Source organism: Athene noctua, chromosome 2 (assembly GCF_965140245.1).
Source record: "Athene noctua chromosome 2, bAthNoc1.hap1.1, whole genome shotgun sequence".
NCBI lineage: Eukaryota > Metazoa > Chordata > Aves > Strigiformes > Strigidae > Athene > Athene noctua.
Window position 1 is genome coordinate 79,266,725 of NC_134038.1, and position 69,340 is coordinate 79,336,064.

Here is a 69,340-nt window from a genome sequence, read left to right on the forward strand (position 1 = left end):
TAATGATAGCAACAATGAAGCCAAATAAATCAATGAACAGGGCAACTGGTACAGTTTACAGATTTTAAACTAAGGAACAAAACACACAGGAAATTACTCAACTGTCCCTGCAAAATGTTCACCATTTAATACTGTGTTATGTATAAAATATGCCACTGAAACTTTTCTAAGCCATCTTTGATTCAGTATCTATATCATGTAGCTTTGTGTTTGTGGAGATCTTTAAGAACTTTGCAATTTCTAAAATACTAGTTTCTAGTTCTGTTATATGGCTGATATTTAATTAAACTACTAATCTCACTTTTCTAAAACACAGTACATACCAATATGCTGTATACATCATTCATTTCAGTCAGTCAATCAGAAAATTGGGCAGCTGAAATGTGAAGTAAACATTCGAGATAAACTAGAATTGGTAGATTTACATTTTAGTCACAATGCTGCACTTCTGTACTGTTTTTTCCTAAAACATACTAGTACTCTGCCCATTTTCAAAAGTATGTGCTTCATTTCACTTTTAAATTTACTGGTGTTTACTCTTGTAATTCAGAAATAAAGAACACGGAATTACACAGGAATGCTCAGAATAAATTCAGGATAATTTCTTGGTAGAAACATTTACAGGAATACAATCAGTAGCTTCTAAGAATGGTAAGCGCCTCCATATTTGTGGTGGGTTGATCCTGGCTGGCTGTCCGGTGCCCACCAAAACTGCTCTATCACTCCCCTCCTCAGCTGAACAGGGGAGAGAAAATATAATGAAAGACACGTGGGTCAAGATAATGACAGGGAGATCACTCAGCAGTTAGTGTCACAGGCAAAACAGACTGACTAGGGGAAATTAGTTTAATTTATTACCAATCAAGTCAGAGTAGGATAATGAGAAGTAAAAACTAAATCTTAAAACACTTGCCCCCCACCCTTCCCTTCTTCCCGGGCTCAACTTCACTCCTGATTTTCTCTGCCTCTTCCCCTGCAGCAGCACAGTGGGGCAGGGGATGGGGGTTACAGTTGCTCCTTCCTCCTCAGTGAGAGGACTCCTCATGCTCTTCCTCTACTCCAGCGTAGGGTCCCTCCCATAGCAGACAGTCTTCCACAAACTCACGAACTTCTCCAGCATGAGTCCTTCCCACAGGCTGCAGTCCTTCACAAACCGCTACAGCGTGGGTCCCCCACAGGGTCACAAGTCCTGCCAGCAAACCTGCTCCAGCGTGGGCTCCTCTCTCCACGGGTCCACAGGTCCTGCCAGGAGCCTGCTCCAGCGTGGGCTTCCCACGGGGTCACAGCTCCCTCAGGCATCCCCCTGCTCCAGCGTGGGGTCCTCCCCGGGCTGCAGGTGGATCTCTGCTCCACCGTTACCCTCCATGGGCTGCAGGGCACAGCTGCCTCACCACGGGCTGCACCACGGGCTGCAGGGGGATCTCTGCTCTGGCGCCTGGAGCACCTCATACCCCCCCTTCTTCACTGACCTGGGTGTCTGCAGGGTTGTTTCTCTCACATACTCTTACTCCTCTCTTCTGGATGCAATTGCTGTTGCACAAGTGGGTTTTTTTCCTCCTTTCTAAATACGTTGTCACAGAGGCTCTACCACTGTCACTGTTGGGCTCCGCATTGGCCAGTGTCCATCTTGGAGCTGGCTGGCACTGGCCCTCTCAGACATGGAGGAAGCTTCTGGCAGCTTCTCACAGAAGCCATCTCTGTATCTCCCTCGCTATCACAACCTTGCCATACAAACTCAATACCATATTTTAGGTCTAACGCATGGGCAGCAGCATATTAAGGATCTGAAATTTGAATTATGACAGCAGTGTGTTAATCTACGATGGAATTTTTAATCAGCTGTTGTAAAAATTAGTTCTCAACATCACTCTGAATAAAGTACAACAGCCTTTCTTTCCCCCCTAAAATACAACTACTACTGAAGCTTAAGTGATTATGGTGTTCAATATGTTCTGTCACTGCTCTCTTAAAGACTTAGTCATTGTGTGCACACACACAAATTGTTCTGAAACCAAAATCCCCAGAGCTAAATGCTGTACCATTCCTGTAGTCCTTGATAAATAAAATACAGACAACCTACAACAGAAGTCTGACATTTGTGTGGCCAGTAAAATTCATTCCTTTACTGAAACCACAATCAGAAAGATTGCACTTTCTAACTGAACGGCTCTCTTGTCATTATACAAGTAGTATAAGTACTTCTGGAAAAGTAAGACTTTGTTCAGGAAGGAATGAAACCACAATATATTAATGACAAAAATTAAAATAGCAAAAGGATTTCACATTATGCTATGAACATTTCAATTTTTTATTCTGTCCTGCTAGCAGACAAGTGTGCAAATGGGGGCAGAGGGATGAGTGTTTAGGCTTGATTAAAAGACCATTCAGAATAAACTGAAATTTAAAAATGTCTGAGAAACAGCATGAATCTCAAAAATAGATATATGACTATTTCAGTCACAAAAATCAATTTATCATGCTACCTGAAGAACCAACAATGCAGCATCTCTTGCAGATGAATCCTTTTATAAAGCTGTAAATTAGAGTAGTAAAAAATAATCTCTTCCCCAAATACAGAAGACTTGCAAGGAGCTATTTCAAGTAGGACAGAAGAGAATTACATTTGGTTAACACAGAAGAGATCTCATGTGACAGCTAATGAAAATTAAAGCAGAACTATAACCATGGATGTTTACTTTGTCTCTACATTGAAATATACAAAATAGATTAATAACTATTCCATTCAGTTTTTGAAACTGCAATTTTACTGCTGCTGTGATCTCTTTCCAAAACCTAAGTGGAATGAAAAATTTAATAGTGCTCTTCTGATCGAGTTACATTTCAATTACACATGGATGATGGTTCTATGATGCAAGTTAGACCCATTCATAGATGACACAGAGGAATGGATCAAATTCTCCTCAGATTACAAAATGCAGGCAATTGTTTCTGCATGTTATAGATTCCCCTTTAAAAATAGCCCTTCTTGCTATTAAAAAGTGAAAAGAGAGGGAAAAGTATGCAGCTAAACAAGAGTAGATACAAGAAATCAAAGAAAGAAAAAAAAAAAAAAGCTTTTTTTTTAAAAAAAGCAGAAGGAAACAATCTATTATATAGATTGCGTACTATATAGTACGCAAGTAACATTCCTGTTGAGACAACACTAGAACAACTGGGACTGGAGTTAAAGGTAACCATGGCCTGGATAAATCTTCTATTAGCTTTGCAGACTTAGCAATGTTAAGGGCTGCAGAATAGTGCAGAATGTCCTGGCATGTCCCCCCCTCCCTGCCAAAACAAAACCAAAAGATCTTGCCAATGAAAATGCTAAAGATAATTGTAAAGATGGTAGACCCTTACACTTCTAGTAACACTTTTCTGCTGAAATAAAATTGCATCATGCATTTGAGTCTTACACAGGAATGAAGAAATTTTCACTGTGGCACCAAGACTAGATCTAGTGTTTCCAGCCAGCAAGCTCGAGAAATTTATGGAGTGTGTTCCTGCATATTAGGAAGACCTAGACTTGAATAGAAAACTGACACCAATATTTCTGTTGCTTTGAATTATTTATCAAGGAACAGAAAAAAAGAATGAACTGGTTTTAACTATCCTTTTTATGGGGGTAAATACTTGCTTACGTATAGCATAAGAATCTCCTTGTATGAAAAAGCAAACTAGCAGAGCCTGGAAAGGGATGAAACATCAAGCTTTCCACACCTCATGAGGGAGCAGTGGCAAGAGGAGTGGATGAGGTGGCAGCTCAGGGGAAGCAGCAGCTGCTCCAGGAAGGGCAGAGAAGCCCGGCTGCCATCCAGCAGAGCACAGGTCAGAACACACCCGCGGCGGACTTCTCCACCGCCACCCCAGTTACCCAGGCTGCCAGGTGCCGCTTGCCTCAGGCATCTAGAGGAGAAACCTGGTCCCATTAGCCTCTCCTCTGGGACAGATCAGGGCTGAAGGCTCCAGCAAGCACTTCTAACGTAAAATATTTTAGGCTATTCTCTGAGAATAAAGTACAGCAGGAAGGCTTCTGGCAGCACCTTCAGATCATGCCTCTGCAGCAGGGCACATCAGACAGCGCAATCCCTTGGTTCAAACCTGATGCCTGGGTAGCAATAAAATTCTTTGTTGCATCAGTGTTGACAATAATTAAATTCAATGGATCTGGTGTAAAAACAAACTCCTGCAAGCAGCCACATTCTTTCATTTTTCCTCATAGGATAGATGGGAATCTCCGTTGGGTGGAACTGGCCACAAAGCCTGACAGATGAGACAGTTTCAGGGGATGAACTAACTGTAACAAGCTGCCAGGGAGGTAAAGATTATGCTCACTGACTTTTTAAAGGAGAGTTCCGGCATTATTTTAAAGGCTGTTTATATAGGTGCTACAAGTGGAAGTAAGTATAGTGAAAATGCAAAATGAAGAAGGATTTTTTTCCAGACAAATATATTGCAAACTTAAAGCATACCATGACACTCAGATAGAGCTGGCTGATAGGACTTTTTTCCTAATATGTGCTTGAATAAATTCATGTACACATCAGGACAGACTGAAGGTGTTTTCTTTAGAGGAATACTTTACTAAATGGCACTTTAACAGAAACACAATACAACAATTACTGTGGAGACTCTTGCCAAAACATTTTAGCATTAATTCTGAAAGACCTGGCAATAAGAAGAAACATGAACTCATATCAATTTATAATGTTTGAATTACACTGCAGAATTCCTTGGCTATCAGAGCATTGGTGTATGACTGCATAAAGTTAGACAATGCAAATACAGCAACTCCAGTGCACTATTCTCTTTGTGTCAGCCCATTTATTGCACTTCAGTGTTGAAAGTCAAACAAATGAGAGTACTAATCAAGAAAGTGATAGTGCTAATCTATCTCTTCATCTGAGTTTTGAACAAAATATGCCTCCTTAATGATTTCAGGCTCTCAATGTAATAGTTACTCAGAAAGCATGTGTGAGACAGTATATTAATTGTGATCCGCAACGGTCCATGTACACCAAGTAAGTGTCTGTTTTCTAATTTGCTCTTAAATAGCTTACAGACAAAGCAGAGTGTATTATACAGCAAAACCTCTAACTTTTTTGAGTTTACAGCCATTTACTATAATAGCATTGTATCATACTGATAATTAAGCCTGGAATAACACCACAGCATTACTCAGCTGCAGGAAGGCTTTTACAACTAAGCTTATCAGAGAGTTTAGAAACCAGCCCAAATACTGCTCAGTAGACAGGAAACTGATCTTTGGTATGTGGTTCCCAACTGTGATCCATTGGACAGAAATCTGGACTAAAATTCAGGATACCTGGGTTCACCTTGTGACCTCTGACAATGCACTTCACATTGATGTAGAATCAAAACAGAAATGCTTGGATTCTTCTGACAGCTAAGACTAGAAGATGACAGCATAAACAGCAAGAAGTCTGCTACACTTTGCTAGCTGAAACACCCCCTTTCACTTCAATATAAAATATTGACAAACTTCAAACAGTCTATTTCCATACTGCTTCTCTGCTTCAACCTCTTGCAACTTCTCTCCCCACTCTTGCATGCAACTCTAATGAGGTATCATTCAGTTTTTCTGCACCTCCCTCTCATTCCAAATGAAGCCTGACTTCTTGCATGCAAAAGACAGAAAGATTCCTCTGCTGAGAGTCACCTACTGAAGGAGTTTTCTGTCTGTGGGATGCCTGCACCCTTGGTTACAGGACTGGGAAAAGTCTGTACCAAATGAGTCCCAGGACTGCAGGATACAGAAGGATAGGGCAGCTCAGTGCCTTCCTGGGAGACCTGACTGTTTTGATCTTTACGTCCTTGATCCTGGAGGTCTCAGTCTTAAGCAAACTAAACTTCTCACATCTGATCACTGAATATTCTGTGCATCCATCTGCTAAGATCCAGACTTACAGAAATGCTGATCATGCAAAAAGGTACATCTGAAGACACTGGGAAGTCTATTTTCATAATAAAAAATTAAATCATCCCAAGTATTCTGGGCATTTAAAAGATCATACAAAATTAGAGAACATGTGACAATTTTAGCTTTAAATCTCCCTGTACTTCATTTTCCTCTCTGTAAAATGAAGAGAAATTATTTTTTCTCTTTGCATATTCTTTTCACAGCATCTCTGCGATAGCTGTGAAACTCATATTACAGTAGGAAACTTAGTTTTAGAAATTGTCTTTTCAAGAGAAAATTTAAATCATTCATTAAATAAGGCATCAGGTGAGATATAGAGCAGTTATTATACTTTTTTTAAAAAAAAAAATTCTGGCCATTCAAATTTAACAGTGCAGAAACTGCACTCCTCTTTGCTGAACTCTTTAAGGTCTGTACTTCAACACTATCCTAATGCCAAACTAATTTTCATTTCTGTATCTTCTAGTTTCTGGATACTTACACTGCCTCTCTGCTGTCCAAAAGCTTAGTAAGCTTTATACCACAGGAAAAAAAATATATAAAAGGGCACAGAAATGAGAAATATTTTTGGAATATTAAAAACTACTCAGTTCAGTTTCAAGTTCAGATTGAACTTTCACACTAATTCACATTTTATGTGCTCCTGCTCATCCCCTCTCAATTATAAATTTGTACATTTGCCCATAAAGATTTAGAGGTCAGAAGTTAATTTACCATGTTTGCTTCAGTTACTCATTTCTAAATCACAGGCCCATTTCAGCTACTTACCACACAGCACTGTTGGAAGGATTGATTAAAGACCACGGTTTCTGTTGCCAGTGACAACTATGATAAAAGCACTTAAAAGGAGGAAGGATTAGATCCAGTGCCATGAAGATAATGTGCTGAAATATAGAAAAGTTTTAAAATGAAAGTATTTTCCATCAAGACAGATGCACTTGCTCTGACAAAACTGAGGCTATAAAAAGCCTGGTCTGCTAAACACAAATCCTGTGATTTAAGACAAACAGAAAAGTACCTGTTTAAACTGAAAAATGTTAAATATTCCAGTAGCTGAGATCCAAAAAGAATATTCAGGGTTTTTATGGTTCTCTAAAGAAAAAATGTCTTCATGTTCAGATAAAGCATGAAAACTCATCATGGAAAGATATGAAGGGAGCACTGAATTAACATGTAAAGAGAAACAGAACAGAGTTCTGCAAGGGTAGGCACTGCTGTGATAATACTAATACAAAGTAGACTGAATCTGCTTGCTTGCTACAGAGAATTCAGTGCTCAGCTGTGAACAAATCTTCCTTCTTTGAAAGACTAAAATATTTGAAATCTAGCTCGTACTTATTACACTGTAGGTTTCTTGCTGGGGTTTTTTGGAGGGTTTTTTGGTTAAGTCAGTCACACCTTAAGCAGCTGCACAGCACATCTTAAAGAATAGAAACCTTTCATCCACTTTAGCAAAAATTCAAACTACAATGACTGGAACACTTAAGCAAAGAGGAGAAATCCAAGAGTTACATCTAACTGTCCAAGAAAGTCTCCAGGATAAAATTAAGCCCTAGAAGGTTAGGAGCATTCACACAATGTGCTCAGGGAAACCTCTCTTAAGGTGTTCATAAATTAATGTCCTGAATAACAATGCTTTGTTCCTTTTTCCCCTCTGTAGAGGTACCAGGAGAGACTAAAATAAACTCACCCAAGAAAGTGCACATTTCACACGTTTTTATTTTATTATTTAAATAAACATTTTCTGACGCACACCCTCAGTTTCCTAACTTAGCAAAGCTGCTCATGGGTTCACTGAAGTTTCTGCCTGCGTAAGTGAGCATGTGGAAATAGCACACTAGGAAAGTTATGTGGTGGTAACAGCTATGGAAGACAGCTGAAAGCCATCCAGTCAAAAATTCTTAAATGAAGCTCATGACATTTTGGTGATCAGCTGACAATCATAGACTGTTTAAATGATGCAGTACTGACACTACAATAAGAAAAGTATGTTTATATGGAAACGTTTCTGCAGGTTTGGTTGGTTGGTTGGGTGGGGGTTTTTTTCTCAAAAAACCTATTTTAGATCCTGCAATTGCTTAGGAAAATGCGTAATTTGATAGTTGCTCTTTGTTACCACCTTCTATTACTATAAGGACACCACTGTATGGCCCTGGCTCAGTAACAAACTGTGAAAAAAACTAATCCTCATTTATCATGTTTTTCAGGGATTTATTTCTGGTGAAAGGATTTTCTGTTTGTTAGTTAAATAACAAATGGCAATGTTAGATTATTTAGTCATTGGTTCAATTACACTTTTCCAGTCTCACTCTTCTTTCATCTACCCATAAAGCATTAGTGATCTGCCTTCACACTCAGGACTTAAAACTATGTTTACTATACTGGTGAAAGTTTTGGCATAACACCAGTGTGCAAGTACTCAAATATTTATATGCCAATAATGTCCTGGGGGAAAATACAGACTAAATTGTGGATGTACAGACTATACTGTGGATGCAATCACCATGTTCTTAATTCCACATCAATCTAAGGCCAAAGTACAATTATCTGGCCCTTCCTTCCTTTCCCCTCCAAGTTAAAAGCAAAGGAAATCCAAAGGAGGTGGAAAGGAAGAGGAGCACCCCAAAGTCCCCCTGCTTTTCAGTCCTAACAGACACTTTTTAATGGTGTATTTAGACAAGTAACTTAGTTATTTGAGCAATGTGGAAAAAAGTATCTTTTGGCAAGAGTGAATTGCATCTACAGCCAGCAGATTTTGTTGGTAAAGCCAGTATAGATTAAGTCTAAATACCTCTTTCTATACCAGTTCCCTCTTATCTTTATCCTGCAGGTTCTTATGCTTTATTCAGATGCTCAACCACCTCTTAAAAGTTGAACTAAGCAGCCTGATAGAAAAGATGTAGGTTTGACTTAGATCTCCTTTTCGCAAAGGAAGTCTCTGGGAATTCCTGCAGCCTCAGAGGAGCTTAGTCAGCTTTTAAACACTTTATGCAAAACCAGCAGGGAGAAAGAAGGAGGGAAAATTTTTCTCCCATGTAGTTTGATTAATACATCTCAAACCAAACTTCCACCTTGGCAACAACTCACAAATTAACCAAACTGTAACAGGTTTGAGCAAAGGAGAAATAGGGATTCATAGGAAAAGTAAAACTGCAGTTAGAAATTGCAGCTGGAATTCAGATCCCAAGGTAGAACTGATATGTCCAAAGACAATTCCTATGGAGTGAACTGTTCCTTCTCTAAATACCCAATTCAGTAAGGAAAAAAAAAAAAAAAAAACAAAAAAAACCCCAACCCACAAAAATTTAAACATAACACTCTAAATCCTTTCCCCATTAGAAGTTTCTTCAAGATTTTGATATTGACTTTGGAGAGAAAGAGGTTCTTCCTAATTTGTTTTCCTTCGTGAAACTATATGGTATTTCTGTTTCCCAGCCAACTAAAAGGACTTTCTGATAACAGTTTATAACTGGTAGCATGCAACAAGTAAATGAATCACATTCACGTGGGTGTGGTTTGATTAAGGTTTTTGAACTCAGAAAATAATGAGGCCTTAATCCTAGAGTAACCAAAACCCCATGGCTTTCCTATTTGAGGAGTGGAGGTTTCAGCCATGGGTCAATAAATACATGCCATTTCCAAACTCTCTATAAAAAAATGAATCATCAGTCCTTTGAGTCAGTCAATAAAGACCATGTGGACTGTTTTCTCTCCTGGAATAGCACAAAAAAACCCTCTTGTTATTTCTAGAAGTTCCTCAACTACAGATGGATGAACAAACCCCTTCTAACTTATTCGCTGCCAACAGTATCTCTGGATATTCAAAAACATGTCCTTGCAGGTAAAGGACATATCAGAAAGTGAGTATATAGAAATAATACACTTTAAATCACTGCTATTATAATGTCCTACATATTTTGAAGAAATTATTTTCAGCAAAATAAACCTAATGCTTTCTCCTGGACAATTAATGCTCCAGGAAAGGTAAAAATGCACCACCATCTTGTAAATAAATATAAATACATTTTCCCAGTCCTTTAAGGAAAAGGTTTAAATACCATAAAAGTACGCTTGCTGTTCTCTTTCCAAAATAATAGTAATCCCAAATTCCTTTGACATCTTATCCAAAGAAAAGATCACACTTCTGACAAAAAGTAAAATAAAGATATTTTCCAGAATGAGTGGCTAAAATCTCCTAGCTTTCCTCACTATTACAATTTCCATTTTATCTTTTTTCAGATATCTATTCTGTTATCTCTATGTTTTTACAAACAAATCCAGATAAATGAAAGGCACTGTTAATGGCAAAATCAACAAGAGAAAAATCAGTAGAAGTCAGATGCTGAACAGGACTTCTGTCTTAGTGTCTTAAATGTCTAGCTCCCACTGAAATCAAATGCCAGGCACTGAAATTTGTTTAAGAACATGTGACGGGGTTCTTAATACAGACCTAGACCAATATAAGCCTTATACTATACCATAGTTTTTCTCAGATACATGCAGGTTTTGTTTTAGTCTCCAGGCTCAGGAAAATTGGTCTTATCTGCCTTAAAGCATGGGTTAGTTTTCAACCTTCAGCACAGAGTTGTAGTTATCTCCCCATAGCTAGAATGTAAGGGTAATACTGCAAAAAAAGATGTCCAGATCAAGCTGGATTTCTTTGTTTGTTTGTCTCAACTAGAAAAAAATTGAAGCAGCTCATAAAGTAAAGCTTATGGGGTTTTTCATAGACCTTCATCTTCCTTTTCCACCATATTCTCCACCTTTCATATCAGCATGTTAATAAGTGCCCTGGATTGCTCATTAGTTTAATGGTCTCATCAGATAGCTCAAAAGTCTCTTGTGAGAACTCAAAAGCAAAAGAAGCATTTTACTGAGTAAACTAACAATGTCCAAGATCTTCACTTTACAGGTATCATCGTGTCACATTAAGGTTCACATCTAACATATCATGTTTTCTGTTCCCTTACTGCATAAAGTCTGATTTGTTTCTAATATGTGTACTGAAGACAACAATTAGAGTGCAATACTATCTGAGCTGTAAGAATATTTATCTGCATACCAGATTTTTTTAGATCAACACAATTGAGTAGTGATCAACAATAATAACATACTGGTCTCTATGAAGTAAGATGACAGCTTTCTGAAAGTAAATCAGTAGACATGCAGAATCACCATCAATGCCAACTAGTAGTAGTCTGGTCATGTGTTTGTCCCACTATAAGTGGCTCTACATTAAGGACGCTGAGCTAAAGGTTTCAGCTTAACAATTGAACGCATAACCTTGCAAGTGTAGCACAGAACATAAAACGGTAACTTCTTCAGCCTGCAAATACATTTGGGAGTGAGGGTAGTGCAAGATTTGAACAGCCATGATCTTCTCAGCACAGACTTTAAGTTAGCTTTGAATTCCACTGCTAATTTTACGGCACCAACAGTTCTATTCAGTGCTATTAAATTTATGGCTGATAATTCAGCACAAACAACACACACATCCATTTGTTATGTTAGCCAACAGCAGAACAGGCAAACAGGTGCACTAAAAACTTTACAGAATGGGAAACTGAGTTCAGAGTTCCCTAATGTCATAAACCACCTCTATATTCACTCCCAAGGAAAAAGGACATTGCACATGCCAAAAGCCCTAACTGACCTTTGGAATGCAAGATCCCAAACTGATCCCAGTGAGCACATCTACTGTTCCCTAAACAATTACAGAAGCCTACAGCTTTTCCTCACACTCATTCCTACAACGCAGTTATGGGCTGTAAAAAAATATCCATGAAAAGTTGAAACCTGAACTTTTTAGACAAATAAGCAAAAAGCCCGTAATATAAAGCCATATAACTACCACTGATATTGGAACTAGACACATTACTCATGTTTAATAAATAAAGTTTTGACACAAGCTTTAGGTTAGAAAAATGCTACTGAAATACAGATGTTAAAGCTTTGCTTATTTTACTGTATTTATTACAGAAAGCACTTTCACCATCTCGGGGCTGCTGGTGGATTTCAATGGCTGAGCAACCAAGGTTTCTAAGGAGTCTAAGGTGAAATGGGGTAGGTTATAATCACATTCATCACATTCTCCCCACAGGGACAGTATCAAAGGTTCAATATCTTCCCATGGGGCTTAACTGTGATTTGGAAAATGTTTGGGTTTTTTTTTCAGAAATTACATTTTCTTCAGCCTTCAGAACTTTCAGACTGTATTATAGAAGTACTTCCTTTTTATGAAGTTATCTACTGCATAACTACAAGCTAATCAAATATACTACTACAAGCTAAAATAATCAGCAGATGCCAGAAAACACATTCATCACATCTACTGGTTTATATTCTGATACCTGCATGATGGTTTGATATTATTCTTCTGATCCATCTGCTGGCACAACATGCTGTGTGACACAAAGGCTGTGTTCTACATCAAGACTGTTGTGGTAAACATAATTAGTTGTATGCTTTTCACAAATCCATTTTTTGGCTTGACCCACTATGCATTAAGTTCAATCCACTATAGAGACATAAAACAGAAAGATATCTCAAAGCAGCATCATATTCAAGTAGGCAGAGCAAGTGTTACAGGTTGAAGACTCCCTGCATATTCAACCTGTTGGCAACACAATGATGTTAAAGAGTGGGCAGCAGAATCTTTTGAGATTTAAAAATTACCAAAGAAGTTTCCACAGAGGAGACTGACAGGACTCACACCACAAACACATTGCAAACTGACTACTGCCAAAGAAATACCTGCTAATAAATGTAATTCATGTTGGATATGCTATCCAGATTTTTTACAGCAGTCAGAAGGAACTGTGAAAGGTTTACAGCTACTGTAAAATCTCCTTTGATGCTTACGACTACTGAAGAGGATGCTTAACCTTTCAAAACACTTGGTGTTCTCCAGAGTTTTCCACAAGTATTTCTACAGTTTACAATGTCCAAAGAACTGCTAACTGTCCTGACAGAAGTCCAAGTAAAAAATTTGTAAATGCATAAGAAATACCAGGGACTTTTGTAGAACTATTTCCAAGACAAATTTGGGGAAAAAAAAATTAAAATCAAGTAGTATTTACACTTTCCATAGTTGAAATTTCAGCCTTTAAAGAACAATCAACTTAAGAACTTCAGTATACTTTTATCCATACTTACATAATTAAATTCAAGATTTTTTTTTACATTGATAACTCATTACTCTTCTCACAGACTACAAATTGCCAGACATAGCACTATCTCAGCAATCATCTGAATACTTTTGCTTTTTTGAAGTGCATTCACCTGCCTGATGTAACAAAGTGATCTTTTATCTTTAACTTTTAAAATAAATTGAACACAAACTCAATATTCATACACATTATCGGCAGATTGCTGAGTTCAGATAATTACCTCGATTCATTTTTCCAGTAACTTCGTGCAGTTATTTCTTTATTTACCTATAAGCATTTTTCCATTCAAAGATTAAACATGCTTCAAATTTTCTGATGTCTGCATGAAAATACAGAGCATTAATGAAGATACAACTGTCTTCTGACATCCAGTTTTCTAAATAGATGACATCTCTCACTGGATTGCCTCATATCTCAAAAATACTACTAAAAATTTTAATTTCTGGTTATATCAAAGTTTATCTTCAAACATATTAAGAAAACAACAGTATAATTTGCATTATTTAGAAGATATTGTTCTAACTTTAAGGCTTTTTTTCCCTGACATGATGAAAGCTTCTTATTTTTCTCTCATAATAATGTCAGTCATGTTTTGTACAATTACTGACCATTCATTTTTTTAAGGACTGGACATTTTGAAAAAGTTCAAAATTTAACTTGACAAAAAATCAAAGACATCTAATGTGGAAGTTGATATTTAAACTTCACCTCTTTTTAAGATCCATCCATTGATTTTTCTGCAGTAAGGAAATCAACAACACTCTTCCATTTGTTGTGCTTACATTACAACTCTAGTCACCTTGGTGAAATTGTTCTTCAGTAATAAAAATCCTTTGTTTCCCTGTACCAACATCAAAACAGAGACATTTTGTTATGCAACAGATTTGTATACAGCAGGTAAATCATGATTTTTTTTTATGTCAACATTGTGACACTCTTTCATGGAAAATCAACTACTAAAAATGTAGCTAAGCAGGCAACTAGTTAGGGAATGCCTGAAATCGACTTTTTGCAAATATATGCATGCATGACCTCAATTCGTTGTTGTTAAGGCAAAGGTTTCCTAAACAGCTCATTTTTCAAAAAAGCTATTTACCGTATGTGATGGTTTGACTCTAGCTAAATGCCAGGTATCCACCAAGTCTCTCTATCACTTCCCCCCCCGCCCCCTTTTCCCTTTGTTTTCTCTACAGGGTAAAGAGGGGAAAGAAGATAAACTAACCCTTGTGGGTGAAACAAAAGCAGTTTTAATATAAGCAAAGCGAAGCAAAGGTCCGCACGCAGAAGCAACAGATTTATTCTCTACTCCCCATGAAGAGGCTCTGTCGGGCCTTCTCAGGAATCAGGGCTCCGATACGCGTAGTGGTTGCCTCGGAGGACCAAGGGTGACCCCACCCCCTTCCTCCTTTCTCCCAGCTTTATACTGAGCAGATGTCACATGGTATGGAATATCCCTTTGGGCAGTTGGGGTCAGCTGTCCTGGCTGTGTCCCCTCCCAAGATCTTGCCCACCCCGTCCCACTGGGGGAAATGTCGGAGAGAGCCTTGGTGCTGTGTAAGCACCACTCAGCAGCAGCCACAACACCAGGGTGCTACCAACACCCTGCCAGCTCCCAGCATAAAACACAGCACCGTGAGGGCTGCTGTAGGGGAAAAACAATTCCAGCTCAGCCAGACGCAGTACACCGTAAGACTAAAACATGAGGTGATATACTGCATGAAAACTTCTGATTTTAGAAACACCTTCACACTTACCAATTTCCCATTTAAAGAAAAACAATCCAAGAACAGTAACTGCTTGAAAACCTTCCAACTACAGACTTCTATCAACAATTACAGGAAAATTATGTCTGTAAACAAGCCATCATTTCTTTTTCATGATGTGCAAACATTTCAACAAGAAAGTATTTGTCAGGATCAGCAAATGACACAAAAATAGATATGCTACAAATGGATTTATGTAGGAACCCTTCACAACAAAAAGCAAGCACTACAGCATGCAGGAATGGAGCTGCAAGATTTACATTCAAGTTATAACATTCTTGGTTTATTCCATTCTTGTTTTCTTATCATTTAGGATGATGAGAATAGCAAATTTACTGCACTCTGAAACTGTTTGCTTCACAAAGTCACTTCACTGCTGTGAACCAGAACTGTAACTTGAAATCTTAACATCCTTTCCATCCCTTCCATGGCTGCTGCTCTTTCGATTTTTAACTCAAATTCCTTCTCTTTAGCATCTGGGTTTACTAATTTCCAAATAACAGCCATCTTCACAAAGTAACATCATAGCTTTAATTGTCATTCAATCACAGATTTCTAATTCCATTTGTGGAACAGAATTGATGACTAACTGTTGAAAGTTTTCAAGTAAATTACATTAAATATGAAATACCTTATTCACCTTTTTGGTGTGAATGTAAGATGCAAACTTGTGTAAATAACAAAATAGCATCCTAGTTCCATCTACTGACCAAGTATTCTCCAGTAAAATATATCACCCTCTTGTCTTAAAAAAGATTGGTTGAAAATTTATAAGATTTCAGATTTTTTGAAGATAAATAAGAGGGTTTTTATTAATTACCACAAATTATAATGTTTTCAGTTGCAAGACGTTTGTAGTTAAAGCTATCAGACTTTTAGCCTCTTTCATCCTAAAGCACTTTAAAAAAATAAAGTATTTCAAAAGGGAAAGAAAAAATTCCACATAATAGAGTGGACTACAATAAGTATATTAACATGGTACTGTACATGTCTTCACTGTTCTAGAACAGAATGCTATACTAAATTATATACTGCAAGAGAATATAAAACAAATCAAAGGACTGCACACTAAGAAGCTTCTAATTTTAGGCCGTATTTAACTTTTTATATCAGTTAGTTTACGCATAACGTAAGATCAGGAAATCAAGACAGCCTTTCCAGTTTACACACACAACATAATTGGTAGTCAAGCCAAGGATTTAGGGCATGATTCAAAGTGACACTTTACTGGATAGCAACACAGGTATCTGTCTCTTATTTGTCACTTAAGTCAAAAAAAATATCTATGATGACAGAAAAGGAAGCCTTAGTGTTGCCTGAAGTGTTTACAGACAGAAAACAAACAGGTTTTTCCTCATCGCCAATGGCATCATCAAAACTTGGGGGCTGGGGGAAGCAAGAACCATGCCCAATACTGGCAGAGACCTCTTCCTGCACCCCTCATTCTTCATGTGGGTGAAGGAGGAGACAGCAGAGTAGACAGCAGCTCCTTGATGGGCAAACACCAGGGCAAAGCCCTTTTATGACAGAGAAGCTTCCATGTCACTTCACACCACAATAATTCACAGACAGCACTGATTTACTGAATATATCAGGAACACAGGTGACACAAGAGGCAAGAGAAGTTTAAAGGAGTTGCTGCTTGGTCTTCTCCTCTGGTGGTAGAGAAATTGCCTCATCATTGGTTAGAATCTTAATGCCAAGACTGTGTTTTAGTCCTGGCTCCTGAGATGGACTCCCAGCTTGCAGGCCTTGCAGCAGGGGTTGCTTAATTATTCATACAGAATGATAAAAGTTCTGTGCCCTAGTACTAAGGGGCACAGACTACAAATTCCCTCAGGCAGAGAAAGGATTACAGTCCATGCAACTGGAATATTTTCCACTGAAAAACAGAACACTTTTTTATATTTAATTTCAACACAGAAAAATATTTGAATTCAGTTAAATTTGATTATATCCAATATAAATCCAAAGAGCGTTTAGGCCAAAAATTTGGTAAATTATGCAATGTAATAAAAAAGATCTGACATTTACATAAGTGAAACATGATTATACCCATTACACCAAATAGTGCTCTCCCAAATAATATATTACCTGGACAAAAATAGCCAGATGATACATGAGTTCTCCTTCTCAGCTTCTGTAAAACTAGCAGCAGCATCCACATATTTTAGAAATTAAAAGAACCCAGACAGAGCAGAATTTTCTATATACAGCTTTGTAAGGGATGCTGCACAGAGACCTGTGCAATATTTATCAAAGTTCATTTACTTACAGAAAATACAATTCCAGGGTCAGAGCTATTTGTGAATTTGGTCACAATCCAGTGAATAGCTTTAATGAAGAAAAAAACAAATTAAAAAAAAAAAAAACCACAAAAAAACCACCCAGAAGTCCAAACATTTTCCTTCAACATTTTCCTTCAAAATGTTAAAATCCAGGAACATTTTGTTTGCAGGCAAGCTTAAGTATTCTGTGCTGTTCTCAGAATATCTACTCTTTGTTCATTTTGCTATAGAAAACCATTTTTGATCTGTATTTTCATAGCCTTTAAATACTTGGTGATCAGATTTAGACCTCATTGCATCAATATAATTTATCCCTGCTGCCTTTTGCTAAAGAGATGCAACATAAATACCCGTGCCTTAAATTCAACTTTTAAAAATATCCTTCGCAAATAAAAAGTAATTTCAGACACGTATTGTTTTAGTGACAATAATTATCATTAACAGCATTTGCAGGAAGCAAAACACATTCTATCATTTTTTCTGAATCAGGTCCTAGAATATCCATGTGAGCCTCCACTCAGTGACTATGAACAAAACAGGAACATAAAGAAAGAGTCAAAAATATACAGGAAGAGGCAAAAGTTAAACAACATATATAACAAACAATTCTGCCTTTCACAGACTTGCTACCATTTTCATAATTAATGTAACAAATTAATTATTAAATAAATAATCAAGAAAAATAGTTGAAATCCATGTAAGACAAGCACCAGCTCTAATATCAGATTTATCAGGAACTGGTAGAAGAAGTAAATGCTGCAGAAGCAAAGACTGTGCAGATACCAGGAAGTCAGTCATTGTTTGTGTGGAAGAAGAGCATGACATTAAGCATTCGTATCTCCATTGCTTAATCTTCATTAAGCTAATAAAACACCAACATGAAGCCTCCCTTGTTACTACCCAGAAAGTTCTAAGTATATAAAGCAATGGCAGAAAACATCGGGCCTGAACAGGAGAAAAAAAAAGAAAACAGTTCATTGCTAAAGCAGAAAAAACACAGCATCTCATCTAAAATATAAAACAAGTAATAGTACAAGGGTTTGTTGTTGTAATTGCATTGGAATAATGGCTTCAGACTCAAATATATTAACAGACAACTTTTACTCTGCACCATTAAACAGTCAAATTATGGTCAGAGTTTCAAGCACAAAAGCCTCAACCAGATGGTTATCATGACAAAAACAGTAAGAAATGTACCCAAAAGTGTGAAAACATGGATAAATGCACACAGAAACAGCTAAACAACCAGAGTTTGGGAATTTAAATCTTTTGAAGAACATGGTTTATATAATAAAAACTTACATGCTTTTTTTTTGCCCCAAAGAAAGTATTAATACCCTAAATGGCTCAAAGTAATGAAAAGCTTAAAATCTTACTCAAAGCAAACACAGGGCCATGCCTTATCATTAGCTTTTGTTTTATCTGAGAAAATGCTGGCTTGTAAAAACAATGGTGCAACACCAAGTCTCAATAAACAGGATAAACTTCTGAGTCCTCATCAACCAACTGGTGCTGACTGAGATCAGCCTGGCAAGGAGCTCACAGGACAGATGAAAGTCCAGAGCCAAGAGGGAGGCAGACAAGGCAAATGCAGGCTGATAACAAACAGGTATCACAACTCAGAACCAGAACATACATTAGACAACACCAGGAGCTAGGTCATGAGGAGCAGATAACCAGAACGTGGGAGCCCCCATAGAGTGCATCCATAGTCCAGTGCAGTGAGCATCAAGCAGCAGAAACTTCTTACCTACAGAATGGATAAAATAAAACTACCCATCAGCCCCACAGCTGCATTTCCATCTAGCGATGCTTGGGCCTTCAGATGCAGGTCAGGATGGGAAATAGCTGATACTCCTGTGACTGCCAAGTCCCTGCCCCTGCCAGCACTAGTTGGCTGAAGTCTGAAGTTTTCTTCAACCTTTTGGAGATATGATTAAAGGGTACTACCTTATAAAAGATGATGCATATTCTGTATGCCCAGTGAAGTTCACTGACCAAATCATAGCTTTTTACTGAAAATAGCTGAAGTGGACACTGAGGGCTTCTGTGCTTACCTCAGCTGGCAAACAGTCGCACCCAACCTAATTACGTCAAGAAAGTCTCTTTTCATACAGTTATAGGTAAAGACTGAAGAGTACACAAGGCTTTTGTTACAGTTCAGTCTTCCAGTTGTTACTGAAATACAAGTTATAGTGAGTAAAATAAGTATGGGCATTTATCTAGAGAATTCTGTGATAGAAGTATTACATCTGCCTTGTATTCAATTACTTTCAATATCTGAGTCCCCTGTTTAAGGAGACAGAATTGCACACTACAAGAAAATTATTATTTGACTACCTTATCATTAACAATTTGACAAGGAAGAGAGATTCAATTACATCTAGAAAGGTTTAGAAGCAACAAACTGAACATGCTCCATAAGGATTATAGTGTAAAACATATGTTGCATTACAAATATTGTGACATGCAATACCAACCAGTAAAACTATAAGGACTGCTTTGCTACTATTTAACTGAATATCAATAAGAAGATAGTCTTCTAAATACAAGGTTTATTACTGATTTAAAAGTATGCATCTCAGTTATTGTTCCAATTTTCTTTCCAACAGGTTCATATGAAATTGATTCTAAGTGACCTCCACTAAGATTCATATACAAAACAAGAGCTGCAACCCACTGAAATAAGTAATTTATTTCCTGTATTTTTACATTATCCATACTGAATGAATACTAATAAAGGAGAATGTAAAAGTTATGTCAGGAACCAGATAAGCAGAATAACCAAAATGGGGCTTCTAAGTGATTTATATGCATGCAAAAAGTAGACAGAGAATAGTGACCAGAGTAAAACTAATTCAGGTTTTGTTTATGTTAGTGTTTCATTAAATTCTGTCAAGAGTATTTTGAGGAATTCAGAGTAACTCAGCAGGATTCAGCATAAACGCATATGATCACATAAATCCCCACCTGCAGAAGCTGTCTGCAACCTTCGTGTTGAGATCAGCTTCATTTTCCATAGGCCAAAGGACAAGGAGCTGTTCAATCAGCTGAAATCCAGCAAATATAAAAGTGCAGTAGGACCAGACCAATTACATTTCAGAGGAATTTATCGCTAGGAAAGGCTAATTAATATCTTTACTCCCCCCATCTAGATTTATTTGAGGAGATAGAAAGTTAATTCTACTGTGCAAGTCACAGGAACACTACCAACTATTAATGTCTTGCCAATAGCGAGAAAAAAGCCCTAAGCTTCTCACTGTAGTGTGACATTGCTAGCCACCTCTACACTACACACTTCAGAGGAGGCTGCACCTTCTCTTCATGTCTAGTAGTATTTCAATCCTTGTAGCTAGGTCTCATATTTGGATATAATATGCTGGCATGCACTCACCCCATTTGTTTCAGAAAATACCAGGAGACAGCAATTAAAAGAACCTGACCCTTCCAGAAGAGGCAAAAGCCTTTGTGAAAGTTCCCGTGAGTATCTATGTTCTCCTTGCTTGTCAGACACGCACTGAACTGGGGCTTTCAGCTGCTCTCGCTGTGGCTCTGCCAACACACAGGTACAACTCAGACCTCTGGCAAAGGGATAAATGCCATCTCATTAGTCTATTTTGCAGATGGGCTCTGATCCTCATGTTCAGGAGAGCAAGACTGTTTAAGAAAGAGCAGCATTATCATGAAGACCATTCACTAAAGCTTGTATGTTCAACATTTCTTTATTCTCCGTGTAACTTTGATGGACATCTGGTCCAGCAATATTCAGGATAACCATCATATGGTTTTCAGTCTCTGCTTTTTCCCCCACACCTTCTTTAATTGAGGCAATCAGCAACTGCAGCCTGGAGTGTATTTTAAAGATTCATTTTGGTCAAGTATTAAGACAGCTCTTTACAAACATTGTTCTCTAGAAAATACCATCTATGTTGTTGCTTTTTCTGTCTGGCACCTTGAAAAAGAATTGCCATAAGGGACTTTTCTATCCAGGAGTAAGGCTGCTTTAAGATACACATTAACCCGCTGGTGAAGGCACTGACTTAAATTCTCCTATTGGTATCTTCTAAACTAAGAAACTGTATCTAATGTAGAAATAAACCCCATACCAATGTAGTGAGAACTCCATAAATGTAGCAACCAGGAAGGAAAATTAAAAGCTGGGGGGGCGGGGGGGCAGGCAAATGGCAAAGAGGGTACTGCTGATATGCAGGTAAAATTCTGACCTCTATCTGGAAACCAACTAACAGAATTTGACTCGGAAACTGGAAGGCAAGTGAAAGCAGAAAGAATAATTTGAAAGAAGCAGAACAAGGCTTAGAGTCTTTGCCGGTCCTGCAACTTACAGCTCCCCCATAACATATCAATCACTCATAAATCATTCATGGAACATGCCAAGATTTTGAAACATTTATTTTAAAATGAGATGGTATCAAGTTATTCTTAAAGAACAGGTGCATTAATGCCACAGTTTCTGAAATCTTAGTGCCTTCAGTGTTATGAAATGCAAAAGCTGAAATCTGATTCTGAAATCTTTGGTGCCTATTGGTATGTACCAATAACATGCTTAGCCTACAATATAGAAGAAAATACATTTTTATTGAGACTGACTAGCATATGGTATAAATTCAGTGTTCTGTGTGGTAAACAATAAAAGAGAAGGATTGTAATCTATTCCAGCAGATTATCCATCTAAACATTTTGAAAATTGGCATGTGCAATACAGATATTTGATCCTTGAAAATTAAACTTCCATTGAACAAAAGTTCAAGGAAAAACAAAAAAACAAAAAAAACAAAAAAACAAAAAAAAAAAAAAAAAACAAAAAAAAACAAAAAAAAAAAACACAAACCCAAAACAGCTTGCTTTATGGCAGAATTACACTACAGATAGGCAGAGTTCTTACCAATTTCCAACATCCTTTTCACCATTAATGAACAGATCTCATTTTTCTTTTTAATACAAACTGCATGACAGATTTTTTTTTCAAATAGTTTTTATAGAATCATAGAATGGTTTGGGTTAGAAGGGACCTTAAAGATCATCTAGTTCCAACCCCCTGCCATGGGCAGGGACACCTTCCACTGGATCAGGTTGCTCAAAGCCCCGTCCAACCTGGCCTTGAACACTGCCAGGGAGGGGGCAGCCACAACTGCTCTGGGCAACCTGTTCTAGTGTCTCACCACCTTCACAGGAAGAATCTCTTCCTTATAGCTAATCTAAATCTACCCTCTTGCAGTTTAAAACTGCTACCCCTCAGGCTATCACTACACTCCCTGATAAAGAGTCCCTCCCCATCCTTTCTGTAGCTCCCTTTAAGTACTGGAAGGCCCCTATAAGGTCTCCCCAGAGCCTTCCCTTCGCCAGGCTGAACAACCCCAACTCTCTCAGCCTGTCCTCACAGGAGAGGTGTTCCATCCATCTGATCATTTTTGTGGCCCTCCTCTAGACCTGCTTGAGAAGGTCCATGTCCTTTTCGTGTTGGGGGCCCCCAAGCTGGACGCAGTACTGCAGGTGGGGTCTCACAAGAGTGGAGTAGATGGGGAGAATCCCCTCCCTCGACCTGCTGACCACACTTCTCTTGATGCAGCCCAAGATACAGTTGGTTTTCTGGGTGCATGCACACACTGCTGGCTCATAGTCAGTCTTCTATCCATGTGCAGGACCTTGCACTTGGCCTTGTTGAACTTCATGGGCTCATCTGTCCAACCCATCAAGTTCCCTCTGGATGGCACATCCCTCCAGTGTGTCGACTGCACCACACAGCTTGGTGTCATTGGTGAACTTGCTGAGGGTGCACTCAATCCCACTGTCCGTGTCACCACAAAGATGTTAAACAGCACTGGTTCCAACACTGATCCCTGAAGAACACCACTCGTCACTGCTCTCCATTTGGACATCGAGCCGTTGACCACAACTCTTTTGAGTGCTGCCATCCAGCCAATTCCTTATCTATCGAGTGGTCCATCCATCAAATCCATGTCTCTCCAATTTAGAGACAAGGATGTCGTGCAGGACAGTGTCAAACACTTTGCACAACTCCAGGTAGATGACATCAGTTGCTTTTCCCTTATCCAACAGCACTGTAATCCCATTACAGAAGTCCACCAAATCTGTCAGGCATTATTTGCCCTTAGTGAAGCCATGTTGGCTGTCACCAGTCACCTCCTTATTTTCCACGTGCCCTATAACAGTTCCCAGGAGGATCCGCTACATGATCTTGCCAGGCACAGAGATGAGACTGACTGGCCTGTAGTTCCCCAGGTCCTCTTTATTTTCCTTCTTAACATTGGGAGTTATGTTTTCCCTTTTCCAGTCAGTGGGAACTTCACTGGACTGCCATGACTTCTCAAATATGATGGATATTGGCTTAGCCATTTCATCCACCAGTTCCCTTGGGACCTGTGGATGCATCTTGTCAGGTCCCATGGACTTGGGCACTTTCAGGTTCCTCAGATGGTCTCAAACCTGATCTTCTCCTACAGTGGGTGGTTCTTCTTTCTCTCAGTCCCTGCCTTTGCCTTCTGTGTCTTGGTCAGTGTGACTGGAGCACTTGCCAGTGCAGACTGAGGAAAAAAAAAGTCATTGATTACCTCAGCCTTCTCTACATCCCAGGTAACCAGGTCTCCCACTTCCTTCCGGAGAGAGCCCACATTTTCCCTAGTCTTCCTTTTATCACCAACATACCTGTAGAAGCTTTCTTGCTGTTGACGTCCCTGGCCAGATTTAATTCTGTCAGAGCTTTAGCCTTCCTAACCTGATCCCTGGCTGCTCACACAGTTTCTTTATATTCGTCCCAGGCTACCTGTCCCTGCTTCCATCCTCTATAGGCTTCCTTTTTGTGTTTGAGCTTGTCCAGGAGCAACTTGTTCATCCATGCAGGCCTCCTGGCATTTTTATCAGCATAATCCATTATTAAAGCAGTCTATGGAACAGATGCTCCCTAATGCATGTAGATGTAATAGACTGTGTAACAACTCTGTAATAAGGAAAACAATTTAAATCAAGAGATACACATTTCCTCTCTATCACCTGTCAATAAACATTTTAATATCAGGTAGCACATAGACTTCTTGCTCCTCAGAAGCAGATTTAATCTTTTCCAATTCAGTTGGCCTTTTCACACTGTTCATTCCCTTCTTGGCCCTAGCTGAAAAAGTGTATTGATTTTTACCTATCTTACAGTTTTTGCCGTATCATCACTGTGGCATGACAGAGGTAGTGCAGGACGAACATCCAAGTGTCACAATGGCTGGGTAACATTACCTAATTGGTAGCAACTACTGTTCTCCCTAGCACCTTTTCTATTTTATGTAATTCTAGTGGTATGCATTACATGTATTTGCATTTTGAAGCAAAGCAGCAGTCTGCATCAGGTGATGCAGAGGAGAGTCTTTCAGTCTGGGTGCTGGGGAAGGGCTGTCACTAACCTTTCAACTAGCAGGAAAAAAAAAAAACAACAAACAAATAATTCATGCTGCTGTGTAGAAAACCGTCTCAAGCAGCCTCTTCTGTATACTCATTCTGAATTGCTTTTTTATTTAGCAAGACTGGGCTGAATTTGTGATTGCTTTTCATGATTCATTGATAAGAGGCAGAAACCAGCAATGCTGTTTACTGCATCATTCCTGGACTAACAAACTTTGACTATATTTACTTAACTGATCAGTGATTTGATTGCCATAGTGTATTTGTTCATACATTGTTCAATATGCATTTTCCTGCATATGGTAGAGATAGTATTTTGTCTTGGATTTGTTCATATTTAGAGATGATGTCAAGTTGTTTCCTCTTATTTTAGAAAAATTAGTCAAAGCAACTAATCTAGTAAGATTCCATATGTGCTTTCAGCAGCCTGTTTTCCAAGCAGATGAATATAACACGCATCAATGCTGGTTTTGAGCTGGTTAAGCTGATTGCTATCAAACAGCTTCTGAACCAGAAGATCAAGACAGTATCTGTACTTAAAACTGATAGTTATGTCAAGGTAAAATGAGTTTGGGCTTGTCAGGATAGAAAGTTGTAATAGCAAGGGCTGTTGAGGACTCACACCAACGGAACACTTTTTTATTCAATTTTACGTCATTTTGATGAAAGTTATTAGGGCCTAAGGAAAACAGATCTTTTCTCAGTCCATCTCATTTGTACCCATGAATAAATATAGAAATAAAAGTGAGAAATTACAACATGTAAGCTTACTAACTGATCTGTCATGGCCTATGTTATCTGACAACTTCCTAAAAATCAAGTTTCATTTACATTTAGTGACATGTCCTCAAGGAATTAAGACACAGACCTTGTACAAGGGTTAAAAAAAGAGAATTGCCAGGCAAGTAAAACAATAAGATACAAAACTCAAAATGCCTACAATGGATTGCAGCCAACTTGTATTTAATACTCCCATTAACAAGAGATTTAAGTTGTTTAAAGATCTGAACTTTTCTGTCATAAAAAATGGAAACCATCAAAGCTGAGAAGACACACAAAAATAGACCAAGATGTAGTACATGACACAAAGTCATATACTTCAATAGAAGTAAGTTCTACTATGAAATAGCACGTATAAACAGTGACAGAAGGATCCAAATGCATCTACAAGCATAACCATGAGACATCAAATGCAGTAACAGCTAATGAACAGGTAAGACTGAAGACAACAAAATGAACTTGGACAGACACAACTACTGTAGGTGCTATGTCTTACAGCTGTAAGCAGTAAGGCAGCACTAATGGCATATGAGAGCATCCGACCTTTATATCTCTGGCTCCATCCGCTGTGGAAGTGCACAGGTACTGCCACCTTCAGGAGTAGCCATTTAAGAAATACATTCTTCCAGCTGTAGTCATAGACATGCAGTTGCAGATTTAATCATTTTAATCACAGCATTGACAAGGATTGCTTTCATGGTCTTGAACAAATTAGCTCTTTGCTACAATTTTTGCAGCTGTAAAGGGTGAAGATAATACCAGCCAACCCTACAAAAGTGTTAGTAGGTTTACTATTCAGTGGCAGTTTGAAAATGAATAATGCTGTATAAACACTGCATTTTACTGCAGGGCTGAACAAAAACTAATAACTAGGCATTCCAACTGCCATCTTCTACATCTACTTTTTTTTTTCTTTTCCCCTCAGAGTTAATAGGGAAAATACATGCTTACTGAACAGAGAACAAACTTGCATCTCTTTCTGCAACCTAGAAATCTCTCTCCATTCACTAACATTCAGCTAAGTCTATCACCAGAGTATCAGTATCAGAATTTTATCCTTGTATTTTCATTGTATCAATATATCATGGTATATTTACTGACATATAAAAAAAAATATACTACTTGATTTTATTACATTCTCCAAAAAGGCAACAAGACTGGGATTCCTGCTACTCCAAGCTTCTGTACCAGACCCAGTACCAAGCCCCTTAAACTAACCTTAAGCCGTAAGTAATTATACCAAGTCTTGGTGGAAAAGCAAGCTGTTCCTAATAATGGTCCTGACAAATAGTATCTGTATCAGCAACAGAAATTTGAGAGAAAGCCTTCCCATTTCTACTGGTACAGGATCTTTGTGCTGCTGAGAGACTTTCCAAAGGGGAAGCCCCTCAATTAAAGAGCCTTTCTCTTAAGTTTTTGATGGAGATTGAGGACTCTGGTGTTAGAACTTTCCTTCCAGTGAAGGAAAGTTTATGATTAGGCTATACCAGAAAGAAACAGCAGTGTAAAAATGAAGAACAATGCTATACTACTGTTAGTCAGAGGGAAAAATGGAGTGAATTTATCTTCTGCTTTGCAGACTTCCTAAATTGGGGCAGAGATCAAATTCAACAGCACTAAAGCAGTCTTTATAAAAACTTGCCAAAAATGTTGATGCTGTGTCTCACCATGCTAAGACAGAAAGCTTAAGAATGTCTTCAGCACCCAGAGCCCGCTTGTTTCGTTGCCTTCAGAGACTATGAGGATTTCTGAGGCAGAACCTTGACTGAGACAGCTGAAACTAAAAATTGAGCCTGCTTACACAGAAACATAAGCTCTGAAGGCCTCACTAGGCCCATGGCATAGACAAAGCTGGAAAGTAATATGGTCTTTTGCACCAGCAGCTGAAAACCAAAGAACACATTCTGATGGATGAGGGGGGCGGGGAGGGGGGGGGGGGAGTGGCAGGGGATGGGACACGACACAGGACTGTTTATTTTGTGTGGGGGATAGTGATGGAGGAGGAGGAGGTTGCTAACAACAACAAATGCAAAGGGAAGCTCGATACTTTTGATTGGGTTATCTGCTGTAGGCAGTATGCTTCGGTTCAGCACTGCTTAGAGCACCCTAACAAGAAAGCTGCATCATTCACAACCCTCAGCAAGCTCAGACAGTGAATGACTGCATATTCAACACCAGGAGGGAATACTGTCTCACCACAGAAATAAGGGCACTCAAGGCCAGTAAGATATCCAATGTGTATTTTGCACATTGTAAAGAGATTTATATTGCCAACATAGATTCTTCAGGCATACAACAGAATAGAAAGCTAAATGAATCATAAGCAACATCTAGTTTCACCTGTGGAAATGAAAATTTTACCAGAGTCAGATCAAAACAATACCAGAGAAAAGATCACTTCTGATGAGTTCCCCTGAAAGGAATTAAAGGTATGGTTCAACCTCCAATTGGTCCTTTGTCCTTACATGTGTAAGTATTACCCAAGCAGGCAAAACTCCCCATTGCAACCAGCTGATGTTTACAATCACACAAAGTGCAGACAAACATGAAGAAAACAGCTATAGACAAAGCCTCATGAAAGATTCAGCATCCACATTTCCATCTTCATGGAAAGTGCTTAGACACTAATTTTTTACCTAGTTTTTGTGCAATAGACAAATAATCCTACAAGAGTGCTGTTTGATCAACATTTTTATTAGAATAAGCAAACAACTTAATTCAGACTGTATGTCCAAGAGACTCACAAGAAGTGCTATCTTCTTCTAAGAAACTTAAACTGTTCGTTAAGTCAGTCTGGATCTGACCTACATTATACTTAATCGCTCTGGTAAATAAGACCCAGTTGCTGAAGGTGGCAACTTTTTTCCTATTAGAAGCCATTTTCTAATCTTTCATTTCCAAGGGTGATAAATGTGGTTTCCAGTTCAAATTTGTAATGTTGTCACTCTAAAGATTATATTGGGGGAGGAGTGGGGGGGCATATGTGAAGAGGCAAAGGTAAAGAAAATATGTGAAAGTACTATAGAATAAACCCTTCAGGATGCTCACTAGTTGTATTAGCTCAGCCAGTCATATTTTTCCACCAACATACTCTTTATCAGAACAATAACAGTACTTAATTTAAATGAACCCAGAAGGCAGCCTCTGATAATACTGTTAGACAATAATTTTTTTTTTAAATACCACAAAACAGTGCTGCTTTGCTACTACTCTTTCATTCCCTGGATTTGCTTGACATATCAGACTGACAACTGAAATTAAAAGTACCTCAATGGCAGGAAACACTACCATCCCTGTCACTAAGTAACATTACTATTTTCACATCATGATCAATATTTCACAAATTCCTGCTCAGAATCTGTTTAAAATTGCTTCAGAGTGAGATCTGTGTTTGAAATAAACTTAACTGTATTGATCACACCCACAAAGCTGATTTATGCACTGAGCATACAGGTAGTCAGAGTATAAATTTGGCTTCTATGTGTGCTAAAAAAAAGGAAGCAGCAATAAAATATACATGAACACAGATGATGAGGGTCCCTGTAAACAATGTAGAGAATGGTACATGTGGATATAAATTATTCTGATTTGTGTACACTCTGAAAAGCTTGAAAAAACAATGGGAAAGAGAAAAAGAAGTCTATTTTCAAGAAGAGCTATGCAGTCCTAGAGGGTAAAAAAAAGGGACAGCATCAAACCTTAGGGGTTAACAGTGATAGTAAGAGAAAAGGCCCCTTAGATTTTGGCTATATCCCACAATATTCACATTCTTCTCTCCCAGAACTTATATTGATCCTCAAGTTTTTATCATTCATTTTGTGTCTTCTCCTCACACTTCCATATTCAATCAAGAAATCAAGAATCAGGAAAGCTTATGCAAAAGGTAGATAGATTTCTGCTCATGTGAACCAGTTCTGGCATGGACAGCTGCAGACATTACAGCATTAAGGAGTTTCACAGGGTCTGTTGGCTTTTTAGACAGGCTTCAGTGGCAGCTGATCAGGTGTTTTGAAAATGTAAATCTCATGTTTAAGCAGTTCCTAAAAGAAAGGAATTAGACCCTTAAACCAGATCAATCATAAATTAACTAAAAAGCTAGAATTATTAGAATGCAGTGGGAATGTACAAAACCATGCGGCTGCTCTCACATAGCGCAATATGAAATTACATGCTTACCAAAAGAGACACAGAGGCTCATACATTTGTATACTGCAGAGGTTCAAGACTCAACAGTCCACGCAAGCAACAGCAGAATGAAGAAAATAACCTCCTCACTTGGATAAACTCATTTCCATTTAGCTAATGTCTTACGTAAACCCATATTTTTAGTTCAGGGATTCTCAGACACATTAAAATTTTCCAATCGAAGGACACAACCACGGGTAGCAAATATAAACCTACTTTTTAAATTACTTTTTGTGGATTCCTCAGAAGGTACCCACAAACCTCAGGTTGAAAGCCATTAATTTACTGCTTCTGACCTTGCAAAGACCTCTGCTCACCTCAAAACTTTATGCCACAAGCTTTATATGGGTCTTCAAAAACCTACTTAATTTTAAAAACCACAACATATACAGCAAGCTGAAAAAGTTCCCTGCACATTTACTGGTAAGCAGGTTTTACTTAATTTTTACCAATGCTAGCTGTTCAGTGGATTATATTACAGCAATTCTTCAAGGACTACACAGCAACTCGCAGGAAAAACATCAATCTGATATTTCAACCAAAGCCTCTAATAGAAACCCCAACATTATACTAAGAAGGAGAAATCAGCAAAAGTCCCACCTGAACAAATAACCCAAATCCAAAGAACTACTAAGTGGATAAAAGGCCTGTATTCATTTGCCAAGTGATGAAATATAATAAAAGTGTGAAATTATGTACTTAAAACTACTAGTCAGAATTGTTGTAGACCAAGGCTATTTTTCAGTCTAAATACCATATGGGTGGATGTGTTTTTCTTTCATTTACTGGAAACAAAAGTCATGCTATGTCAGCATACGGACTGCTAAATAAATCAGAGGTTAGTTAAATACATGTTAAAATGTTAGAGAGAAAAAGAACATTCCTTAACATATTTAGTCTTTCTGCAAAGTTGCTGAAAAAAAGGGCAAGTATTTTATAAAAAAAAAAAAAAACACCTTAAAGGAAATGAGAAAATCTGATAAATTTATGAAGTCAGTCAAATTGTAAAAACACAAGATGAAAAATAAAAACAAACATTGAAATAAGAGGGAGAATTCAGAAACTGAAGAAAAAAAAAATGGTAACTATCCATGTATAATTCTCCCTCTGTAAAGCATACAAGGATGAATAGAAAGATTGTCATACAAATACTGAAAACATTAATTCTGCAGCTATCTCACTCAAGGGTGATTTTTAAGTTAAAAATAGATGCCACACTGTCTTATCAAGAACTCAGTAAGTCTTCTAGAAGAAACATATGTTACTTCTGAAAAACAAGTTGGAGCTACATTGTAAAAGTAGAGAACAGAAGACGTGGTAAATGTAAAAGAAAAATAACTTGCTCAAAGCAGAATTTACTGGTATTAAATGTGATGTTAGGCTGCCCTTTTCAAACATGAATTTGAAGGATTCATGTCCTTTCTTGAATAAATACTTCAGTATTTGCAAACCATCGTGAAAAGTGGAACTACAGAAGTATGAAGTGACCTATCAATAATTAGTGTTCATTCAAGTGTATCGGACACAAACCCATTTCTGAGTCAATGCCCATCACAGCCCATTCTTAGTATGGATGTTCCTATCCAATGAGAAATACGCACAGCTTATGTGCAAGTCTGTCACAACTGCTTTTGAAATTGTTCAAACTGCCATACTTGGGCTGTAAGATTCCCTTCCCCCTTTCCTCCCATAGCTCAAAACATACAAGATAAACAAAACTCCACTTCTGCTTACTTCCCCTGCAGATCTTAGAATGGTCTTAGAACGATGGTAAAAATTTTTAAAGGACACATGAGAAAAGCAAAGCTCAAGTCATTCTTAAAAAATTTATGCAGAATTCAGATCTCTATCACCTCCTGAGCTGTGTCCTTTATTAAAGGTGAAAGTCTTTCCCAAAACCTGGGCTTTGGAACATTTTTTCCCCACAGACCATACTCATTCAACTGGCTTGTGAAATGTGGTACTTTATTTTAGACTTGATTCTGTACCCTCTTACCTGGCTACAACTCATGAGTCAGAAATAAACAGCAGCTCAGAGACAAGGGATTAACTTCCTTGGAGCAATATTAGATTAAGTGCCAGCATATAATCAGACCAGAGGATAAATCAAGAACTTCAATACACACAGTAATACAGAAATGCCTAAAGCTCACAAAATATGTGCACATTTTGCAAACAAATCTGGACAAGTTTGGTTGACATTGCTGTGTAGCTTTAGTGGCCGTGTAGTATACTGAGCAACCTGCATATCAGATGTCTCTCTTGTAGCCATACCCCTCTCCTTCTCCCTAGAAAGTCAATTTATGCAAAACAGAAAACTACAGAATTAGAATTGTAGCACTCAGATACTGCATTTGGTACAACTGATGTTGCATCATGAAGCCTGTGGGGACATAATATGTCTCAACACAAAAAAGAAAGAAGAAAACATTTGAAAGTCTGACTCGTGGAGAACTCTGACCTGTATTATTTTCAAACAGATCAAATTCTACAATATCTCAGGAAAGCATTACTCATTCAGCAACATAGCAACTTTTTGGCTAAGATCTTGCAGGGCAATGAAGGAATAAAACAAGTAACTCCCAAAAGGCAAGTGATTCTACTAGAAGACATAAAGATAAACTATAGGTTTTCCTGTGTATCTGAATTACTTTGGTATTGAACAGCATGTGTAGCTTGAAGGTTTTCTTCTTTTGGCTTCAGACCCACACTATAATTTGATTAAGCCAATTCTCTAAGGCCTTCCTGGTTTTCAGAGGTAACAAATTTGTACTCTGAAGTAGCATATCAATGAAATCATAATACATTACCCTAGCAATTCCAAGTGTATCAGCATAATAATCCATACAGTGATAACTAAAGTTGCATTTAAGTATTTAATCTTGTAAACTATCAAATGAACATGGCAAGTGCTAGAAAAATTGAGGGCAACATGACAAGAAAATGCCTTCCAAGTCCCCCTGAGTAAATGGGAGCAATTTGCTTTCCATTTCACACTTCAGCCATAGAAAGAGGAAATACAGCACATTTCCTTATGTAATAATAAATTCCAAACCTTCAGATCACTGTCTATCTCAGTGTAGGCCCCCAAAAGTAAAGGGCCAGAACAAGAAACCGCCTTCTGCTTTACTTTAAAAGCATTTGTAAATCTCTCCTTGCCTTGAGGCCAGCATTTAGTGCTCCTAAAGCTCATGCCACATCATTAATTTCATCTCACCCTCCTCAATAAGTATTTCTGAGGCAATAGGTGGCAACTAAGAATTACATGCCCCAATCCTTTACCACAGGCAGAACTGAGAAATTCAGTTCTACCTTTTAACAGGCAAACAATAATGCAATAGACAAATCTATAGTCAAATGCAGCAGAAAAAGTAAATAACCACTTCATTCCCTGCAAGCTAGTGAAAGTAGGCAGCAGAAACTTGGGTCAAAGCACTGTACTGCAGGTAAGTCCCAATTCACTTGATCAAAATCTTTTACCTCCTCTCCTCCTTTATAATCATTCAGAGAAGGACTTGGCTTAATTAGCTAATTTCCCCTTTGTATGGTCATTTTCTGCTAGAAATAATTTCAGATTTCCATTGTCTGAGGTTCCAGTTCTATGGCCTCGGGATATTAAATTCAGCCACTTTAGATAAGCCATTTTAGCTCTGTCCTGTCACAGTATAATAATTATAACATTTAAGTAATGGTAGAAAGTTTAGTGTAGTTTTACAGGATGCACTATGTTACACTCGGTGAAAGGCTGTAAAAGACCGCTTACCAGAAATCAATGTTCTTCAATACAGAGTCTCCATATTTACAAGCTGCACCTTGCCATGTAAGGTTGAAATCATCTCTCCTTTGCAAACTCCAAAGTGCCCCTTTCATTTGTCCCTGTCTTCTGCTTTGTACTCATATTATCAGGACAAAACCATTCTACTGCTTCATTTCAGATCCTCAGTGTAGATCTGTATTTTCAGTTCTCCTTCCTCCTCCCCTCCCACCAAAAATAAAAAGCCTGGGTACAGGTTTAACTACATGTAGACTACACATCCCAAATAACATTTAACTTCTCTTCAAGTCAGATACCATAGTCCAGAAAATGCACTTTCCCAACATCTAATAAAATGTCACAGGCTTTGTATTTACCTGAAATTGCAGGGTCTCAGCACCTCTCCTGGCCTGAGCCAATTTTAGTTGTGGTAATGGCTAACTAGAAGTCAGGTGACCCTAGCCTATTTTAACTTTGTTCTATGGGTACCATATATGCAAAGGTCTGACAAAGTTGAGTAGTTACTGCTCAGCAAGCAGTCTATATTTTAACTGGGGCCAGAGGAGGCTAACTATGAACTTTGACTAATTGTTAATGGGTGAAAACAGTAAAAGTGTACCCGGGAACCAAAACAAAGACCAAGGAAACACACTGTTACAAAATAGAAAATGTAGCCATGTTAGACAAGGAAAATGTCACGGAAGTAACAGTACCCGACTGCAAACCAGCATCAGCAAAAAAACACGGAGAACTTGTTTCACTTCCAAGAGTCATGCAGCAATGCCATGAGTTTCTGAGTTCTCATCAGGTAACAAGAAAAGTAGAGGGGAAAAGACGACTGACTGAAAACCTCCCTTCCCATCTTACTGTAAATTAAATGAGGTCTAATCAGATGTAACCAAGCTAGCCAGACCAACTAGCTCTGGAATCTGAGACAGTCTTCATGACACATTCAAGTAAGCAATTCTCACCCATACCTCATGCAAGGTTCGAGCACACAGAAGTGATGACACTTCACTGCCAAGTAGGTGACTTCTGAAACCCTTCTTAAATCAGAGAGGTTCAGAAAAATCATGGTAATTTACAAAGGCTTATACCAATAAATGTTCAGTAAGAGCACATTTCTGCAGTTTTGTCTTCACATAACAAGTTACATAAAAATACATTAATATAATCAAGGACTGCACTTGTGTTAATGAATAAGCAACTTGTTATATTTGCTTGTTGTGTCATATTCCACTTTAAAAAGTACACATTCAAGGCTGAGGTGCAAAACACTGGTATCATCACCATACTCAATCTGCATCAGTTTGACATATGCAGCATTATGCCTACTTGGCATACATAACGAAGACATTTGGGAACCACAGCTCATCTGAGAAGCCACTTGCACTCCACTTCCAACACCAATAACAAATTCTAGGTAGACTCAGAAAGAATGCACGTATTAAGTTCGCCAATTTGAGCATTTTAACTTAAACATATATTCCCTTTAACAGTAGTGAACTGTGTTTTATCACATTTTCCATATTAAAGTTTTCCGTTTCTATAAAACTTTCTCACAATTTTTACTAACTACATTAAGCCATTTAACTACATATTTCACTAAACTTTGTGTGCTTTCAGATAACCAGTGTACTTCAGGTTTTTTAGGGAATACGTATCTCCATATCCTGCAGCTCTATTCACATTTATCTTTAACAGGTGAAGTCAAAGCCAAAAATTTCAGTACAAAAACAAATTAAAAGTTTAGGATTCTGTCTCTGGTGTCATTTCCAAGCTTTTTGTTTCACATCCTCTAGAATGTTTCAAATCATAGGCCCACACAGTGTCTATTCCCTCTCCAACAGTACAATCTGGGATCCAACAAGGGAAAGGAAAACGACAGGCAATGATTCTGGCATTACATTCAACTTCTTCTTCCAGCTTCTTCTCCAACTGTGGCATCTGTTGAGCAATAATAAAAAGCTTTCAGAAGCAGTAAAAAACAGAAGCATTCTCTTTAGAATCTAATTCAAGTGTTCAAGAGAAGTCCAAGGTTTGAGGAATTTTTGGAGAAAAAAATTAGGAAAGTATTCATGATATACATTTTGGCTTTGATGCATCAACAAAGAATATCTAAAACTAGCAAATGGTTATTGTGCCCTGATTGGTGAGAAGAAAATCATAACTCTAAGTTCTAAAAATTCAATCCAAAAATGCAGATAATACCTTAGATAAAAAAACCCATAAGTTAAGAAAATACTTCACATGTTCCAATTCACAACCCTCTTCAGTGGGATTCTTCTCTGTAGAGAATGAGAGTTCAGCCCCCTCAATTTACGCTATTTATGACAACCAAGTTACATGAACTATTATGTGATACTCAAAGGCCAATGCCTCTTGTGATTTCCAGTCTAACCCTAAGACAGATCCTGGGACACTCAAAACATCACACAGCCAAGAACCCAAAGCAAACATCCTGCTGTCACTGTATGGTAAAGTACTGGTATGTTAAATACTACTGCAATTGAGCTTTGTTGGCTCCAGCCTGTTAACATATGCACATAAGTCCCTGAAGCAGTACTCTATGAAACAGCATATAGAATCATAGAATGGTTTGGGTTGGAACGGACCTTTAAAGGTCATCTAGTCCAACCCCCCCTGCCATGAGCAAGGACATCTTCAACTAGATCAGGTTGCTCAGAGCCATGTTCAACCTGGCCTTGAATGTTTCCAGGGATGGCTCATCTACCACCTCTCTGGACAACCTGTTCCAGTGTTTCATCACTCCCATTGTAAACCATTTCTTCCTTATATCTAGTCTGAATCTACACTCTTAGTTTAAAAACATTACCCCTTGTCCTATCACAACAGGCCCTACTAGAAGCTCTGTCCCCATCTTTCTTTTAAATCCCCTTTAAGCACTGGAAGGCCCCTATAAGGTCTCCCCGGAGCCTTTTATTCTCTAAGCTGAATTCCAACTCTCTCAGCCTGTCCTCACAGGAGAGGTGTTCCATCCCCCTAATTATTTTTGTGACCCTCCTCTGGACCTGCTCTAACAGGTCCATGTCTTTCCTGTGCTGAGGGCTCCAGAGCTGGACACAGTACTCCAGGTGGGGTCTTACCAGAGCAGATTTAAGGGGCAGAATCACCTCCCTTGACCTGCCAGCCACACTTCTCTTGATGGAGCCCATGGTACAAGATGGCCTTCTGGGCTGCAAGTGCACATTGCCAGCTGATGTCCAGCTTTTCATTGACCAGTACCCCCTAGTCCTTCTCATCAGGACTGCTCTCACTCCCTTCATCTCCCAGCCTGTATTGATACTGGGGGTTACCCTGACCCAGGTGCAGGACCTTGCCCTTGGCCTGGTTGAACCTCACGAAATTTACATGGGCTCATGTCTTAAACTTGTCCAGATACATCTGGATGGCATCCCATCCCTGGGGTTTGTCAACCACATCACACAGCTTGGTGTCCTCTGCAAATCTGCTGAGGATGCACTCAATCCCACTGTCTATGTCACTGATTAAGACATTAAACAGTACTAGTCCTAATATTAGTCCCTGAGGGACACCATTCATGACTGATCTCCATCTGGACACTGAGCTGTTGACCATCACTCTCTGGATGCAACCATACAGACAGTTCCTTATCCACTGAACAGTCCATCCATCAAATCCATACCTCTCCAATTTATAGAGAAGTATGTTGTGAGGGACCACATCAAATACCACTATGCAACTCTCCTTGGTTGAAGACCTGCAGTCTAGTTTTCCTCCATTTGCAAAAATTGAGCAGATATGGAAGTTGAGAGATATATCCATACTCTTCCAGAACAGAGCAACACCCTGCCCAGTTTGATACTCTAGCTCCAATAAGTACTTTACAAATTCTGCTATGGATTAAGTGAGGAATGAATTAACACATCTAGACTTCAAAGAAAAATTTTTTCCATCCCAGATAGTGGTTATGTTCTGAAAAAAAAAAATTAAACTTGACAGACTTAGGCATTTTTGTCCTTTGAAAAAGCTTGATGCTATGCTTAAGCAGATCAGCACACATCCATTTGAAATTCCTTTTATTCTTTCATACTGTACCTATCTCAGAAAGTAATTATAACAGCAAGCTCCACAGGTTACCTCTATTACATGGCAAAATCCATTTACATTGATATCATGACATAACATTTAGATATTAAAAGGTTAAAAGGACAGCAATTATTTACAAATACAGCTCAATTTAAGTCAGGAAGGACAAAAGATGTATTTAAAAAAATCACAAAAAAAGGAAAAAAACCACAGCAGAACATTATGAAAAAACAAGACCGACTGAAGAAAATTTATTTCCAAAGGCTGCAGATAGCTTCCACTATCACATACATTCAGGGTGTGCCTTTGATGTGACATCCTATTAAGGCTACATTTAAGCTTACAATGGAATATTTTAGGAAAATTAGTGTCATGGATCCAATATATCAAAGAGTTATCTCTGAATATTTTTAAGCATTCTATGCTCTGATTTAATCCATAAAACAAATGCTTTAAACATTTTTGCTACTGCACCTTAAACAAACTAAAATAAGCCCACTCTGGTATCTCAAACTGAGCTGGGACACCAGAGAGGAAGGACTAACTTGTTACTGAAATGACTCATTAAAAATTAGGCTATGTCTGTATTTGTAATTATGAAAATCTCATGTCTATATGAGCTCAAATTAGAAAACTTCATTAATAGTTCAGCCAGAAAGAATTGTATCCTTAAACCAAACAGTCAAAGTAGTTTTTAAGCGAAATCTCTCAGTAACATTAGGTGTTACATTGTATTTCATATCAAGACAGGGCTTGGTTTCTTTGGTATGTCTACACAAATACACAGTTTTATTAAACTTTTTTGCAGTATATTATCAGTTAAAATACACAGAAGCTGAAAACATGAACACCTGGGAAGAATTCTGTCATCCCACCTTGAACGAGTAAAAGCCTCTCTGTAATGACTCATGATAAACACACCTTCCCCCAGATGCTTGCAAGACCTGAGCTCTTACTCTACCCTGAAGATCAATAAATCCAAGTTCTGTAAGCTAATCTTGGATATGAAATAAAAACACTGTGTGACAGCATCAGATCATACCAGTATTATTAAAAAAAAGCTAAAGAGATCTATTGCCCTGAGTAAAAAAGAGAAAATGCATTAAAGTTTCTAGAAAATCAATTTAGTCATTCAGGAAGCTAAGCACTCACAACTTCCGAAGTAAATTTAAAGGGTATCATGAGCAAACGAATGCTCGGGAAACACAGTAATTCACATGTTCAGATCTGTTACATTTATGACAGTATTTTTCTTGGAAGAATTTAGCCTAGTATTTACTGAATTTACTGAAGTTATTCTAAGCCCTACAGCTACTCTTTCTATCACAGCTGTTACTAATTTATCCCACTTTATACTATTAAAGTTAAGCCAGTATTTCTGCTAGGTTTACTCACATTTTCCCAGGGCTTTTGTTTATTTCTAGCTTACTGAAATATCGTTTTTCACCTGCACTTTTCCCCTCAGTGCAACTGCAGAATTTCTGACTGCAAATTCAAATATTTATACTGCCCCCTCCCGGAACCCAAGGTAGAGAGCACATAACATCCAAACCTGGCAACATCTGTAGCACAAGTCAACACCTCAACTCTCACTAATATGCAACCCACAAAAGTAGGGGGAAAAAAAACCATGCATTTTCACTTCACTTTCAAACATGACTTACAACTTGAATCTGAAGTAGGTATTTAATTCCAGTGCCATTAAAGAAAAAGCAGAAAACAGGGAACCTTGATTATGCTTCTTGTTGCATCTTCCTATTACTACTACAGAAATATTATCAGTGTATGTTGTATGGTATAGCATGACATAAAGCTCTTCACTCATTTCATCCCAAATCTGCCTTAGCAGAGGAAGAAGCAATACAGAAGCATTTATAGATATTTCTGTTTCACTCCTCCATATTCATTCAATCTATATAGAAAATTCTAATAATAAATCATCAAGAATATTTAAATATGTAAGATTTTTTTCTCTTTATAATAAAAAAGAAAAACAGAACAAGTTGAAAGCCAAGGTGAATGGAAAGTCTGACTGAATCTATTAAACATATCACTAAAGCAGTCACTATGCAACTCAATTTCCACACCAGTTTTGAAGAACATGTTTTCCCCAGGGTCACGATGAACACAGGCTACAAACCCTTCCTAAAAGGCAAAGAATCTGTGGACTTGTACTCTAGCAATTACACTTGAAGCAATTTGTCTCCCTTTCTAAACCCTCACAGCCTAACATGGGCAATATACCATATATTTAAATCTTTCATTATACCAGCTGCTGGCCTATTTGAGGTAATCTCCTTTTTGGAGAAGAACATAAGCAAAGTTCAATAGTCTCCCCTAACAAAGGTTCCCAAAAATCACCTGTAGCCAATTTCTACTCCATCTTCTCCCTGCAAGCTCTTCATTTTTTCAGTATGAAAAACTGGTATTTTCAAGAACCAGTCTATCACCTTTCCCACAAGCAGCTTGAGCACAGTAGTTTTCATTTTGGTTCTGAACTAACAGAAGAAAATACTTCTCAAAAAAAACATGTATATTTTCAGAGTTCCAGACTGCATACTGTCATAAGTCTTACCAGGTTTTCTCATGGACATTAATAAGCAGCAATAAAATATCAAATATTAGTACTAACTACCTTTGACATTCTGTAGGTTGGTTCACTTTACAGATGCATGTACTAACACTGAATGCCTTAGCATTAAAATAATTAAACAATGCAAAAATAGTAAACTTACCATTTGAGGTACCCCAAAAACAACAACATTCGTATAATGGGAAAAAGAAACCTAAAATAAAATTTGAGAACACGTCTTAAGGAAAACGGCATTTACATTTAGAGAAGTTCTCATTATTATTTCCCCTAATCCTTTTAGCTACACTCCTTTGAAGAGGGATTTAGACCAAAAATAAGAAAGGAGATCCCATATCAGCTTTTCATCACACAAATTTCCACATAAGACAACTTTATATTGCTGAACAGCAAGAAATTTCTACTGCCTGGCCAAGGATATGGCACCAATTCTAGTAGCACAGAAAGTACTAATTTAGAAAATACCTACATGATTTTACTCATAGCTAAGTTTTTTGACAACTCCTGTATATGTTAGAATAACATATGTTTTAAGTTTGCCCCCACTTTCTTTAAACACTAGCTAGCTATAAAAACTTGCCAGGCATTCCAGTCAGTGCCGTGAAGTTTTCCTATGCTCCTCTCTGCATAAGAATAAAAACAGTATATTCATACTTTTCCCTATAATTCCTGGTATCCACTTAACCCATTTACTAAATGCCATTCTTAAAAAAAAACCAAACAAACAAAACTACCAACAGCAACCAAAAAAACACAAACAAAAAAGCCAGAACCAAACAAATCCCGCAACTTTGACAGGAATAGCAGGGGAGAGGCCCACATAAATATGATCCCAAAAACCCATGCCTCATTAAAGAAGCGATTATGACTCAAATGATCGAAAATTGTGAAAAAAAATCTCAGTCACGTGTATGTAAGTTACCTTAAAGCAGCACTCAAAAGCAGGTAACACACTGCACAGCTAGAAAAGAATACGTGTAATGAAATGTCAGATGAGATTGTGATCTGGCACATTATGTTAATAGGAGTCTTCTTACTGACTCCACAGAATCAGCTCTCAGTGAAGCCAGACATCACAGCACCCCACATCATTCATCAGGTACAAGCATAACATCATATGCTTGAGGAGCCCGTACTTCAAAAGGACAGCATTTCACCAAAGCACAAAACCAGCAGAGCAGTGTATTGCTGAGTCTAGTTTCTGTGGGCTCAAGGTATTCTTCTCAAAGCCCACAGAAACTGTGGCCAGTCAGCATTCTGGTTCCTCAAGGAATTCCAAATTATGGAAATCTCTCAGACATTCCAGATTCATTCTTATATATTTCACCACCTACCTTCCATAAGTCTGAAATATAAAATCTGGTGTTCTTATGCACCCCATCTCTCCAGGCACGGTATCTGGAGTACCAGACTAGCCAGGGATTTAACTCATAACCAACAGCTTTGAATCCCCTTTTTGCAGCTGCTATCACCTACAAGGAGGAAAATAAATCTTCACTTAGAAACAGAGAAAGCTCTTTCATCTAAACAGGAGCACACAGTTTTATTTACAATATAAATCAAAGGAATGCACTTCTGTAAATCACTCAGGTTTTAATCTCCAACAGATTAGTAGTATAGTGGACAAAAACTCAAACTGTATTTTACTATTATGACTAGTCCCACTGAAATGAATAGATATATTCAGATGAACAAAATGAACCACTTAAACACGCACAGGGCAAAGCTGTAAGCTTGTAGTACGTCTATGATTTACATAAAGTTTCACTGAACATATTCATGATGCTACCTTGGAATTAAGAGAGTAACAAAACTGACCATGGAGAGAACAGTGAAATACACAAGCAGACACATTCAAATTTAGACCACTTAACTTATTTGAAAAGCAGTGATGGGTAGGCACTTGAGAGACCCCTGAATCAGAGTCAAAATGACCTACCAATAGAAAGAGCATGAAAGTCAATTTTTAAATGTAGTAATGATTTTATAAAATGTAGGACAAACATTGAAATGTAGATAAAAAAAATTTTAAAAACCCTACATATAAATGTCACAGTAGAGCTTTCATACAATCCTAAACTTCATGTATTCTTTTAAAAGATAAAAGGTAACTCCAATTACAGATTTTCAAATACATTCCTCTAAATTAGATGCTAAGATTTGTAATTGTTAAACTGTATTGCAAGTGTCTTCAAACAAGATCAACGATGGCTGATTTTTTAGAAAAAGAAAAAAAATATAAGGAAAATACAAAAGGCATCAGTTTCTAGAATTAAGGTCTAAATCATAATTTAAAAGGTTACTGTCAAGTTTTAACAAGACTGACAAACTATGAATTACAGAACAGGCAAGGTGAAATCAGGAAGAAGTACACATTTCTTAATACAACTTCTCAAACAGAATTACCTGGACAGTGCATTTTAAACTGCTAAAATAATGCATTTTCCATCATGCACATAGCATTTGCAAATATACTAAAAGAATTCGGCATTTTTAACATGCTTGGAAATAAAAATATGGTGAAATTTCTCCACTAATTACACCTAAGTGCTAAATATTTAAAAACATCTGAACACTCAACTTTTTTCAGGACAGATGCATTAAGGCAACATCAAGCATTCAGTTTTAGGCTCTCCAAGTAGTCTTCAGTCTCCATTTAGGCACATAAAATAAAATCAGAATTAAACACGCAGTACCTAGTCAAATTAGATCCCTCAGATGAGGGTCAACAGCCAGAATGCTGAGCAGAGAGAGCCTAAGAAACTGTAGTTCTCTCATACCTACGTGCATTTCTGTTTCTTACTTGGGTACAATTCCATCTAAACCACCTTCACAGATTTAGATTTACAAATCAGATTTTTAGTGTGGACAAACGGTTGACTCATTCACATGAAATATGGACAAAAGTAGCATTCAAGAAGTTACTTGTTTCCACTAAAAAAAAACCATTTAGCTCACCAGCCCGATGCTAAAACTGACTTAAAGCAGATGGTTATGAAACGATACATGAAACATCACAACTACAAAAAAAACCCCACACCATTCTCCACTATACCCTGACCACCACGTTTTACAAATTGGGGTTCAGACAACATCCTGGAAGCACAGTATCACTTTGGCTTTGGTGATTCCCATTGTTTCTCTTGGTAATTATTCTAGTTTCACTACATTGATTTTGAAGTGGGGCAGCCAGCACTGCTCAAAGGTGTGAAGGCTACAGTTTTAACAATACCAGTTTTTTTGTCATCCATCACTCATTTCTCGTTCTTTTGTTCTTCTATCACTTTTATACAATAAGCATAGAGCTGCAGCTCCAAAAGCCCAGTGCTATTTAATCTCACAGACTCACGCACTGCAGCTGTAAACCTATGTGGAATCACAGCTTTTCAGCAATCATAATACCAATACTTTAATCACATCTCTTCACATGAATGCAGCGCCATTCCCTCCAGCCAACAGGATGAGGTTATCGTTTCGTACCACTACCTTGTCAAGCTGCAGGTAAGACTGGAGCAAAAATAATTAATTACTCACCTAAACTAAATGTAAAATTTTCTCAGCTTTAAGCCTTTTCTTAAGACTGAAATAAAATCACTAGATGCCAAAGACAAGCCATTCATAAATAGAAGAAAACAACAGCAGCCACAACTGCAGCATTTGGCACTTTTTTGAGAGGTGATACAAAAGGACAGCAATGTCCATAACTTACAATACGGCCATCCCCGCTACCAATGTCAACTAGGGAGCCACTTCTGTTTTCTAACATTTTCAGCACATTCTGGATCTGAGTGGAAGTTGCAGGAACGAAGGGCAGGCATACTTTCCTCAGAGCCGGGGTCACGAAGGGGGTGACCACCGCATAGAGTGCCACCAAGGCCCCACCAACACCAGCAGTGACCAACAGCCCCCACCTGCTCCTTCTGGAGCTGCCCTCACAATCCTCTTGTGGGCCTGCTTCATGGCTTTTGTTTGCTAGTGCCTTGGACATCTCACCTAAAGACAGAGAGAGTATTTTCTTTAATAGCTTTATTATGTACTCACTTAAGACAAAGTAGTATATTACATCAGGGAGATAGGACATCAGGGAAAAAAAGCTTATATACCCTTAGTTGATTCCTAGACCCTAGGGAAATGTTACTATTACAGTGAGAAGCAGTTTCCATTTAAGCCCGCAGTTCTTCCCACCCAGTACAGCTTAAAGACAGCACAGGCAAAGACCTCCCTGCCACGGCCCGCCCGGGACCCCGCGCTGAGGGAAACCGAGTCCCTGAGCAGTTATTGTTCTTCCCCTCAGGAGGAACTTTTCTCCAGAGCACAACGCTGCCAGCAAGGCGGCCTCTCAGCTAACCACCCACCTACCCCGACAGCTCGAACCCCCCTCAATCCACCCAGCAGCCCTCCTCGGCCGCCATTATTTATAGGGAAGGGCAATACCACCGCGCTATGCGGGGGGGGGGGGGGACACAGAAACCTTTCTGAAGGCGCTTCGGAGTGGAGCAGCGCGCACTCTCCCGCCGTGTCTCTGTCTTTATTCCTTGACGTTCACGTCCCCCGGTGCAGGCCGCTGCTGCCGCGCTTAGCGGCCCTATTCTGTCTAATCGAGCCTGCTTCCCCCCCTGCCCCCCCAGCTGGCGGAGGGGGCCGCGGAAGCCGCGCGCCTCCCAGCGCGCCGGGTGCTTCCAGAAAGCTCCGCTGGAGGCGCCAAATAGGTCCCGCGCGCGAAAAGTGTCTCGCGGCTGCCGGCTGCGCAGGCACAGAGCGGGGCGGGGCAGGGGCGAGCGTGCTGCGTCACGGCGCGGCTGCATCCGGCGCGTGCGTGCGTGTGGTGCGGGGGAGCAGCGGCAGCCATGTCGGCCATGGGGACTCTGGCGTTTGATGAGTATGGGCGCCCCTTCCTCATCCTTAAGGACCAGGAGCGCAAGACGCGCCTCATGGGGCTCGAGGCGCTCAAGGTGAGCGGGGGGCTGCTGGGGTCGCCGGTTCGTCCGCGGGCGCCCGCTGGGCGGGCTGGGCTGGGCCGGGCCGCGCCGCGCCATGCTGCCGTCAGGGGCGGGGAGCGGCCGCCGTGGGGCCTCGGCGGGAGGATGGCGCTTGCTGGGGCGAGGTGGTCCTGCGCTTGTCTTCTGCCCCCCCTCAGGCGCAGGGCGCCTGCAGCCTGGTCCAGGCCCACAGGTGTGGGAGGTGACAGGAAAAAGAAGGCATCGGCCCCGGCGCTGGCAGTTCACCACCCGCGGCGTGAGTCCGCGCCTGAGTCGAGTGGCTTCGGAGTCGTCTCCCCTGTCAATGCGACCACGTCTCCGGGGGGCCTCTCGGGAAGGCTCCCCGCAGCCCCCTCCCTTAGATCCGTATCGGCCGCCCCCAGCTCGGTCATTGTTCCCAAGAAGGGCCGTGGCTGAGCGGGTTGGCAGCCTCGCCTGAATGCGTGTGGCTGAAACACTAACGGTGCATGTGGTTTAGGTACTGGTTGATGGAAGAGGGGCGAAATTACACTGGCTTCTCCTTTTGCCGCTGCTTGCTTCTGTTGCCCCCCCACTTTGCTTTCTGTTGCTTCCTTGGACCGTCGTTGTAGCTGCTCTGCTTTTACGTGTTTTAGCTGTGCAAGCGAAGGCACAGTAAATGTTTTTGGCATAAAAACAATACGTATGTATTAATTTTTTTCAGTCATAATTGCCTGTTGTCGGTTAAATCACAATATTTGTATTCTTTATTTTCCCCTGTACTTTTTCCTAGCTTAATGTTATGATTTTGGGATGTATGATAATGGTTTCTTATTTGTCCTTTGTTTTATAGTCTCACATAATGGCAGCAAAGGCTGTAGCAAGTACTCTGAGAACGTCCCTTGGGCCCAATGGTAATAATGAAATAATTTTAATGGTTCTTTCTCAGTAATTGTTTATCGGGATTTTCTAGATTTTTCCTTCATGCCTTGAATATGTTTTTTTAGGCTTGGATAAAATGATGGTGGACAAAGATGGTGAGGTGACTGTGACAAATGATGGTGCTACCATCCTGAATATGATGGATGTGGATCATCAGATAGCCAAGCTTATGGTGGAGCTGTCTAAATCTCAAGATGATGAGATTGGGGATGGGACTACTGGAGTAGTTGGTAAGAAAAGGTTTTAAATTTAACTTAGCTTTTCCAACTTTAAAATCAAGTTTCTTGAGCTATTTTAAGAAATTTTGTGTGAAGTAACAGCAGCTTTGTCTTAAGCACATTTTTAGAGTATTTACTGCTTTGGTGTTCTTGTCAGTTCTTGTATTAGAAGTTTTTTAATCGGAAAGACACTTTTGTGTCTTTTCTAAGTATGGTTACATTTTAAGTTACTGTTGAGACTTCTCTTTGTACTTTCAAAATTTTTATGCATAATTTTCTTCCATTATCTTCAATCTGTCATGCCTTGATGCGCATGCTTCTTTTTAGTCTAACATAAGGTAGTTTTCTTTCTAAGCATATCAAGTAGGGGCTTATTTTCTCATTTAAGAAACCTTGAACTATTAAAATTTACAGAAAAAAAAATCAGAAGGTGTAGTTTTTAATTTTTTGAGAATGTATTAAAATGATGCATCAATCTGTGGAAAAGTCAACTTTCTTTTAAAATTTTGTTTTATAGTTCTGGCTGGAGCGTTACTGGAACAAGCTGAGCAATTACTGGACCGTGGTATTCACCCTATCAGAATAGCAGACGGTTATGAGCAGGCAGCCCGCATTGCTATCGAGCATCTAGACAAAATCAGTGACAGCTTTCCAGTTGATCCACAGAACATTGAACCTCTGATCCAGACAGCAAAGACAACACTGGGCTCTAAAGTGTAAGTCACAATAACTTCAGAAGAGTATTTAAGTTTCCTTTAAAAACACTTCAGGTTGAAAGTGTTTTCATGGATTGTTAAATTGTTGCCTTCAGCAACCACTCCAAGATGTTTCATTTTGGCTAATTTCTCAATGGCCTCTATGTCTGGGGATGAGAAACTGTGAATCCTTTTTCTCTAAAGGGACAATTCCATGAAGTTAAACAGCTGCAAAATCAATTTCATTCTAATCTGTTAGTTTCAGATTTCTGCATCATGGCAAATTCCAAGAGTAATGCAAACCTTTTAAAAAGAACCGTGTTATATTTCAAAGGGGTTTTTTGTGGTTTGGGGTTTTTTTCCTAGAAAAATTTTTTGTAGCATAGTTCCATAAATGTATTTTCATTATAGGTTCTGTGTGTAATATATAGATTCAGACACTGTAAGGGCTTCCTTTGCAGAGCTGTTTTAACAGTGGTTTCTGTGTCTTTGAATATTTCTTAGTAGTTAATCCTCCTCACTTGTTTCAAATCTGTATCTTGAGACTACGTCCACAAAGACTACTTAGGCAAACCATATTGTGTGTTCTGTTTTCTACCGTATTTATCATCTTCTATTTCAGTGAACAGACAGGCAGGACCCCCTCTTTAAAGACGTAGTGTACAAAAGTTGTTAGCTATAGTGATACAATAGTGATACTTTTTTTCCTGTTTGATAGAATTACTTTTTTCTTTCAAATTGTGGAAATGTAATGCAACTTTATTGTCTTTTTAAAACCTAGAGTTAACCGCTGTCACAGACAAATGGCAGAAATTGCTGTAAATGCTGTACTGACAGTAGCAGATATGGAACGTAAAGATGTTGATTTTGAGCTGATCAAAGTACAAGGCAAAGTGGGAGGTAGACTGGAAGATACACAGTTGGTTAAAGGAGTGATTGTGGATAAAGATTTCAGTCATCCACAGATGCCTAAAGTAAGTGATGTCCCTGTGTGCGTATCTCATCAGTAATGGCTTAAATAGGATTCTCTAGTCCATTTCACATGCTGTCCTAGTATTTTCTTAAGTATTTAAACAGTGTTGTGGTTTGGCTTGTTTTTTGCACATGTATCAACAGAAAAAGGAGGAGGAGCATTAAATTCATCATGTTGGAAGAGACCACCTTAGAACTTAAAACAATCTTGAAGTTGAGAAATTATGGCGGGGGTAGGGATTACTGTACAACTAAGTGAGGACCAGGTGCAGAGTTCTATGTTGAAGCAGAAATAATCATCTATAGTGTATAATACAACTAAGATGCTTGATGCAAATCAATATGACGAAATGCTTTTTAAGCTTCATGCGTTACCATGTTGTCCTGTTCGGAGCACTGCAGAAGCTGTCCTTTTATTTGGTGTAGATGAGATCTCCAAGTCTTTGTACAGTATACTTCAAGAAAGATGAAGACAGTGTAGGATTTCTGCTATTCTAAAATATTTTTCTAGTAGGTGACACGGTTTATCCTATAAAAAGGAAGACTGATGGGAAATATCAGTCGTGCAGTACATAAAAGGTGTCTATGAAGATGAGAATGTAGTATTTTCGATGGTCATGGTGGATAGAGCAGATAATAGTTTCATTGAAGTTGTTTTTTCTGTATGTTTAAACACTAAACTACAAAAAGACATCACTGTTAAAGATTGTTATGGGCTTAAACAGTGTCTTCAAGCTGTGGAATTTGTTTGAAATGGGTTATAGAGATTTCTGATGGAATTATAGGGGTATAATTACATTCACTTTCAAATAAGTCAGATGATCTTCAAGTTTCTTCTTAGCCCTGTGTTTTTAAAGATATGTCTACATGTTTTGGAAATATAAGAGCGAGCTGTTACTGGTCAAAATTCAACTTTCTCTTTTTTTCAAAATTGTGCAGGAACTTAAAGATGCTAAAATTGCCATCCTTACTTGTCCGTTTGAACCACCTAAACCTAAAACCAAGCATAAGCTTGATGTCACATCTGTGGAAGATTACAAGGCACTGCAGAAATATGAAAAGGAGAAGTTTGAAGAGATGGTGAAACAGGTAGTCTTCAAGATTATTTCTCTGGTTTTTATGTTTTTCATAGCCTTTACACAAGATAGCATAGTGCATTGGTTTATTTCGGGAAATGAGCTAATAATCCTGGTGAGAGGCAACGTACAAGCAATTGTAAGGCTATGAATAAAGACAAGTTTATGTAAGAAAGATATCACCCTTGTTTGATGGTTATTTTGGTCTTTATGTATGCCAGATGGTTCTTTTTCAGACTTGGGTTTTGAGAAAATTAGGAGAATTAAAATCATGAAGAGACTGTTTTTCATTCTTGTGTTCTGATCGGAAGATTAATGTTCTGTGTTGCTTTCAGATAAAAGACACCGGTGCAAACCTTGCTATTTGCCAGTGGGGTTTTGATGATGAGGCGAATCACTTGCTGCTCCAGAATGAGCTGCCTGCTGTTCGTTGGGTTGGTGGACCTGAAATAGAAGTAAGTAAAATCTTCTAAAATGGGACTTTGTACCAAGTCTCAAACATTTAAGTAATACGCTGTACCGATTAAAAGTTTGGGCTTTCTGGGTAGAATTCATAGTCACATATATGGGTATGTATTGGAGAAAAAATATTGGGGATCTGTGGGAAGACCCTACAGCAAATGGTATTGTGGTTTATAGTTGGAGTGGATGCATATTACTTGTTAACAGGTTTATGAGGCTAGGAATGTTTCTGCTTTAGTCTCACTATTTGCAGAAACAAGGCATTGCCTGAAATACTTTGAAGTGGTGGGAAGATAATCTCTTGGAGTAGCCATTTGACAGATTCTCTTCCACTTGGTCTAATGTTATGAAAAACGTAATAGAAAAGTCTTCTCAAGATAATTGATGGTTGTTTAACTTCAGTTGATCGCCATTGCAACCGGAGGACGCATCGTTCCTCGCTTCTGTGAACTCACAGCAGAGAAGCTGGGTTTTGCGGGTATTGTCCGAGAGATCTCCTTTGGAACAACGAAGGACAGAATGCTTGTCATTGAACAGTGTCAGAATTCCAGAGCTGTGACCATTTTCATTAGAGGAGGAAATAAAATGGTGAGGTGCTTAGTTTGTTACGAATGTTTGATATGTAAGTTACAGAATGTGGAGTTTCTTTCAAAAACATTAACAGTTCTTATTTTTGTCTTAAATTTTCCTTGCAAGGGTGGACATAGAAGAGGGGGAGGGTTGTAGGCATTTGTGACTGTGTTAGAAGTCACTTGTTAGATTCACATCCTTTGTTTTTGAATGAAAACTTTTTTTCTCACTGTTAGACCATATAGTTCATAAATAGAGAAATAACGTTACCTGTGGATGCTCTAATTTGTTTTTTCTCATGGGAGGGTAACTTTTATGAGACATATTGGTGTTTTTGAAAGATTTGATTTTATAGACCTAGGTATGTCATTTCTGATTTAGTTCGGTCAAAAATACTTAAAAATTAAGAAGCCAGACCAACTCCACACACAGAGAATGAGGCAATTTTAAGTGCTTCTGTACTTAACCTGGTTCTTGGTTGTACTGTTAGTGTTAAATTGTATTTACTATAGGTCAAGTCCTACTTTGAGTGAAAAACCTTGGGAAGAAAAGAACATAACCCTTAGTCTGAAGAGTTCTTTAAGAAAGAAAAAATACTGCTTTAAAAGTCAGTATAACTTGTTAAATCCTTCTACATCTGTTGGGAGTTGACACAAATTCCAGTCTGAAAATAATACTGGCATTTACATTTAAGTGTTTTGTGTCTTGGAAATATGCAAGATTGAAAACCTTATGTAAGTTTTTGTCATTTCAATTTATAGATTTAACAAATAACATTGAAGAGGGTATTTTTTTGTTCCTTCTCTGCCACTGAATGTCTAACATTGTATATTTTGAAGTAGTATAATACAGCAACAGTAAAGCTGCATTAGAGCCGTGAAAAGGTCCTACAGTTTATTTGCAGTTTCCATTTCTGTATTAGGAAATATATCCTCATAGCCTTCAGTTGTGTATATTGTAAAATACATGCTATTTTATAATTCCAGATTATTGAAGAAGCAAAGCGATCTCTTCATGATGCATTGTGTGTAATCCGGAATCTTGTTCGTGATAATCGTATTGTATATGGTGGTGGTGCAGCCGAAATTTCCTGTGCCTTAGCAGTCAGTGAAGCAGCAGATAAGGTAAGAAAAGGAACAGTTACAACTTACTTTGATTTATGAAGGGAAAGTAAGGATTAAGTCCGTTTTAAGAGATTCCAGAAAAACTTCAAAGAGCTTTCAGAAAGTGGATATTGTGAAACTTCCTGACATTCACTGATAACCAGTGTTAACAGTTTTCCTTCCCCTCTCTGTAAGAAGTCTTACTGGTACCTTTTTCCTTTTATGATAAGAGTGGTTTAAAAGTGCTTTAATTAACAAGTAGTTATCATCCAGATATATTCAGTCAGTTGTTATATCCCAAGAAAATCTGCACGTCATGTATGTATTTTAGTGTGAATTTCTGCTTTTGCTAACACTGGAGTCAATAGCTGTATGAATTTGACTTTCTTTTCCTCTAGTGCCCATCTTTGGAACAGTATGCTATGAGAGCTTTTGCAGATGCCCTGGAGGTAATTCCCATGGCACTTGCGGAGAACAGTGGTATGAATCCAATACAGACTATGACCGAAGTGCGGGCTAGGCAAGTGAAAGAAAATAATCCTGCCCTCGGCATTGATTGTTTGCAGAAAGGAACAAATGGTAAGAACCGCAGTGTGGAGAAGGAGGAACATAACAGGGTTTTCTTTCTCAGAAGATCAAAATGCTTACTATTTTATCTCTCGGAGCTTTTTTTTTTTCTTTAAACCTGTGTATCACTTCAGTTATGAACTCTTGCCCCTTGCCATAATACATAGGAATGCAGGTGGAGTGATACTTGTGTGTCTTAATTGTTTGAAAACCTGTATTTAGTGGCAAGGTTAGTTGAAGATGTTGACTGACCTTGTGGTACATGAATGAAAGCTACTTGCTACGAGGCAAGAGCAGGCTGTGTTTTACATACTGCAGTTTTAGTGATCCAGTTTACCCTGCAGCCTAACAAACAGTTGTTTTGAGAAACGACTTGTGACTAAACAGAAGGTTGGAAATTACTAGGTAGTGTTGTTCACAGCAGTACATATACATATATAGACCTCTTAAGAAGTATGTGAAGACCAAGAAACCAATGTATGAAAACTTATTTTCATCCAGACATAAACTTTTCACACTTACTGTTTGGTTTTTTTTCAGAAGGTGGTATATTTTGGAACACAATGTAAGACATTGTGTTTATGTAAATTCATAACTCTCCTTGATTAGGTGTTTCTGCTTTATGGCACTTGAACTTTCACTTCTTTAGTGGTTGCTTAGCCCTTAGGGTCCTTCTAATATTTGTATATGGAAATTGTACTCTTCAAAAAATAATGCAGAAAAGCAAAGAGCTACAATTGGGGAAGACTTAGTTGGGAAAAGAGTTAGGATCTTAAAGTTCCAAGATCTTTGCTAAGAACCCAGACATAAAACTCTAGTTTGTAGAAATTGTCAACTGTGGTGGCCAACAGTAATAATTTTAAAACATTCTATAAATTACATGAAAATTACTATATCGGGTTAAATGTTATATCTAGATTTAAGGGGGGTATCTAATTTTTCGACTTCTTTTTGGCAGATATGAAGCAACAGCATGTTATAGAAACCTTGATTGGTAAGAAACAGCAGATTTCTCTGGCAACGCAGGTTGTTAGAATGATTCTGAAGATTGATGATATCCGTAGGCCTGGGGAATCTGAAGAGTGAAGGTTGAAAAGCAAGAAACATTAAGGGGGCCACAGCAGTAGCGAAGAGAGTAGTATTCTGATGCTTCATCTTCAGCTATTTATTTTGGACACTTTTTGTTTCAGATACTGTAATGGCTAATTGTTGGAAATAAAACACAATTTAGCACTGGTGGTTTCAAGACTTGTTTCGGAAGTGTCGTTGTATCTTTTCTTAGATATGAATATCCATAGAAAACATTTCGTGGATGTGTAGGAAAAAAATCCTGATAACAGCCTAATAAAATTTCATGGGTCCTTTTCCATTGCTCCTGCAGCAGACTCGGCTGGCTGCTTGTGAGCAAAGCCCACAGAGTCTCATTTTAAGAGGTCTGTGACACTTTCATTGGAGCAGGCAGAAAATTATTGTAGCCTCCAGTAATTCTCATATATTAAATATATCAAGTATGAAGTTTCAATCTGAAGATCTAAAGGGCCTATATTTCATGCTTCCAGTTGCTTCTATTTCTTCACTTGTGGTACGCTTTAAGTATATTCCTGATGTATGGGCTAGGAGGATTTTTTTTTTTCAGGGATATACACATTCAGTCAAGTGGGCTTTTTTCCAAAACTTTTCTCTCAACTACAACCATTGAGTGCACTTACTTTGTAAGCCCCAAGTATGATCTTAGAATGGTAAAGTTTACTAGTAAGGTGCCTTGCTTGGGAAATTACTAGCAAGTAATTTCTGGTAGACCAGAAATAATGTGCGCTTTTTTTTTTCAGATTTCAGAAGGTAGGGAAGTAGTGAAAATACCAGCTCGCTGTTACTTGTTTTATATTTGATGTACATAGTTTCAAAGTTTCAAAACATAGCACTACAGGGGAAACTTCTTTCATTTATGTCTGATACTAGCAGGTCTTGTTCTAATCATTATTTGCTGTGACTATCATAGAATCACAGAATGATTTGGGTTGGAAGGGACCTTAAAGATCATCTAGTTCCAACACCCTGCCACAGGCTGGGACATTTTCCACTAGATCAGGTTGCTCAAAGCCTCATCCAGCTGTCACTTGAATCAAAATCCTTTAGTAAGTGTTGATACAGGAAGAGTAGAAACAAGTTTTATCATGGGAAGGTTCCAGGACCATTTGAGGAATCCTAGAAAGCTTTATTTTTACTGTTAAAAAATGAGTAGTGAGTGTTTCAATTGTTACTCTTTTGCCTTTTCCCAAAATTAGCTTACGACAGTTAATTGGTTTTACTGCTGCTGAAGTCTGACATTCTGAATTGATTCATGACTGTAATTGTGAATCTGAAATCCCACAAATACATTGGTTCCTGCAGAACCATCCCTTACTTTGTTCAGTAACACAAAAAGAAAACAGATGTAGCTAGAACTTAAAAGGGAGTAATTTAGTTGTGCTAATTTACCACTTCCACCTCCTAGTGAAGTTGTATACATGATAGGGAGAGAACAGTTGTGCACTTTTAGGAGGTTTTTTTTCCTTCAACTTCTGTCCCCTGTTGTGGTTTAACCCCAACTGGGGAGCGAAACACCACGCAGCCCGTTGCTCAGTCACCCACAAGCGTTGGGAGAGAGAATTGGAAGAGTAAACGTGAGAAAGCTCATGGGTTGAGATAAAGACAGATTAACAGGTAAAGCAAAAGCCACACACACAAGCAGAGCAAACCAAGGAATTCATTCACCACTTCCCATGGTCAGGCAGGTGCTCAGCCATCTTCAGGACAGCAGGGCTCCGTCACACACATAATGGTGACTTGGGAAGACAAATAACAAAACTCCCAAGTGTTTTTGCTGTCCTCCTTTCCCCCAGCCTTTTCTTACTGGGCACAGTGTCACACAGCATGGGCTGTCCCTGTGGTTAGTCTAGGTCATCTGCCTGGTTGTGCCCCCTCCCAACCTCTTGCGCACCCACAGCCTATGTGGGAGGTGGGGACGAGTGAGAAGCAGAGGGGGCCTTGATGCAGTGCAAGCACAGCTCAGCAACAGCTAAAACATTCGTTTGTATTCAGCATGGTTTTGGTCACAGATGCAAAGCACAGCACCACGCCAGCTACCATGAAGAAAATGAACATCCCAGCCAGAGCCAGTACAACTGTCCTGCTCCCATCGGTGAATCTCATCAGCTCTTCTTCAGTTACATTTTCTTTTGGCGTGGCTTAGAAATCATGACTCCTTTCAAAGATGAGATGCTGAGAGGAAATGGGCAGTACTGCCTGCACACCACTTGTATTGCTCTGCCTTTGGATGTCCTGCCCGGAAGAAGTGAAGAAGGCAGAGAAGGGGGCTCTGTGCAGGCCACACTGCAAGTGGTGGGAGGAAAGACTCTGGTTGTGCTCCGCAGCTGGTATACGGGGTTGGTTCCCAGCAACGTGGGTCAGCAGCATTGGACGTGTGCTGGTAGTTGCTAAGGATGTGTGAGCTGAGAGCTGGTCAGAATTAGGTAGTGGGGAGTTGGTTTGAGTTTTTTCTTTCTTCCAAGGGCAGGTTTTGACTGTAAACTGCTGCCTAATTCAGAAGCCTCTAAGACATGGGACAATGTATTTTAAAAATTGTGGAAACGTGCTTTTGCTGATCTGACTTATGAAAATAAAGGTTTTGTGCTCTGTAGGTAAGTATCTAATGTTCAACCAGATCTTAATACTGAAAGTCTGAAGCTTGGTTGGAACTCTGATAAAACTGTAAGAAAAGGAAGTCTTTTTTGAGAGGCTTGTATTTTTGCTCTTCAACATAAATGTGTAACGTTAGCATTATCAATAAATGTTGCATAGAGACAATTGGAGGACAATCAACTTTCATTACAGCATGAAACATGCAACTGAATGTATTAGACCAAATTAATGAAACCAGTGCAGCTCAAACTGGTACACTGTCACAGCAGGAATAATTGAATTTGGGCTTTGACAAAACAGTGGGAATACCAGTATTGTGATTTTGTGCTGTGGTCTGCCTCTGGTCAAGTAAATGACCAGAGAATATCGGAATAATGATAAGGTTGTGGGAGACACTGTTACTCAAATTAATCATGGTGTGTTTGTAACTATCAGGAAATAAAAGCCTTGCCTAGCTGTGTATTTGGGGCTGAGGGCCACAGGCCCCACAGTCCCTTCAAGTTCTACTCCGTTACTCTGGGGAAAATGCGAGGTTCACCAGCAGAGGGCAACATACGCGCATCACTGCTGCAGCAGACTGTATCCAAATTTTTTAAACACATGAGCAGAATCAGCCGGGCAGTCCATTCCCAGCCATCAATGACATGGCACATGTATGTCATCAGCAAGACCTGGATCTTTCCGAATTCCCCTCAAGGGCTCAGTTAGTCGAGATAGTTTCATGACTGGCCCCAATGTGCCCTCTTATATCCAAGTTTTCACATCTTCCTAGGACCGTTACCGTGGCCCTGCCTCTTTGTCCCGCTAGTTCTAGTTCCCCTGTTACCAGCCAGCTTTTCCCAGCCTCGCTTCTTAGTCTTTCCTGCTGCGCTCCCGGGCCTGGGCTCCTTTCCTTCTCTGACTTCTCACATCTCCACACCGACATGACACTCGTCTTTGCAGGCGCAGGCAGTGAGGCTGCCAGGAGCACAGCACGCAGACTCCTCTCCATCGCACCCAGCCCACAACAGCTGCATGGTGCCGTGCACCCAGGGCTGGGCTGCAGTGATGCAGAGAAATCAGGTGTGAGTGGATTTTTTTCAGGAATAGTGTTATGTTGAAACAACATTCTCGTTTCTCTACAAACTGTCACTTTTTAATACAAAAGTATTCTTCCTTTGCTTAGAAATTAGTATTTTTTCCTTGCTGTTTGATCATTTCTGATCTGTGTTCTGCATGGGGAAAGATGCCTATAATGTGCACAGTTACTGCTCTGTTATGTCCATGCTGTACACATCAAGCCTCGTTTGTATGTTAGCTGTCATGGGACGCTTTGCCAGAACACACAGACATCTCAGAGTCAGGTCCATCCAGTGTCTTTATCCACATATGATCTTTCCCATTTGACCCTGTCTGATTCCTCTTAGGAGAAAAGAGCAGCAATTGATAAATTAAGAGTCCGAAAAGTAATTTATTACCTAAAACACCAGTGAAAAGCAGAAGAAAAAAAAACAAACATCCAAACGAATCCCTGGAGGTGTTTAAGAGTCGGGTCAACATAGCACTTAGGGACATGGTGTAGTTGGGAACTGTCGGTGTTAGGTTAACGGTTGAACTGGATGATCTTCAAGGTCTTTTCCAACCTAGATGATTCTGTGATTCAGTTCTTGTCCAAACGATCTGATCTGACAAGCTTACAGGGAACCACAGATAGGGTTTTAAATGGAGCAAATTAAGCAGTCTTGCTAACATGTGAGTCTGCTAGCTCCTTCTGTAATATTAAAACACCTGGATATTAGGATACTTAGATCCAAACCTACCTAAACTAAGCTGACTGACCCCAGAACATGTCTGGGCTGTATGTCTTTATGGTAAGGCTGTACAGAGAAGAGAGCACCGTGGGAGCTGCTCTCCTCTGTGACATAGTGGCATGACTATGCCTTGCACTCTTAAAAATTACTGTTATCTTGACCACGGGGATAGTTAGTACACCCCCTGGACTCTTACCACCACCCAAGGAGGGTTGGTTCAGTTGGGAGGTTTGGGGCTGGGAGGCTAGCCTCATTTGTCCTCCCTGCACAGAAGCATCTCTCCATTTCACATCTTGGAGGGTTTCCCAGGAATTCTCTGCCAGGGAACATTTTTCATGATGTTAAAGGGACAATTAAATGGATTGGCAGTGTTTGCTTTGTGGAGGACTCATCTCTCTGATACAAGAGAGGCAGTCTGATAAACTCAAATGACTGGGGGGTAAAGCTTCAGTACTTTGTCTGTAACATGTAGGCCCTGCAACACCTGCCTGGTGTACATGCACTAGAATTTGTCGCCATGAGATTCCTCCCTCAGCTACTTGGGACCAGTAACTATGTTATGGTGAGGCTCCTGCCCCGCAGTGAAGAATGGCAACAGCACAGGCACTGAGAGAAACAGGTCTCTGGCAGCTCTCTAGTGTCTGGGTGCTCACTGCACATGGAACACTGCTGTCAGGGCCCTGAGTGCACTCCCCCTCCTCCCCTTCCAGGGGTTTGGCTACTTGTGCTCAAAGGCCAGCCCTGGCATGGCAGACCTGTGTTGCCTTGAATTACACTGCTGGGGAAATGATGGGGGTGAGAAAAAGCTGGGAGAAGCCCTCCCACTTTTGCTCCAAAGCTACGTTTAAACTCAGGCCCATGCCCTTGCTCCTTGCCTGAGCTATGCCTGTGACTTGTCAATACTGATGCTGGTTTGACTTCCTGGCTTGTCTTTTGCCTTGTCTTGTCAAGTTGGACTTGACCGGTGATCTTGACTCTTCACTGACCCTGGTCACTGTGGCTGGACCTGCTCTGCTTTTCTTGCTTGGGTACGGTGATGTCAAGGAGCTTTGGAGAACGGTGGCCAGAAGTTGTCTGGAAGGAGCACCTCAGAAGGCCATTGCAGCAGTCCTTGCTCTGGGATGGGCAGTGGGAAGACAGCTCTCCTGCAGTGTCCGGGCAAGAAGGGCGGTGCAAGCAAAGGTGGAGTGAGCAAAGGAAAGCTGGGGAACCTCAGGGAAATCAGCACGCTCTTGTTTACAGTGAATGGTGGGCATTTGACACTTTAGTCAGGGAAAGAAGAACAAAACGTTAGAATTAGGAAAACAGATGTCAGTGTGAGTAACAATCTCAAGGACTGATAACAGCATCAGCTCTGTGGGATGGTGTACTACCATAAGCCCTCTTTCCCTCCCAGAAGAGTCAAAGAGCTGAGTAACACAGCATTGTAAATGCTTGATGTGGATTCTAACTCTTTTTCTGTTTGCAGTAGGGCACATAATAGGATACAGTGTTTTCTACCAACAGGGAAGGATCATGACTGCATCAGCTTCAAAGTATCCCAATGCAGTGGCTAAAGAGAGAGAAGTAACAAGGAGCTTCAGAAATGCTGAGTGAACTAAGATGCTAGACTTGTTTATTCATCTGTACTGTGGTCATATCTCAGGGATTCCTATTCTGCTTGGCTGGAAATACACTTCTTCTCTGCCTCTATCAAAGTCAAGGAAGATCTCTTTCTTCCTTCTCTGCACCAACTGGCTGTGCTGCCAAGGACTATATATTCCATCCCCTGAACTCCAATGTGTAGTTTGGTTCTCAAATCTATGGAAGAAAAAAACTATCAAGGACTACTAAATTTAAAGTTTCCATCTATCTGCAGGCTTGTCTTAAGTCAAAATCTGCTGAAAGCTGGAAAGTGTGTTTGAGGAATTATCACCATATATTTGTCCTGTTTTATCTTTATTTTTTTAAGAGATAAGATATTGGATTATATTAGATCTTTGGTTTGATGTGGTACAGGTGTTCTTATTAGCTAAGTACAGCTATGTTGAGCCAAGCTTTGCAGACTGTGTCATAGATAAAACTAGCTGATTTAAAAAACAAGGATTAGCTGGCTGATGCTGGTGAACTGGCAGATTGTTTCTGATCCTCATAAGGCAAAATTATGTAGCTGCCTAAGGCTTTTAAAGAGGCCTTTAAATGTACCTCTCTTCCTGGAACATAGTCCAAAGCTACAGAAAGAATACATTTTCCCCATACCCTAATTTCTGGCAGAAAACAAATAAAATTTCTTTATATTTGGGTCAATATTATACCACTTCAAGATGCCGCTGAAGCAGCACTGCTTTCTTTCATTAAATCTTTTTATTAGTTGGATATTAAATGAACAGTCTTGAAATTATTTTCTTGAATTCACATTTAATCTCAAATATTTAGTTTTTAAAAGAAAAAGAAATATAACCCAAATATTTAAAATTTGTGTTGAATGTAAAGATCTTGTGATTTCTGATACAGTGATTTTTTAGACCATGCAAAGAAAACTGTCTCTTTCTCTAAAACTTGTAAGTAATCGAGCTGATTTCTCAAAAGTGTCATTTATTTTTTCTCTCCAGATCAGGAGGGACTGGTTTTCCCGCTGGCGCAAACAGAGCCCTTGTACAGAGGAGACTATCTAGTGTCACCTCAGCTGCTCTGATCTCAGGGTATCAGGGCTTCAGACTGTCTTGGTTTCCAGAAGCTGCTTGATTTATGTGCCTTATGGCACCTAGTTCTCAGAGTATCGTAAAAAAACCCTCCAACATTAAAATTGCTGAGGTCCCTCTCTCTAACTGGACTGTCTCATGGTGAACTTCTCTGCCAGCTGCTCATATTCATCAGTCACTGACCATTTCCGTCACCCAGCTCCCAAGTGAAAAGCCCTCTGCAATCTCCTGACCTTTCTCCCACGCATTACACCACTGACTCCTCTGCTGCCTGCTGCCAGGTATGTGTCCTCATAACCCACTGGCAGGAGTTGATGGTCCTCACACTCAGCTGGGTTTTCCAGTGAACATAGCACTTCTTCAAGGACCCTTGAACCATCTCTTGATGTGTTTGCTCCAGGTGGTCATTGATTCTCTCTGCTCTCTGCTGCTGTTTGAATTTGAGTCTTCGTCTGAACTGACATTAGCTGGTTTCCTTTTTTTCACATCCAGCTACTGTGCTGGCTGGCATTTTGCAAGTGCCTTGACTAGACGGTTAGATATGAGGTCTTCCCATTAACACGTCTCTTCTAATTGGAAGAAGGCCAAAGGCTGGGAAAGGCAAGTTTCCAACACTGCCTTTGATTTAAGGGCAGCAGTAATAGTTAAGGTTAAGTGAGTGTGACTGCTAGTGCCTGGGAATAGCTCAGAGGGACAGAAGGTGGTGTGTGGTGAGCACTGGGGAAGCAAGAGTGACTGAAATGACTGAAAAACCACTTAGGAAACATCCTCTGCTGAGTAACTTAGGCACAAGGTTGCAATGGCAAATCCTCTTAATGCTTGTCGCACTGCCTCACTTTTCAGCTATGTTGACTCACTCCCTTAAGAAAAGCTACTGCTACAAATCCCATGGGAGGTCCAGGACTCCTCAGGATCTGGGTCAGGCTCTCTCTCTCTTGCTCCTTCATACTGGGACCATGCCAGTGCCCAGGAGATGGACAGATCAGCACAGACTTGTCTTCTCTTCCTTGACAAAGCCTTCAGCAATTTCTTCTCTTCTGCCAATACAAAAAGTATGTACCCTCCAGCTCCTACTTGTTTAGGAAGAGCAGAGAACATAAGCAGAGATGTGTCTGATCACCATTATTGCTTTTGAGTAGACATGCAGAAGATAACAGGGCCAACAAAGTTCAGTGGGTATTTAGCAGTGATTTCATTTCTTGGCTGAAACTAAGTATGGGAGAAGATGAAACTCAGTTCTGGAGGGAGCAGTTTAGAGCTGATGGAAAACAGGTCATGTTACTAAGTCCCAGGCAGATCTGGATTCCTGAGGCAGGGGTTAGTGGGTATGGGTGTTTGAATCCTTGGCACGCTCCCAGCACTGGAAGCTTCAACTACAGCAATGTCGTAGTGAAAGCATCCAAGGGACTGAGATGTGGTTATGACAATCTCTGTAGTGGAACAGTCCCTTTACGGTATTGCAAAAAACAGTTCCCACTTTGCTTCAAGAAACTGCTCTGCAGGTAAGGCAGAATAGGGACAGGGCTTTTGCATGCCAGTGCTTCTGCAGTGTGGGATTATAACTCTTACCTCCAAATCTGAGCTGTAGGCTCTGCTTCAGATCATTAAAGAAAGATGGCCTAGCTCCTATGAGGGTTTAAGTATAATAGTACCGCATATGATATAGCAGAGGTCTTGTGGAGCACCCAGAGAAGGTAATTCAGTGGCTCTGGTGTCCTGATTGTCCAAATCAGAGACCTGGTCCTGTTGGCTTCTGATGTATGTGCTAGGATTTCTGTGGAAAATAGGACCTGAGTGACCAGTAACAGTGCACACCTAGGCTGTGCTCCATCATGGAGGAGGGATATAGAAAGGGTGTGCACAAAATCATTTACATGTATCCCAGTTTACATGCTGCCAGAGTTTACCAGCCCCTAATCCAAGCATGTTGAATTTATCTTCTGTACAATTTTCTCACTGACAGAAAATGTGTACATTTATCCTCTCTGTGTACTAACATAACTGAATCTCATGGCAAAGCTGCAGGCCTGAAAAACTGGGTTTGAGAAGGCTATAAAGCCCTGTCTCAGGAACTATTCATAGATATTCCCTAATCATTAGCCTATTAATCGAACTATAAGGAAGGCAAATGTGGAGATGTGAAGACAAGCCAATTAACTCCTCAGCTCTGAGGCTGTGAAGTCTGTCTCAAGACATGTATTGGCTGATTTTCTGTTCTTAAATGCTTCTTTTCAGCCCCAGGACACAGGCAATAAATTATCTTCTTTAGTGACTGCCCAGACATGACAGGTGTGTTAGTGCTTGCCTGACAAGATATACCAAAGGGTGAGTTTTAGGCTTTTAATCTAAGCAATATGTGTCTACATAAGCTCTTCCCTTGTTTGCAGTCTGACAGGTAGTTGCCCTTCTTAATTGCAATAAAATGATCTGGCAACGAAATGGTGAGCAGATTTATCACTAAAGTAAATACATGTTCTAATCACAAAGACAATGAAGCTAAGGCTAATGAGGGAGATTTACAAGGCAACAGATTTGTGAATCAGCATGGAAATTTTTGCCAGCATACCATGAGATACTGGCATCCCAAGGGAAGAGCCAGAAAAGGATGCTGAATGCTACCCATCCTAAAGTGAGCCTGCCTTGCAAATGGGCTGTGTTTGCTCTTGGTAAGGAAAGATTCTTCACTTCTAGCAGAGTTTCACATTTCTCTTTTCCTTTACCACTGTCTGATTAGGATTACCTATGGGAAAATAACAATTTCCCCATGCCATTGTCCTCAGACCTTAAGAACAAACTGAAAGTGTAGAAGCAGGGATGTGAAATCCAACCTAATTCAACCTGAACATTGGTCCTGACCTGCTACTCTCCCCTGAATAATTCTAACACGTGGATGCTACCCAGCCATCCTCTGCTAGCAAACCAGAAACAGTCCTAAGAGCCACTGAAGAACAATAAAATCTGTATTAGAGCTGGGCAAAATGAGTAGCCATGCCAAAAACTGGGAACACAGGAAACAGGACCTGGGTCCATACAGGCACTATTTCCCCTGCTTTCCCAAACACTCGGAATTTAGAGCCTACATGGACTGTGGTGAGGTATGCACTTACCACTGCTGATGTAAGAGCCAAACTGCATGACTATAGACTGGTCCATTTTAATCAAGACAAGAGAAATGAGTTATTAAGTGACCTGGAAAGGAACTACCAGAGCTGCTCAGAACACTAAACAGAGAGGTATTGTTTTTGGTGCATGTCTTTCGTTGGGAATGCAACTCCAGCAACAGAAATGCCCCAAATGTTTTTTGCTTCTGTGGAAATACTGTGTGGGGTGTGCAGACAAATATCCTTGTTAGACTTCATGAATTATCAGCCAGCCGGCTGTCGCGGATGAAAGTATTGACACGGTAATGATTTAGAAAAATAATCTAGATTTATTAATAACTAACAACTATTTGCCAATACAAAATAACTCAGAAAGAAAAGCGACTTATTCAGGTTCTAAAATGACAATATTCACTCTAACTTACTTAACGGTACCTTAATTTATCCACATATGTACATGCGCATACACAAACCAGACATATACGTACAGAAACAAAGGGGTTTGGGTTCGGTAAAATGAACACAAAAGGGACAAGCACACAGGAACAAGGGTAAGGGTACGTACCCACACACTCACACCCACCAATAAACAGGTGAAATAGAAGCTAGCTCAAAGAAAATTTCCCTCTCGAGTTTGGAGCAAATACTCACAATGCCTTGGCATTCCTCAACGGGCGATAATTGAGACTCGAGCGGGGGGACTTTGCCCTGGCCTTCCGTCTGGAGCAGACGACACCTTAAGGGTTTTGGTACCTGAGAGGCGTCCCAGCTCAGGGGAGATGCTGGTCACAGGCCCGCTGCGATCCAGGAGAGCTCAAAGAGCCTCTCTGGTGGTCGCAGTTTATAGGATCCAAGATGATTGACTTTTGTCAAATGCTATCTGGTGCCTTCCGGCAGTTGCACAAGAATTTGAATAACATGCAACCCTGTTATTGTTCCATCTGATCACATCCCAGGCACAGGTGTGTCAGGCCATCAGGAGATGATGGGCCATTATAACCTTTTCCAAGCAATTAGGAGGGGCAGGAGCCAGGCTCCTCAAGGTTATCAGTCCTTATCTCCATAGATTGGTGTATGGCTTGGGGGAATGTGGATGGAATCACACCTGGCACCAAGCAGCCTAACAAGGAGGGCAGGGAGGGGTAAGAATTGCACCACCACACCGGCCCAGCAAAAATGATTACAACTACAGCAAAATGCTCATGTCTTTGGATAAGACCAGTTTTCATGTCATTCTTTCTTTAGTTATTTGATCTGTGGCAAGAGATACGGAATTTAAGTTGCAAGTATGAAACTCAGGTTTGTCCTAGAGTTATAACTGTTGTGTAACTGGGTGGCAGGGCACTGTCTGTATCCACACCTAGCATACTCAAGCCATTATTTCCCCTGGTGGTTCAGGAACTCCCCAGCTGCATAGATAAGGCAAAGGACTGATCTGAGACAGTGGGCCAACTTGTGACCAAGCAGTTGACTGAACTCCTAGCCACCTTCACAATTAAGTATTTGACTAATTGCTACAGAAGTCTCAGATGGGAATTTCAGACCACTCTGGAGATCCCCCTAGGCAGCTCCTGCTGTGCCCAGACCAACTGATAATGTCTCAGTGTGTAGATTAACATTATGGGTGGAGAATATGGCCATCTCAGAGACTCCCAGGGTGGTTCTGATGTAGCATTGACCAAACTGTACATAAGTCCTACTTAGGGACTAAACAGATTGTCTTTTAGATCCATGAGACTCATTATAGCCCTCTGTGAAAAGAGACTAATTGCAGGTCTCTCATGGATGAGCCATGAGGAAGGATACAGTCTATTTCTGGACTGAGGTGGTGAAACACAGAAAGTCCTACTGAAATTCTTCATATGTTGGCTGAAATTACATAGTAGTGAGAGCGAAACAAGAAATACTGGTTCTGACCTCTGGACATAGTGGGGTGTTGGCATACACAATGGGAAAGAAATGGCAACCACAATGCAGGCAGAGCAAGGAGTCCAGTGAATTGTAAACTGAAGACAAGGTGAAAGGAAGTCAAGGCTCTTGTTTCATAGAATACAGTCCCAAGCTGAAGTCCAAGGGGTAGGAACTAACGGCAAGAAAGGAAGGAGTGGAAAGGAAAATGTGAGCTCAGGGTCAGGACTTCCAATTCTATGCCTAGCTCTGGGAAAACACTGATATGTCTACTGATTAAGGAAACCCAAAGTCAGGATTGCTGAATACTGTTCCCAACCCCAGCGTGCTGGGTGACCTGAGTTAAAGCTCATTACTCTCTGTCCAAATTTCTCATCAGTGACGTTTCCACCTATTGAACCAAATTGATTCTTGGTGGTGGGTGGCCAGCTACCTTCCTCTCTTGAGGTCCCATCATTCCTTTGGCCAGTGCCATCTGGCTGCCCCCACATACCATGTGCCATAAACTCATCTCTCTCCTGCAGTGACAGAAGGAAAAGAAAGGACAGGGGCATCCTATTACAGCCAGGTCTCTGCCAGCTCTATCCAATTCCTGACATGCCCTTGTGCAGGCAGGAACCAGTGGGAGGGTGGCAGGCTGCTTAGGGCCAGGGCAGAATCACTGCCTATCGTGGCTCCCACTTAATCCCCAGATTTCCATTGTGGAGCAATACAGAAGAGACCAATCAGTTCAGCAGTTCATGGGGTAGCTCAGCAACAGTAAACTCAAACAGAGATTGGCAATGGCTACCTTTAAAGACATGCAGAGAGTCACCAGGAGGTCCATCTTCCTTCTGTCCTAACCGCCTCCAGCACTGGGAATAGAAGCTGCCCAACCTGCCTGCTGAAGTCCGCTCCTACCCTGCTAGCAGCAGTACCCAAACAGCAGCTGCTCTTTGTGCAAGTGTTTTCTTATGTTTCTAGCTGAGTGATTAACAGTCCTGGTGAGATAAAGGTGCTGCCATCTTCTCTGAAGTACTATGAGCAGTATGGGTATGAGGGAGGGGAACCTGAGGGCACAGGTGTGTGCCTTTTCTTGCTACAGCTCCCCAGATCAGTAGTGCAAGGAAATTAACTGATTCAAATGAGTCAGGAATGAAAGAGAGTAGCACCTCTCCCAGCTGGGTGAAAGGAGCCGTTGAGTTGTACACTGAGCACCATGTATTGCTTCTTGAGAGCATAAAGTCTTCCAGGGTTTTGCATCAAGGGATACTTCTTTTGCAGCAGGATGACCCCCATGAAGGTGAAATAATGTATGGGCAGGTGATGTAGAAATAGGGCTGAAGGAGTGAGAAAGATGGAGCAAAGAGCAATAAAGGGAGAGAAGAGAAACAGTACCACACAAGGAAGATCCCTGCAAGCTCCTTAGGAGCTAAAGGAGAAAAAAGCCCCTGGTAAGTGCCTTTCTTCGGTGAGGGATGTTTAGTCCATAGAAGCATGAGCACTGTAATGTTACCAAAGACTTACATACACAGAGCAGCTTTCACCACCCAGCTAGGATAATTTATACCATTGAGCATAGCACAACTATGACTGTCATGCCTCCATGAAACATGTGTGGCTGCATGCAGTAACAATATGAGTCCTGGGCTACAACAGTCTTGTGTCTGTCTGTGGTCAGATCCATCACATAAATCTAGTGTATAGTGGAATTCCTGTGCTCAATCTGTACTGACCAGTCCAAAGGTATGAAGGTTTACCATCTTGCTCAGTTTCAGGGGTTTGGGCATGTAAGCATATCTACACCCATGAGCCTCAGGGAATTGACCTGTAGGCGACACAGCGCTTAGCATATCATAAAGGTACATGAAATGAAATGCGTTTTGGTTCCTAGCAAGAGGGTTGAGCAGCCAGAAGTTATCCAGTATCTTCAGAGAGGGGTGCAGGGTAAAGCAGAGAGAGGCTCTGCAGAAGGAATTGTCAGGATTGTAAGCCTGCCCAGGATGCCCATGGGGAAGACAATTATGAGTTAGCTCTGCATTTGTCAATCTCTGCAAGGTTTACTCTCCTGAAGGAAAAGATGAAATAATTTATCAATGGAGAGTGTCAGCTTCAACAACTGTTAACAGAACAAGGGGATGTGAAAGCTGTCGCTTTTTCCCTACCTGGTTTTGGAGAGAGCAGATTCAGCAGATGTCAGCTAACACCTGCACATTTCTGTCCTTGCTCTGTTTCCATCTCCTACTCAACCAGTGGAAGGGAAGATAACTGGCTGAGGCAGGCGCATACGGTGCTGGGGACAAGGACAGTGGACTCAGAGCTGCTTGTTCAAGTGGCTGTTTGCAGACATCTCAGCAGCCTTTAATCATGGTAACAGGACTGCTTTGCCTGAAGCCAGCTCTATATAGATAGATGTCAGATACAAACTAAGAAAAAGGCTGTTTTATCACTTAAGATAAATTTTCTCCTAAGCATCTCATTTAAATAAATCCATTTGGTCACTACCCCTAAGAAATCTGTCAGAAAAGCTCAGGTGGAAGCTGCACTCAGAGTTAGCAAACAAAGCAGCTACCAGGGCCCAGATCAGGAGCAGGAGCCTTGTGTGATTCCACCCTGAGACACAGGATCCAGCCAGAGACACGAGTCCTTGGTGGGGCGCAGCTTGTAAACAGCAAAGAAGGGTTAGAAGTGCAATTAGTCCGTGTGACAACTGTGACCACCTTCTGTCACCACCCTGGGCCAAGCCAAATCCCCCTTCCTCCCTCTCTTGCACAAAGCTGGGCCAGGTCACTGGGCTTATAAACATACCCAGCTGCCTGTCAGCCCCAGGGGGGAAAACAACAAACACACCCACAGCAACAGGCAGGCCTGTATATGGGCAAGCCCAGACTATTGGCTGGCATGGCTGGCTGTCAGACCTTGGATGGATTGTAAGTAGGGAAGTCTAGGATACTGGAGAATCATTATGGGATTTAATCGTGGTCAGCCCTCTTCTTGTGGTCAGCACTGACATAGATAGCCCAGCACAGCACAAGGAGAACTAACATTATAGTATGGGTAGCAAGGTACTGTGCAACCCAAGCTACAGGATGTGGAAAACACAGAGGCAGTTCCTTCATTTTCTCTAAGCCATTTCCTACTGGTTCATGCATCTCCACTCAGGAATGCAGGATTGAGGGAAAAAAGGCTAATGGCTGAAACTCCATGAGCCATTGCATGTTTCCCAGTCAGGGACCAGATGTCTTCTCATCCAGCCACTTTTAGTCCCACAGATCTTTGTCATGTCAGTGGGACTTTATGACTTCTCATGGCTTCTCAGCTACAGGCAGCTCTGGAAGACATCAGCTGGGTTGTAGTCACTGCCAACATGCCCTTAAGTGAGTAAGGGCATGAAATGAAAGGTAATAAATTCTCACCATCTTTATGTCCCAGCTATTACCTCTTTCTATCCCTGTGCTCAGAAGGACAGCTGTTCAGAACAGAGTCATATTTTGTGATTTTTATCAAAGCTCTGGCATGATTTGTCTTTGAAGTGAAAGTCAAAACTCAAGAACAAGCAGTGTGGGAGGAGGCAGGCACAGGTACTATGCAGTCTTGCATCTGCCCTATCATATTCCCTGGCCTGAGATGCTTTCTCCCACTCATTTTTGGGATCTGGTGCTCAGTCTCTCTGCAGTCTCAAGACCTGACATCTGTGTGCAGACTAGGAAAGGTCACATGGTATGGTCAACATGCAGTCCTGTTTGAGAGACAAGGCTACGAGAGAACTCTGGGGAATATGGAGAATTACTCCTTCACTACCTTTGCTAAGAAACTTCAGCCATAGTTCTAGTAATGATACTTAACAGGATTTAACTGGGAAGGGGTGGAAGACTGGAAGATTATATGCTGCAAGTTTCTAGAAATTATGCCAGCAGCCTAACTGGAGAGGTCCTGAAGGCTGGACTTCTGCCCTGCATTTGGTCACTGGTCAGCCAGCCCGACAGTCTTTCATTACTCTTCCTGTAGAAAGAGGAGATGACACTGACTCCACTATCCAACCCAGTCCTACCATCCCTTTTATGTCCTGAGTCCAGCCAATATCACAACAATGTTGGAGACACTGCTGATCTGTGGTTAGTCCAAATAATTTGCCTAAATTCTCTCTTCAGCAATCAACATTTTAATTCTCAGATGACTCACCTGTGGCACTGTTTGACCATTATTATGACCTGGAGCAACCACTTTCATATCTGCCTGCATTTTTACATCTCTGTCTAGCAAGCAGCTTCCACTTCCACTTCTTCCTACCAACACTTCCTAACTGGAAGGAGTGTTATGACCAAGGGATCTGCCCAGTTAACAGATCCAGGCTCAACCCATCACCCTGCCCCTGCAATACTAAAGTGCTGGCCCATGTCTTCCCTATACCCTGCCGGCTCCGGTCTGCATCACAGTCCCCAGGCTCCTGCTGATCGTCAGTATTCAGGATCCATATGGAGTGTACAGTGCAGAAGAGGGGGCAGAATCCGTTGTGAGGTGCACAAGGGGGTCCAGAAACATAGACCACATGTTTCCTACCAAAAGCCATGGGATCCATGCTCCCAGCCTGTGCATGCAGTGTGCTGCAGGCACCAGGGCACTAGGGCCTGGATTCACACTTCTCGGATGGCAGTCGCTGCAGCCAGAACCCACAGTGCAGCGAGCTCTGTA

The 69,340-nt window shown here is 40.1% G+C and overlaps 2 protein-coding genes across 4 annotated transcripts; one reads left to right on the plus strand and one right to left on the minus strand.

The window, feature by feature from the left end:
- Positions 1-28,027: 28,027 nt before the first annotated feature.
- ATPSCKMT (ATP synthase c subunit lysine N-methyltransferase) lies at positions 28,028-44,630 on the minus strand. Of its 2 annotated transcripts, XM_074899505.1 has the most exons (6): positions 43,878-43,960; positions 41,840-41,901; positions 41,301-41,438; positions 40,889-40,927; positions 40,112-40,162; positions 28,028-35,252 (listed from the first exon to the last, which is right to left on the minus strand). In XM_074899505.1, exons 1-6 carry the CDS (start codon positions 43,924-43,926, stop codon positions 35,055-35,057), a joined length of 537 nt encoding a protein of 178 aa, XP_074755606.1. In that variant the 5' UTR covers positions 43,927-43,960; the 3' UTR covers positions 28,028-35,054. The 2 variants fall into 2 exon arrangements, with proteins under 2 accessions (XP_074755606.1, XP_074755604.1); XM_074899503.1 differs by lacking the exons at positions 40,889-40,927; positions 41,840-41,901 and adding an exon at positions 44,438-44,630 and having other exon boundaries at positions 43,676-43,959.
- A 141-nt stretch (positions 44,631-44,771) lies between these two features.
- CCT5 (chaperonin containing TCP1 subunit 5) lies at positions 44,772-52,754 on the plus strand. 2 transcript variants are annotated; one of them, XM_074897838.1, is made up of 11 exons: positions 44,772-44,918; positions 45,757-45,817; positions 45,911-46,075; positions 46,581-46,779; positions 47,540-47,732; positions 48,670-48,819; positions 49,142-49,261; positions 49,671-49,856; positions 50,825-50,962; positions 51,340-51,520; positions 52,467-52,754. In XM_074897838.1, exons 1-11 carry the CDS (start codon positions 44,814-44,816, stop codon positions 52,592-52,594), a joined length of 1,626 nt encoding a protein of 541 aa, XP_074753939.1. In that variant the 5' UTR covers positions 44,772-44,813; the 3' UTR covers positions 52,595-52,754. The 2 variants fall into 2 exon arrangements, with proteins under 2 accessions (XP_074753939.1, XP_074753940.1); XM_074897839.1 differs by lacking the exon at positions 45,911-46,075.
- The last annotated feature ends 16,586 nt before the right edge of the window (positions 52,755-69,340 follow it).

Excerpts from the sequence above, each read along its gene's own strand:
- ATPSCKMT (XM_074899503.1), bottom strand. The coding sequence starts at position 43,954 with ATGTCCAAGGCACTAGCAAACAAAAGCCATGAAGCAGGCCCACAAGAG. Across the intron at positions 41,439-43,675 it reads GTAGCGGGGATGGCCGTATT|GTGATAGCAGCTGCAAAAAG; the intron begins GTAAGTTATGGA and ends TCCTCCTTGTAG. Across the intron at positions 35,253-40,111 it reads TTTTTGGGGTACCTCAAATG|ATGCCACAGTTGGAGAAGAA; the intron begins GTAAGTTTACTA and ends ATTGCTCAACAG.
- CCT5 (XM_074897838.1), top strand. The coding sequence starts at position 44,814 with ATGTCGGCCATGGGGACTCTGGCGTTTGATGAGTATGGGCGCCCCTTC. Across the intron at positions 45,818-45,910 it reads AACGTCCCTTGGGCCCAATG|GCTTGGATAAAATGATGGTG; the intron begins GTAATAATGAAA and ends ATGTTTTTTTAG. Across the intron at positions 50,963-51,339 it reads TCAGTGAAGCAGCAGATAAG|TGCCCATCTTTGGAACAGTA; the intron begins GTAAGAAAAGGA and ends CTTTTCCTCTAG.